This window comes from Rattus norvegicus, chromosome Y (assembly GCF_021556685.1).
Source record: "Rattus norvegicus strain SHRSP/BbbUtx chromosome Y, alternate assembly SHRSP_T2T, whole genome shotgun sequence".
NCBI lineage: Eukaryota > Metazoa > Chordata > Mammalia > Rodentia > Muridae > Rattus > Rattus norvegicus.
In genome coordinates this window covers 18,730,324-18,802,412 of record NC_141555.1, presented here as the reverse complement: position 1 = coordinate 18,802,412, position 72,089 = coordinate 18,730,324, and the positions used below count along the sequence as shown (strand labels likewise).

Below are 72,089 nucleotides of genomic sequence, written 5' to 3'. Positions count from 1 at the left end.
CTGCTTTGGCCTCTGTATCAACACTTTTGTAGAACTGTTTCCCTGCTTTCTTTCAGCCTTTCCTGAGAACAGGTGTTCTAATTTCATGTGTGTAGGCACTCCTGGAGATTGTTTTCCACCCCTAGGTGCAGGAGGAACCAAAGTGTACTGCCCCTGATTGTTCCTCTATGTCCTTGCACTCCATGTGCACAGTTAGCACAGTCTGATTAACTCTTGGGTCTGTACTGTGGGAAGGTGCGTACTCTCCTTAGTCTTCTCAGGAATATCCACATTCCTGAGGTCCATATCTCTCCCCCATGGGATTTGGGTACAAGGAACTGTTTGGCAATTCAGTGAAGTCTTGGGTACAGACAAGAACTGTAGGTATCGATGGCTGACTGTTCCTATATCCCAGTGTCAAGAGGCACTGTTCAATTTCTCCTTGTACCAGGGATGTGGGCTGAAGTGCGCCAATGTGTCGATCTGTCCTGCGGCCTCACTTCTCATAAATCATTTTTATGGGACAAATTTAAATATAAATATAACATTCTGGTTCTTGAGTTGATTTTCTGGAAATTTAAATGGGAGAGGAAAGGCCTCACTCTCTAACTAGAGAGCTACATATACAAATACAGAAACTACTAATGAACAGGAAGTTGCTTTCAAAATATTTCAAATTTAAAAAAAGTAGTCATTTTTTGTGTTGGCTGTCCAGCTTACACATTCAAAAACACATTGTTATCACATTTTTTCAAAACTAACTGTATTTTATTTCATACAAGTGTAAGAATAAGTCACTACAACTGAGGTAGTTGCTGTACCATTACAGCTCATAATTTGTGTTTTTAAACTTTTTATATTGGAAACATTGTTAAAGCATCTAGAGTGTCTTGATTTTTCTCATCTAATCACATATTGGATTACCCATTTCAACATTAGCTGCAATACCTATAAATGATTGGAATAGTCTCTATCCCCCTGAAGAGAAAATGATGTACAGGGTTACTCAGTTACAGTAATATGTTGATATCAGCAGGAAACGTTTCAAACATCTTATATTTTTCCAAGGGAAATCTGGCTATACAGACTATGACAAACAAATAAAGCAGCAGCAACAATGTTTGTCAATCTTGAGTCTCTGCTGATCTTCAGTTCCCTGAGAGAAGCACAACATAGAACTTTTCTCTGTCCAGGCCACTGACAGAAGCCTGGCTGTTCTACTATGTTGGGCCACTGCTGCTGTTTCCTGTTTGTTATGACAACTCTACAGAACTGAACTACTAGTGTATTCATGAAATGTTTGCTAATGGAACTAGCTGCCTATTCCAACTTGAGAACAGAAATTCTGGTTTCCAGACAACACAGATTGGAGTTGCTCCAATGAACCTTTCTAAACAGGGCCACCACCCCTAACCCCAATGCTCGCCATATTTTCTTTTACCTCTGGTGCCTGGAGGGCTACAGGGAGTTTAAAGCTTTTAAGAGTCGTCAGCAAATATTGATATTGGAAAAAACAAAGTTTTAGTTTGAAGAGTAATCAGCTGTGGACTCTCCTTGGGGAGTAATATCACTCTGGCATTTGACATATGCTGCATGGCAGGACCCTGAGGATTCCAAGTTAACAGCAAAAAGACAGGTATTTTCTGCTACTGAATATATCAGTGTATGTAAAGCTTTGATCAACAGTGGTAAGAAGCAGGAGGTTTGCGGTCTGGGAGGAGAGGGAAGGAAGATGGTTACTATGTGTAAAATGCATAGCATCTCAGCTCCATAAATTCAAAGAGATCTGGGTCAGAGAGGGAGTGACAGACACACAACAGAGATGCTGAGCACTATAACAAAAATGGTAAAGTGCTAAATTTTGTGCTGCATATATTTTGATACCAAAACAAAACAAAACAAAAAAACAAAAACAAAAACAAAAACAAATAAAGAACCATGAGTGTGTATAAAAATCTGCTGGAAGAACTTTGTCTAAGTCTCTCAATATTCAACACTAAATAAATAATCTAAAATAAATGATGACCCACTCACTCATGGAGCTGGCAACCAAGTAATATTGGAAATTGTGAAACAGTATTGAATCCCATCGCAAGTATTCATTACACGATATGTTGTAAATATTTACATGTTTTTTTCCAGTGAGATCCAAGCTCTGGTTACTTGTGTTCATGCTTTTGTGTGAATATTCAGCTTCCTGAAGTCCAGAAAAACTAACCATTGTTTTCCTGCTGCAAGGACCGCACTGACAGCAGTGAATCATAATAAGCTGTTATCCAGTGATTGAAGAAGGAAATGAGGGACTAAATATCAATCAAAGTGTACACATGGAGGCATCCATCGCTTCAGGCTCATATATAGAAGAGGATGGCATTGTCCTGCATCAATAGGATGAAAGGCCTCGGTCCTATGAAGTCTGGTTTCCCTAGTGTAGGGAATGCCAGAGTGTTGAGGTGTGAGTGGGCCGGCAGGATTGGTAGCAAACTCACAGAAGCAAGGGGAAGGTGGATGGGAGAGAGGAGAATCAGAAAAGGGTATAACATTTGAAATGTAAATACATAAAATATCCAATTAAAAAAAGAAGGAAATGAGTGAGAAAGGAACAAGAGGCTTACCTCAAAGAAATCAGAGAGCTTCTAGATGCTGGTTTATGTTAAAAGATTCCAGAATCTTTGTTATGTATGAAAGACAAGGGTCAGCAGACTATAGTCTTTCATGTTTTTTTTAAGTAATTGAAATAATAGTTCCATTTTCTTATATGAACACACAGAATCATTGGAGAGAAAAATAGACAGCTGGATTTATTGGTTTTATTGGTTAAAGAATCTTTGGCATATCTTTCAACATAGCTTAACCCACTCTCCGAGAGATTTTTTTGGGATAAGACAGCAATGGAGAGTATTGGGTCTGTGTTGGGATACAGGTATCTTCCACGTATTTTCAATCAGATACAAACATCCTTTTAAACTGTGAAAATATAAAATTATTAATTGATTGAAAGAAATCCTGAGAATACAATTCCTTACATGAAGCAATACTGTTTGTGTGTAGGACTTTCACACTTAGAATAATATCAGGAGATGAATTCATTTAAAAAAATTGTTAGAAGTGCTGTGGTATAGTGGGGGAATACAGCATCTACAGTCTTACTGTCTGGGATGGAATCCTGGCTCTCCACTATCTAATCTTAAAGCAAATGAGAATGTAAAGAGACAAGTGCCTCTGAAAAAACACTCACTATAAAATAAAAAAATGCCCTTATACATTCAAAAGAATAATGTAAATATTTTAGATCTTCTAAAAAAACATAAGGATGATCATTTTAGAATGGGTTCATATAGCCATACAATATATTTTATTTAAAATTTAAAGCTCACACGTGTGAAGTTTTGTTTAGTCAGAACTGTTTTCCATCTAGTATGAATTAATCTTTTACCTGACTTAACACTTTAATTCTAGTTGACTCATTTTTATTGCAAACTTTTCAATTGCCAAATTTTTGTCTGTGTTGTGATAGCAACAACCATTTGTGTGCGGATGTATTTCTCAAATATGTAGAGCCTGAATAACTCTGATGTGCCGTGGTGAATGGAGTTGCGGCAATAGCTAGCATTTACAGGATATATTTTGATATTAAGTACAAGAATAAAGGAAACACTGTAGTACATATATTTTTGCAAAATATATTTCTAAATATTTTGAGATAAAAATGCAAAAGCATGTTATTTCACAAAATGAGAATACCTGATTGCTAAAATGCCAGAAAGTATAGGATACTTATTCTGAACTGTAAGGGAATGCAAAATCAAAATTAAGAAAAGTAATTTGATGGGATGGCTATGGTATATGCAATATTTCTATGTCACAAAATTATACCCTTACATTATTACTCCTTGATACTTTAAAAAGCAAAGTGATCTAACTGCATTTTATTTCCTGTAAGACAGCTGATAAATAACCCAAAACGTATCCTTTAAATCTATTAAATTTGTTTTACATTAGCTAAATACCTCCTTTAATGAGAATAGAAGGACATTTTTATGAAGTACTTTTGCTAATTTGAGGCATTTAAAAATGAATTTTGCTTTCTTTTTCCAAAATACAATACCAAAGTACATAAAGAACGCAAATCAGTAGTGAGAAAGATAATTGCTGCAGTTTTTCAATATTCATTTCATTTGGTAAGCGGAAATTTATGCAGTTGTTTCAGAACTAATCTAAATATTTCTTTCCATCAGTTAATATGGAAGAATCCATGATATAAACAAATGAAATTCACTGCTATGGTAAAATCTCATTAAAGTGAAACAATATCTGCCAGCTATAGGAACTTTTCCAAGCAATTATAATTGACATTCTTTCACAATTTATTTTTAGATAAACCACAGTAAACAGAATACTCCCATACTAACCATAATATCTTTGGAGTTAAGTTCACATTAAATTCAAACTTTTTCACTAGATATAGACTCTTTTTAATTAACCTATCCTTTCTTTGTAAATAAAAAACAGAATATGGATTGTGATGGGTAGCAGGTCACAATCAGAAGCATCACCCACTTTGTGGTAATCTAATAGATATGACTTTAATTTCTTCCAAGAATGTTTAAACAAGTTTCTCTCCTTTTAATATTCCCAGTCTCTTGATTTCTTTCTTTCTGGATATCACAGATCCTGTAACGGTTGGGTTAAAAAGAGTTCACTATGTCATGATTATAAACTTAGTCTTAGAAATTCCCTGTTGGTTGCTACCTCTGAATAAGGAAGTTTGAACCAGATAAAGTAACTTGACTCCACAGAGATGTCATCCTTCTCTAATTAGCATCCTTCTCTAATTAGGTTAGTTAACACTGCTGGTTCTCCTTCAGGGTTGCTCCACTTCTCAGCTTCCTCCAGCTGTTTCATAGTTCAACCACAGGTTTAGCAACTTCTTTTTATTCACTGAGGGTAAATGTCTGCATCTGACTCTTTGAGCTTGTTGTTGGGTCTTTTTGAAGGCAGTCATGAAAGGTCCGTTTTGTGAACATGACAAACCATGAGTAATATTGTCAGGTTTTTGGGACCTCTCCTTAATCTGGTTCGCAGATATGGTGTGTCACCTATACTCCTTTTCCTCAGGCTCTTCTCTGAGGTTTTGTCCCTGAAGTTCTTTCACACAGGAACAAATATGAGTCAGAGATTTGACCCAAATCCCTCAATTAATGCTCTCTCTTCCTATAGAGGTAGACTCCACAAGTTCCTTCTCCTCCTGGATATTTCACTGAGTCCTGAAAATCTCTTACCTGTCAGGTCTCTGGAATATTCTAGAGCCACCCTCCACCCATTTCCAACATGTTAGCTCCTGAGGTGGCCTGTTTCCATTAATTCTGCTGGCACTCAGAGCTTCAGTCCCATTACCCATACCTGAAAATGTTCCCTTCTTCCCCTCACTATCTCCTTTCTCATTCAGGTCCCTCACTCTCCCCTCCTGTGCTTCCTTTTTTCTCCCTCAAAAGTGGATTGAGGCATCCTCACTTTGGCTGTTCAGCTGGTTAAGCTTTTATTTTTCCTTTCTTCAAAATTGGATATTTTTTGCTTACATTTCCAATATCATTCACTTTCCCAGATATCCAGTCATAAGTCTCCTATCCCTCCCCCCATCCCAGTTCTAAATGATGTTCTCCCTCGTCAACCACCCCCATTTCTGCCAACATCGTCATTCACCTACATTGTGGTTATAGCTATAGTAGGCAGAAGACCTTCTCCTCCCATTGATTCCCAACAAGGCCATCCTCTGCTTCATATGCAGTTGGAACCATGTGTCTGTCCATGTGTACCCTTTGAATGGTGGTTTATCCCCTGGGAGCTCTCGTTTGTTGGTATTGTTGTTCTTATGAGGTTTCAAGCTCCTTCATATCCTTCAATCCTTTCTCTTATTTCTCCAACTGGGACCCTGTTCTCAGTTCAATGGTTGGAAGCCAGCATTCACCTCTCTATTTGACATGCTCTGGCTGTGCCTCTAAGAAGACAGTAATATCTGGCTCCTGTCAGCATGCACTTCTGAGCTTCATCGATCTTACCTTGTTTTGGTGGAGATATATATATATATATATATATATATATCTGATCCACAGATGGGCCAGTCTCTGAATGGTCATTCATTCACTCTCTGTTCCAAACTTTTTCCCATATACCCTCCTATGAACATTTTCCACTTTTAATAAGGACTGATCCATATGCATATTGATTGTCCTTCTTCTTTAGCTTCAAATGGTCTGTGAATTGTATCTTGGATAATTGGAGCTTTTGGGATAATATTCACTTATTAGTGAGTGCATATCATGTGTATTTTTCCTGTGATTGGATTACCTACTTCAGGATGATATTTTCTACTTCCTTCCATTTGCTTATAAGAAAAACAGTAGCAACCAACTAGAGCTTCTAGAGTCTAAACCACCATCAAAAGGGTACACATGGATACACCAATGGCTCCAACTTCATAGGAAGCAGAGGATGGCATTGTTGGTCAACAATGGGAGGAGAAGCCCTTAGTCCTGCCATGGCTTGACCCACTATGGTTTGGATATGTCAGGGCAGGTAGATAGGAAGGGTGGTAGATGATAGGGGCATCACCCTTATAGAAGTAAGAGGAGGGGAATGGGATAGGATGTTCATGGATGGGAAACAAGGGAATAGGAAATCATTTGAAAGATAAACATATATGCAGTAAAAATTAATTTGATAGCTTCTGGGAGAAGGAAAGGCAATTTTCTTGTTAGTTAAAAATTACTTTACTTGTTATCATATGTATATCTGTATCATGTATTTGTGAATATGTGCTGTGTGTAGGTGACAATGGACCCAGAGGAACTGGATCCCCTGGAGCTGGATTTAGAGGCAGTAATGTGTCCATGACATGGGTACTGGGAATCCATCTTGGGTCACCTGGAAGAGTAAAGTGTGCTCTTAAACACCAATTGTTTCCAACAAACAAAGATTATTAGTTGTTTTCATCAGTATGACTATCTCTTAGGCTAATCACAATCTAAGCCAAATCCAATTCTAAACAATTGTTGAGAAATACAAATTGAACATGATGTTTGAATTTTAATAAAAAAGAAAAAGCTCAAAAGTAGAAAACATTAGTTACAGAACTTAACAATGATTTCTCAATTGAGGAATGTTGAATGGCCTAGAAGCACCAAAATAAGTGTTCAACATACATAGTCACCGGGGAAATTAATATCAAAATGGTCTTGAGATTCCACCTTACAAAAATCAGAATGGCTAAGAAAATAATTCAGATGACAGCAGATGCTGGTGAGGATATGGATAAAGAGGAACTCTCCTCAATTGTTGGTGGAATTGGAAGCTGGTACCACTACTCTGAAAATCACTCTTGTGCTTCCTCAGAAATTTGGGAATAATTCTATCTGAGGACACAACTATAACAGAACTGGAAATATATCTAAAAGATGCTCAAAAATACACGTAGGACAAATGTTCCAATATGCTTATAGCAGCCTTATTTATAAGAGCCAGAAGCTGCAGAGAACCCAAATGTCTCTCAACAAAGGATTGTATACAGAGAATATGATACATTTACACACTGGTCTACTACTCAGCTATTTGAAAAATGACTTCATGAAAGGGTTAGGCAAATGGATGGAACTAGAAAATATCTTCCTGTGTGCGGTAACCAAAATACAACAGGACACACGTGGTACGCACCCACTGATAGGTAGATATTGGTCCAAAAGCTCATAATACTTTAGAAACAATTAACAGACCATATGAAGCTCAGAAGAAGGAAAAACAAAGTGTAGATGCTTCATTCCTTCTGAGAAGGGTTGGCAAAATATTTACAGGATGAAATATGGATAAAAAGTATGGAGCTGGGACTACAGAAAAGGTGATACAGAGACTGCCCCTCCTGGGGATTCAAGCCATAAACATTTACCAAACCCAGGCACTATTGTTGATGCCAAGAGATGCCTGCTGACAGGAGCCTGATATGGGATTCCCCTGAGAGGCTTTACCTGCGCTTTACTGATACAGATGATATTCTTCACATATAACCAACAGATTTAACACAGGGACCCCAAATGAGGAGTTAGAGAAAATAGAGAAGGAGCTTAGGAGTTTCGAAATCCTGTAGGAAGAACAACAATATCAACGAAACAGACCACCTCCCCATCGAGAACTCCCAGAGATTAAACCACTAACCAAAGTGTACACATGGCTCCACCTGCATACCTAGCTTAGGATGGTCTTCTCAGGCATCAATTGAAGAAGAGTCCCTTGAACTTGTGAAGGCTTGCTTCCCTAGTGTAAGAAAATATCAAGGCGTTGAAGTGGGTGTGGGTGTGTGGAAGGGGGAGCATCTTCATTGAACTTTGGGGATGTGGTAAGTAAAATTGAAGAGGGTAACCCAGGAAAAGAAATAATATTTGAAACATAAATACATAATGTATCCAATTAAAAATGATTAAAAATTAAAAAAAAATTTCCAACTGTAACGCATTTTCTTTTCTTTTTTAAACTTTTGGATATGTTCTTTTTACACTTCAAATATTATTCCCATTTCGGGTTTCCTACCCATTAAACCCCCAATACCATCCCCCTTATACATTATACCTTCTTTTATGAGAGTGTTCCCTGCAACACCTACCCCTTCTGCTCTCCACTCTAGCATTCCCCTATGCTGGTGCGCAAAAAGGTCATCCTCTGCATATGTATATGCAGCTTGAGCCATTGGTCTGTCCATGTTTAATTTATGTGTAGTGGTCAAATTTTTTATTATTTATTTACTTTTACACTCCAGATTTTATTCCCTCCTGGTTTACTCCCTGACATTTCCACATCCCATAATTCCTCCCAACCTAATGTTTAGCTGCTTCTTTTCTAACTGAAACCAGAAACAGGAGTTCTCTCCTGTATGTGTGCTGGAGGCCTTATATCAGCTGGTAATTGTTTCCTGGTGGGTGAGCCAGTGTCTGAGAGATGTCAAGGGTCTAGATGCTCCTCCTGGAGGGATGCCCTACCCCTCACCTCCCTCCATCTTTTCCCAAATTCAAGCAGAAAACTCAGCAGCTTCTGTTCATTGGTTGTGTACACATACATGCATCTGATTCTTCTTTTTTTTATTAACTTGAGTATTTCTTATATACATTTCGAGTGTTTTTCCCTTTCCCAGTTTCCGGGCAAACATCACCCTCCCCCCTCCCCTACTTTATGGGTGTTCCCCTCCCCATCCTCCCCCCCCTTGCTGCCCTCACCCCAACAATCTAGTTCACTGGGGGTTCAGTCATACCAAGACCAAGGGCTTCCCCTTCCACTGGTGCTCTTATTAGGATATTCATTGCTACCTATGAGGTCAGAGTCCAGGGTCAGTCCATATATAGTCTTAAGGTAGTGGCTTAGTCCCTGAAAGCTCTGGTTGCTTAGCATTTTTCTAAATATGGGGTCTCGAACCCCTTCAAGCTCTTCCAGTTCTTTCTCTGATTCCTTCAACGGGGGTCCTATTCTCAATTCAGTTGTTTGTTGCTGGCATACGCCTCTGTGTTTGCCCTATTCTGGCTGTGTCTCTCGAGAGAGATCTACATCCGGCTCCTGTCGACCTGCACCTCTTTGCTTCATCCATCTTGTCTAATTGGATGGCTGTATATGTATGGGCCACATGTGGGGCAGGCTCTGAATGGGTGTTCCTTCTGTGTCTGTTTTAATCTTTGCCTCTCTATTCCCTGCCAAGGGTATTCTTGTTCCCCTTTTAAAGAAGGAGTGAAGCAATCACATTTTGATCATCCGTCTTGAGTTTCATTTGTTCCAGGCATCTAGGGTAATTCAAGCATTTGGGCTAATAGCCACTTATCAATGAGTGCATACCATGTGTGTTTTTCTGTAATTGGTTGTGCATCTGATTCTTACAGCTGCTTGTTGGATGTTTTTTGTGGAGGAGCATTCATGATAGTTCCTTTATGTGAATGCCCAGTAGCATCAGTACTGGTGTCTGGTGTTGGTGCTACCATTTGAGCTGGACCCCATTTTGGCTTTCTGTTCCTCAGGCTCTTCTTCTTTTCCATCCCTGCATCTCTTTCAGACATGAATAATCATGAGTCAGAGCTTTTTCTGTAGGATAACAACCCCATCCCTCACTTGATGACCTGTCTTTCTGCTGGAGGTAGATTCAATAAGTTCCCTCTCGCCACTGTAGGGCATTTCATCTATCCACCGGTCCTGGAGTCCTGAGGGTATCTCACTTCCCAGTTATCCAGTATACTCTATAGAATCCTCCTAGCTACTTCCTCATTGGGTTGCCTGTTTCCCTTCTTTCTGCTGGCCTCTGGTTTTAATCCTGTTTTCCACATAATATAAAATCATGTCCCCTCTCCCCAAACCTTAATCCTTTATCCCTCCTCAGTCCCACCCTCCATCTCCCTTTCTGGTTTCTTTCTTCTACCTCCAAATTGGATTGAAGTGTTTCGACTTGCACCCTATTCCTTGATGAACTTTTTGAGTTCTGTAGCCTGTGTCTTGAATAGTCTTTACTATTATTGTCTAATTTCTACATATTATTGAGAATATCCAATGATTGTTCTTTTGGGTCTGAATTACCTCACACAAAGTAATATTTTTTAACACAAAATGGATAATTCCATCCATTTGCCTAAAAAGCTAAGGAAGACACTTAAAAAAATTAGGTACTTCTTACTTACATTTCAAATTTAATTCCACTTCCTGGATTCATCTACAAAATCCCCCATCCACTCACGTCCCACTCCCCCATGTGGTTATAGCCCCACAAGTTCTTCTTACCATCCCCCATATTACCCTGCACTGGGTTCAAACCTTAGCTGGACCAAAGGCTTCCCCTTCCACTGGTGCCCCAATAAGGCTATTCTTTGTAACATATACAGTTGGACCCAGGGTCAGTACATGTATATTCTTTCAGTAATGGGTTAGTCTCTAGAATCTCTTTGGTTGTCATTTTTGTTCTTAAGGAGGTGCAAGCTACTTCAACTCTTTCAATGCTTCCCCTAATTCTCCCAGTAGGTCCATTTCTAAGTTCAGTTGTTTGATGCTAGCATTAACCTCTTTATTGGACATGCTCTGGATGTGTTTCTCAGGATAGATCTATATCTGGTCTCTTTCACTATCCGTTTTTACCTTAACCAATCCTATCTAGTTTTGTTGATATGCATAAATATAGATTACATATAGATATAGATAGATATGCATATGATATGGATATTGATATACATACACACACATATATATATGTATATATATATGTATATACATATGTATATATATGTATATGTATATATATATATATACATATGTATATACATACATATATATATATATATATATATATATATATATATATATATATATATATATATATGCCCATGAGTGGCCATTACTTGAGTTGCTGCTCTAACATTTGCTTCCATAATCACTCCTATTTATATTTTTCCCTTTGTAAGAAGGAGTGGTGCATCTGCAGTTTGGTGATTCTCCTTCTTGAGCATTTTGAGGTCTGTAGATTGCATCTTGAGTAATCAAGTTGTTTGGCTAATATATATTTATCAATGAGTACATACCAAGTGTGTTTTTCTTTGATTGATTTTCCTCACTCGGGATGATATTTCTAGTTCATTTCATTTGTCTGTGAATTTCATGAAGTCCTTTTTGAGGTTGAGTAGTATTCCATTGTGTAGATGTACCATATTTTTTAATCCATTCCTCTCTTGAAGGGCATCTTGGTTCTTTCCAGAATCTAGCTATTAAAAATATGACTGCTATCAACAGAGTGGATCATGTGTCCTTTTTATATGTTGGACCATCTTTGGTTATATGCCCAGGAGTGGTATAGCTGTATGCTTAGGTAGTGTAATTTCCAAATTTCTGAGGAACCTGAGACTGATTTCCTGAGTGGTAGTACCAAGTTGCAATCCCACCAAAAATGGAGGAGTCTTCCACTTTCTCCAAATCCTCACCAGGAACTGTTGTCACCTGAGTTTTTTTTTTTTTTTCTTTTCTAACTTGGCCATACTTACTGGTGTGAGGTATAATTTCAGTGTAATTTTGATTTGCATTTCCCTGATGACTAAGGATGTCAAACATTACTTTTGGTGCAATTTGACCATTTGATAATCCTCAGCTGAGAATGTTTAGCTTTGTACCCTATTTTTAATAGATTTATTTGACTCTTTTGTGTCTATCTTCTTGAGTTCTTTGTATATTTTGGAGATTAACAATCTCTCAGATGTAGGATTGGTAAAGACCTTTCCCAACTGTTGGTTGCTGTTTGGTTCTAATGACAGTGTCTTTTGCTAGGAAGGCTTTTTCTTAAGTAGTGATGGATGTTGGGAGGGATTATGGGTGGTATCATCCTTGGGCTCATGGTCCTGGGTCCACGGGTCAGAAAGCAGGCTGAGTAAGCCATGTGACTCACACTAGTAAGCAGCATCCTATCTTTTCTCTCTGCACTAGTTTTTAACTGTAGGTTCCTGCCCTGCTTAAACTGTCCTGACTCCCTTTGGTGATAAGAAATGATGTGGAAGAATAAATCAGATAAACCATTTCCCCTACAAAAAGAGATTTTCTTTGTATAGAAGTTTTCATGTAGAATGTGCTAACGTTACTTTTAGAGTTCAAAGCAACAAATTTTGAGTATAGAACAAAGATTTTTTTTGAATTTCCATTTTTTTACAGTCAATTGTTTGCCTCCCTCGTTGGCAACAAGTCCTCATTTCACTCCTCTCCATCTCCAGATTTTTCTAAGCTCAGGAAATAAAAACAATGGCAGCCCCATACCTACCAATAAGCATGCATATCTTGCAAAAGCTGGCCTGGTAATCAGTTGATGATTAGTTCCTCATACATATTTTCCCATCAGTTTAATGATATGATTTGATAAAAAAATAATGAATAGATATGCACTGTGAAAATTCAATGAATAAATGGCTAATTGTTTTATATAAATGTTTAATTTTATAATTCTTTTAAGATTTTCATAAGATTTTTTGAGATAATAATAAAGTAATTGATTCTTTCTTTGTAACTGCAAATTGTATACTGCCAGTAAGAGAAACTGGATTGCAAAATTACCTTGGTTGCTTATACCTTGTTAATCTATAACAAGTTTCTTAGTTAGAAATGTGTGTGGGTTCTTTGCAACAATTCATCGTTTTAAATCCAAAATTTATAAACAGTTGATCATGGTGAGATATTGGGGAGATGATTTTTCTTACATGTACTCATAATTACACTAGAAGAAAATAGAATATTATTACATTTTCATTTTTATACTACTTCCTTTTGCAGGAATATGTAAGAAATGCTTGAAAATAATAAAATTTAGAATTGTCCCATTCAACAATTAATAGAATGTATGCAAAATGGTTGAAGTTTTACTTTATCCATCAGATGTGTTGATGTGTATACATTTATTAAAAATTGTTACATCTCTTAAAGGTTTTTTCTTCCACCAAATCTTTAAATGAATCTGTACCTGCTTTACATGCTACCAAACTAAAATCTCCTCCTTGAACACATTGTCCTAGCTAATTTTAGACAAACAGGCATACATACAAATGCTTATTGATGTGGCTTGAACATATATGCGATAACAAACCCCATACATACTCAAATAATGCTACACCTCCTTATATTGGCTAAGGTCTTATGGGGACCAATCACATTCAAACCACAACACATACCTAGCTACATGCATACATATATTCATAGTTGACAACTAAAGAAAGAGGGGAATAAACAGAGAGAGTGATATATAGATGATAGGTATTTGGAAACACGACTACATAAGTTCATTCATTCATTCATACATACATACATACATACATACATACTTATACACACAGATGATGGATAGACAGACACATAGAAGTGATCATAATCTAAAAATTATTCCCTTTAATGATAATCTAAATATTATTCCCTTTGCTTCACATACACACACACATACACACACACTCACACAAACATACACACAAACACACACACACACACACACACACACACACTCACACACTGAACAGAGTTTATTATCCCCAATTACAACATAAAGTTGGGACATTCAAATTTCAAAGTGTTCTACAAAAACCTTCAGAAAATACAGTATGTTTATGGATATATATTTGATAAATAAAATAGGGTTTCCTTTGTTTCTGGCTGTTTCTATGGATAGTACCCTAAAAACTCTTTCTAATACTTATTCATTGCTTCAGTTATTGCTGTGTACTAAATGATACATATAATCCAATGGACAGCATTTTTACAGAAGCTGGTTTTGGTGCTGTATATATTCAGTCATATACTCTCAGCTCCAAATACATCTTTAAAGACACAACAGTAAGAAATGGTCTTGCAAATGACTTCAAATGAAACTGTCACCCAGTGAAAAACAACACATAACAGGAAGTACATTTGTATATACAATATATACTCAAGTGAATATTGGTTAATATGATTACATTTGTAAAAGACATTGACATAGTACTATGTCTTTGGAACACTATGGAAAATATATGTATACATTGCAATTTCCAAATAGAATAGAAAATGTGAAATATTTCAGAAGCAAGTTGTTGGATTTTAATGGCAGTAGATGACTACCACAACCACAAAATTACAAGACGTACTCCTCTAAACTTACACGGAAACATCACCAAGAGACAACAACAATCAAAGAAATCATGTCATCTGTGGCGTCTTCTGGAAGAGGTGCAGCAACCTGAACATGATTCCAAGATGTGGGTTAGTATTTAGTGCTTTGTCAGCCTGGCAGGTTTGTATTCAACCATCCATTTATGGTCACGATGTTTGGGACCATTCCAATAATGATGAATACCCTGAAGATGATGAATGCTATTCAAGCATCTTGTTTCCCTGAAGAATACAAACATGAGAGAAGGAATGTTATATTGATGAACAGGAGAATGGTCAAAGCCTCTTTGTGCACATTCTGTAAATGAGATGCCTATTTGAGCAGAGTGGGAGACCTGTGTGGACAGAAGGGAAAACTGGAGTCGGTTGAATAAATATGCGGGTATAGAGATCCCATGTATTGAGAAAGTAATGTCTGAAGTGCACTTGGCCAGAGAAGGAGTTTTAAGAATCCATTAGAGTATGTGGTCACTGTTGATGTCTTCATATACAGACTGAAAATGTCCCAAACAATAGTCAGAGACTGAATACTGGAGAGAGATGAAAGGGCAAGGAGCAATGGGAAGACATGAGGCCTGAAAAGCCACTAAAATTATACAAGAATCTGAGTGTCAGAGGGGAAGTATGTTAGGGTCTCTAGGTTTGACATTGGAAATCTAAAGAGCTTTGTAGAGGGAACCAGCATATTAGTTTGGGTAGAGTTTACATTTGCATAATCTTTCCTTGATGAGAGATCAAAGACCCAGCCTACTTCATGCAGTATAGCACATTCCAATGACTGCCTTTTCTGTCACTAAATCATCATAAGAGACTAAAGCATCTTCCTACTCCAGTGAATGTGCTACACAGTCAGGTTGCACTCTGAGCATACATAAAAATTCTCGGTGACAGGCACAAGTTGGTTCACCTCCTCAACCATATCTTCCCCTGCTAGGTCTAGGTATGAATGGTGGAGAAATTATCCTTTTGTTTTCTTCCTTGAGACAGTGAGTTTCTGTTCGGGGCTGTACTTGCTATTCTTGCGTTATCTAGAGGCTCCTTCTGGAGGATCAAAATATTATAGGTTCTAAAATTTAGGGGTGTGTGTGTGTGTGTGTGAGTGTGTGTGTTTGTGTGTGTAAAACTTACTGTATCAGAGGAGTACAATACTACTTCCTACTTGGTCAGAAAGGCATATTTGAAGTCTGCTTAGAAAAAATGAAATCTGAGGAATATTGAAAATATTCAGAGGTAAAAATAGAAATTCCTTTGGTTACAACAGAAGGACTGGAGGCCCAATTAAATTGACTAAGTAAGAGCACTCCCACAAGATAATATGTAGAAGGTCTGAAAGCTGTTTGGATTGTGGAAGTCAGTAGAGTTTTATTAGAATAGGCAGGGTTGGGATCCTTTGATGAGAAGACAAATATTTGGGGTATATTTAGAGATAGGAAACAGTCTAAAAGCCATTTCTGTCAAAAAGGACACTCAGGGTACATAGAAGCAGCCAGTAGCAGGAACTGGCTGGTTTCCTTCAGTGCTTAGAACTGAAAAAAACCAGTACCACAGCTCCCTGCAACAAAATCCTATGGAGAAGCGAGCTGGATCTTCAGAAATGCAGAAACTCCTGATAATCCAGAGGAGACAAATACTTTCTGCCTACCTTCTTGAACAAAGAGGAAATCACCTAGTGTCATCTGTGCAACTTGGGCACAGGGACCTAGGAGAAGTCACATGAAGGACATTATTATTTTCTGGTTGTGCTGAGAGCTGAAAACCTGTTGGTAAGAGTGCCTACACACTTGAAAGCAGAGGTAAGACTAACTTTTCTGCTCAAGTTACCTGCCGTTTGGACTCAAAGACACAAAGAGAAGATCGAATGTAAGAATAATAGGTATAATAGAGAGTGAAGACTCCCAACTTAAAGGGCCAGTAAAAATCTACAAAATTAATGAAGAAATCTTCCCAAACCTAAAGAGAGAGATGCCCAAAAACATGCAAGAAGCCTACAGAACTGTTAATAGAATTTACCAGATAGTCACATGATAGTCAAAACACCAAATGCACAAAATAAAGAAGTTTAAAGGCAAAAAGGGAAAAAAATCAAGTAACATATAAAGTCAGATCTATGAGAATTACACAAGTTTTCTCACCAGATACTATGAAAGTCAGAAAATCCTGGAAAGATATTCTCTAGAACATAAGAGAATACAAATGCCACTACAGTCCAGTATAGCCAGGAAAATTCTCAATTAACACATATGGAATAATGAAGGTATTCCATGACAGAACCAAATTTATACGGTATATTTCTACAAAACCAGCCCTACGAAGAATAATAGGTAGAAAACTCTAACACAAGGAAGGAAACTACACCCTAGAAAAAGCAACAAACTCATCTTGCAATGAAACCAGAAGAGACACACAAACATGATTCTACCTCTAACAACAAAAATAAAAGAAGCAACAATCACTATTCCTTAATATCTTTTAACAACAATGGAGTCAATTACTCAATAGAAAGACATAGAGTAACTGAATGGATACATAACGAGGACCAAGCATTTTGTTACATGTAAAAAACACATCTCAGAGACAAAGACAGATGCTACCTGAGAGTATTAGGCTAGAAAACAAATTTGAAGCAAATGGTCTGATAGAAGGAAGCTGGAGTTGTCATTATACTATGGAATATAATTGACTATCAACCAAAAGTTTTCCAAACTGGTAAGGAAGGAAATTGCATATTTATCAAAAGAAAAACCCACCAATAGGAACTCTCAATCCTAAATATGTATGGTCCAAATACATGGGCATCTGAATTCATAAAAGACACCTTACTAAAGCTCAAAGCACCCACTGCTCCTCAACACCACATTCTCATCAATGGACAGATCATGGAAACAGAAATTAAACAGAGACCTAGACAAATGAACAGAATTTTTGAACAAAATGGACTTTACAGATTTTTATAGATTATTTCATCCTAAAACAAAAGAATATACCTTCTTCCCAGTACCTCATAGTATTTTCTCCAAAATTGATCAAATAACCGGTAGCAAAACAGGTCTCAACAGATCCAAGAAGATTGACATAAGACCATGCATCCTATCAAACCATGACAGACTAAGGCTTGTCTTCAATAGCCACAAAAAAATCAGCAACCCCACACATACATAGGAGTTGAACAGTGCTCTACTCAAAGATAACTTGTCAAGGAAGAAATAAGAAAGATTAAAGACTTTTTAGAATTTAATAAAAGCGATGGCACAACATACATATGTTGTGCTCAACAATAAAAGAACTTCTGGTGGAATTACCATTCCTTATCTCAAGCAGTATTATAGGGCAATAGTGATTAAAAAAACAAACAACAACAACAACAGCAAAAAAAAAAAAACCATTGTATTTGTAAAGAGCCAGGAATGTTGATACAGGATATATGGTACATCTACAAAAAGGATTGTTATTAAAGATACCAAGTTAATAATGATGGAGAAAAGAAAACTTTACTGGCTCTTTATCTGACATATGGATCATATCTATAAGACATAAAATACCTTTTTCTTCATAAATAAAGTAATGCAATAATATATGCTGTATATTTGAATAAATGCTTAAAATAATGGCACAATAGTTATCAAAAATTACATGAAAAATACTAAACCCTCAAATCGTTGATAAAATACAAATACAAATGACAGTGTCTGTATAGTTTTGCTGGAACAAAGAACCCTGGTATATGTTTGTTAGGTCTAAAATGTAATATACTTACAAAAGAAATTAATATAAAAATGAAAACTAAAATTATTTGTGATTGAATAGTACCACTGAAGGAATATGTACCTGAAGGAATTGTCTATTCCAGTTATAACTCCATGAATGTCTTTAACTTCTCACTGTTCACAATATCCCTGAATTGGAAAAATAAATCATATAGTCACTAGTCCTTTATTTAACCATCAAAAGAGCAAAGTTATATCATTGGCACGGATATTGATGAAACTAGATATCTATGTGACGGGTGAAAATACAGAAGTATGAAGACAATTATCTAAATCTTATGAAAGTGAGAAACTGCTGATTGTTTGACTTTGAAGTCTCTTCTATTGAAGGAAAGTCAAGTGTCCTGTTATAAACACAGTTACAGTTTTCCCATGGTTCACATGGCCATAGAGAGGATCCTTCTACTCCTGTTTTGCTAAATGGCCATGTTGTCAAATTGACTTCCAATTCTTATTGATTTTGTCAATACATTACGCTTTTATGAGCTGTGGTCAGAGAAATGTATAGGTGTCCTGAGCAGCAATTACTGTAGATCTGTGTAACTGGTATAAGTGGTAAGACCGTGAGAAAAGAAAGCTGAGCATAAGGCTGGGGAAACATTGCAGAAGGCAGAACTTGAGGAGCGAGAGGATGCAATCGGGACATCTAGACATGACACAGTTATTGGACCTATGGTCTCACTTTAGCTACAGTCATATGAACAAGTCCTGTACACAGTTAAGACAATGAAATAGGGAAGATCCCAGCAGGCAGTACTAAGTGAACCAATGGATTATACAGAAAATAAAACAGGAAAATATAAAGAACAGGAAGCTGGAAAGGGAATGTATCCAGATAGAGTGAAACCAAGTTAAGAATATGTGTGATAAAGGTACATTGTATACACATGTGAAGAATAAATAAAAATTCTAAAATAAAAAAGGTCTGAAAATATATTAAGGATTTTTATATCCTATAGAAGTCATTTTTTCCCTAAAAGTAGAATAGAGTATCCTAACTTTTTGTAAGTTGCAGAAATGTAAGTGAAAAAAACATAGTAACATTGGTCCAGTGCACGCTGTCTACATTATGTAAATTTCAAACTGAGGGTCATTAATCTGTACAGTTAACTTATATCACCAGTTCAAATAAAATAAAATGAAACACTGTGAAATGATCCACCAAAACCAAACTGCACACTAGAGATTTAAATGCAAACCCAAAAATGCCCTGTTCTTAATCTCAACCATTTTACTTTTTGAAACTCTGAATACATATGAATATAGAAGTTCTAACCTGATACACAGCATATATTATGGTGTCTCTGTGACTTCTATGGTAAAACTTTCATGGTTGCATATCGCTATCAATTATGTCATTCAGATTTAAAATCCTAGGACAACAAGTTCTAAAATCCATGGGCTTTGGTCCTGACAGCCAGGGATTGTACTCTGTACATCATCACTGTATATTAATTAGCTAAACTCTGAAAGGAAATTTGCTGCATTGCAAAATTAAATTAATTCTTTGCTATGGTTAAGATAAGGGTTTCTTGTGAGAAGAGATATAAATTTCTAATGACAAAATTTGCTTTCTCTTCTGGTGTTTTGTGGGCTATTGAAGAGATTAAACCTCTTCCTTCCCAACCTAGCACTTACAATAGGTTATTTTTCACTGTCGATCCTAGACACACTAAAGATAGGAAAAACACTGAAAATAGTATGGGTTTTGTTCTTTTTCCCAAAAGATCGTTTTTGACTTCTTCTTCATCATCTTCACCACCACCACCACCACCACCAGCACCACCACCACCACCACCACCACCACCACCACCACCACCACCACCACCACCACCACCCCCACCATCATCAACATCATCATCTAATTTAACTGATATTGAATTTGGAATTTTGTTACAAAAAAGAATGCATTGAGAAGTATTCTGTTTGAAGCAGAGATATTGATCAACACTAAGTCCTGTACAGTCATTCTAATGTTATAAAGACATTGCCAATTTGCTTCAGATGATTGTTTGAAATGCTAGCGTTCTATACATCAGGGTTTGAGAATCCCTTAGGGAGAGAATGGTCTTTTACAGCAAGGCCATCATTATCAGACATTGATTTAACCCTTCTACCAACGATGTGAAATTGTCCCAGAAATAAAATAGTGCCTCTCCAGAAACAGCTTTTTTCCAGTAATACACATCTACTTTCATTTCTTAATTGTCATGTTGATATGGGCTTAGGATACAGTATATTCTGATTTATTAATGGTATTTTAGTATTATCTGGGTTAATTTTGAAAATTTCAAAGGAACATACCTTTCATGATTGTATCCCGTACAACTTTTAAATTGATCTTGAAAAGTGTCATGAAAACTGAAGTATTGAAATTGTATATCTTCCAATTCAAAACTTGTAACATCCGTCATGTGAAACTCCCACTGAACCTCAGTGGTTTGATGTCTCTGAAAGCATTTAAAGACTCTCCTACTGCATTATTGCAAATCTACAGAAGCTTCACTCCTACAGTAGCAGTTCCAGATTGGCTGTAAACAAATAATTTTCTGTGCCTTGCAAAGGGTTCAAAATATGTTCATTAACTTTTGATATGAAACTAGTTAGGACTTTGAGAAAAGGGGGCAGACAGGTCCTAGAAAGTATGTTTTTAAAATTATTTTCTTAAAGTTAGACTTTTTCATGCAATATATTTGAATTTTGATTTCCCTTACCTCTACACCCCCCCCCGTTCTATACCTCTCCTGTCATCTGTATCTACATTCTTCTGACTCTCACTAGAAAACAAACAGTCATCTTAGGGATAAAAATAAAATGAAAGTAAATGAACTGGAGTAGAACAAAACAAGCAGATAGAAAAGAGCCCATGCATGCTACAGGAATCAGATACATACACAGACACCCAGACTTCCAATCACACACTCAGGAATTCCATGGAAACATAAAACAATGGAAAAGTATATACACAAAACATACAGAACAAAAATTAATAGATAAATAAATAAAAAAAAGGAAAAAGACATTCTGATGAAAAAGTCCTGACCCATTATGAGACAAGGATCCTCCAAATACGATGTTCAGTTCCCTATGTGCTTTATACGCAGTTTACCCTTAAAATTAGTTTGTCTACCCAGTGAGATTACCTTAGAGAAAACTAAGTTTTCATTTTATAATGATTATCCTTTGGAGATAAATTCCAGTTAGAGATAAGGTGATGTGCAGGTCTTGCCTTTTTTCAAGGTCTAATTAATAGGTAAGGAGATCTGTGAGATGCTGTCTTCTGAGCATGATACAGTTGTGGCACTCAGGTACTCACAATAGTTACATCTATCTGAACAGACCCTATATAATATTGACCCTGCCTATTCAAAGGAACTAAGCACATTGGTGGAGAATTGAAAATGATGTAGACACGGTTCACCTTAGCAGTTGTTACGTGTATAGCTTCGTGCCCATGTTCACAGAAGAGGCTCAGTTTAAATCGAAGAAGTCATGAAGCAAAAACATAAAAAAACATGGACGTGCTATGGGGATTTGATCTAAAGAAGGTATGTTGGTTATGGCAGATAGGAGATAGGGTGTGTAGAGGGCTTCCATACATGTGTTGTGCATGTATGGAATTGTCAAAGAATAACTTGCTTTCTTAAAACTTCCAAATGTAACCACTAAGAATGGTTTGGCAGACATTCTTTCAAATCTGATCTATTTGTTTTTAAATTGGGACTCATTGTGTAGCTCAAATTGACCTAGATTTCCCAGTGTCCTGTCTACTGCCTCCCATGCTCTTGTATCAGGTTTACTCTACATTGACAAAATTATAGAATATGTGTAAGTCTTCTGTTTATGAAGTTTAATTACATAATGCAATATTTTATCTTTTATTTTTCATTTAACAATATATCTTGAATACATGTGCATGGGGAATTTCTCATGGACCATCATGCATTTAATAAATGGTAGTATACTCTTTGCTTAAATAATAATGTGATGGTGACATTCATATTATTTTCATTTTCATTAACTAAAGTTCGCTACAGAAAATTAGAAAATCATGAACACTGACTCAGGCACTGTACTCAGAGGTGATTATTTACACTACATTTTGTATAAATTACAAAACACGTTGTAGGAATGTTGTCAAGGCTATTAAGTAATGTAATACTTGTATAAATACTGCCAAATCTCCCTCTCAGAAGACTCTAATAAATACAGATTGCCATAAATTTTATATGAAAGAACCCATAGTATACCTTTCAAAATTAAATGAGACATATTTTAAAATGGTATCAGTCTCTGACTTCTGTCAGTTTTTGAATTAGGGGAAGGATTGACGAAGTTGAAACAGAGGGCAACCTCTAAAGGAAGACCAGCAGTCTCAACTAATCCAGACCGCTGAGATCTCCCAGATACGGAGCCACCAACCAGGCAGCATACAAAAGCTGGTCTGATGCCCTGACACATATATAACAGAAGACTGCATGGTCTGGCCTAATCCTTGAGAGACTTGAGGCCACAGGGGTTATGGTGCCTAGCAGGATCTGAGGAACATACTCTTGGAGTCAAGGAAGGAAGAGTTAGAATGGGATGAGGAACTGTGGGAGGGGCAATCCTTAATTCACTCTTCATAGTATTTGCGAATTTTCTCCTTTCTTATTACATTGCATCAATTGTGTTTGCATATGTAGACGGCTTACTATTTATAATTTGTGCAGAAAATACATTCATGAATCATGTTATTTTAATGATCTGTTATGTGTGATCGTCTATGTATAGATTTGTGCACATGAACACAGGCACCTGGGGAGACCAGAAGATGTCAGATCCCCTGGAGCTGCTTTTACAGTTGGTTCCAAGTGGCTTCATGGATGTTGGAAACTGAACGTGTTTGCTCTTAAGAGCATCAAGTGCTCTTAACCACTAAGCTAATACTAAATTACTTATTCCATAATAAAATCAACCTATTTATAATTTTCTCATGTATTTCAAGATATCTTTGAATTTGAGACATCTTGCCACACTATAGGTGCTATGACTGCATTCACGCATTAATTTTTCCTGCTTTCTTTCCTTTATCATCGTAAGATGTGTTGGATTAAATATGTTAATATTATGCAGTAAATCCCCCAAATATATATTTATAGAACTTTGGGTTAGTGTTGGTGTCTTTCCTCTGCAATGACTATATTAATTTTATAATTTGCAGTTCTCCCATTCTTTACACAATCCATCTCATGTGTTTTTGATTTCATATAGAATGAAGTAAAAGCCTTTTAGTTTTTCTTCGAATACTTAATGTACTAAGTAAATGTGTTGAATTTCCTATTTTAAGGCCAATACATTATTTCTTTAAAATGTTCCTAGAGTTTTGTTTATTTCCTTTTCTTATTATTATTGTTCTCATTAATATCATTATTAATATTCTGTGTAAGCTTTTATGTGTCCTGGTCATGTAGTGAATATAGAAGTCTTCCAAACATATATGTGTAGGTATCAAATTTAGGTTCTTGGTTTTTCATGGCATGAAATTTTATCCACTAAACCACCTCACTTGAACTCACTAAAATACTTTAAGGTTACATACAGCTCCAGGCTGCTTTTAAATATTCAATGTTTACATCATTTGCCTTTTAATAAATATTTTCTGATTATTATAATATATTTTATTTTTCATGTCCACTTGGTAACTCTAGTATGCTTATTTTAATATTTAATTAAAATTTAATCTTAATTATTATGCATTTGATACCTAGTTAATATGAAATTATCTTAGATACAATTGAATAAATGCAATTAGTTACCAAAAGCATGAAGCTTGGTACATAATTTTGTTCATTAATACTATGCATTTGCATAAAATGGAGAGTATTTCATTGTCACAATCCTGATGCTAATTTTACCCAGTATGACAGCTACCAACTATCTGTGACTTTAATCACTTAAAAGGAGTTAGTACTATATTTTTAAATGGTATTTCCCCAACATCAAGTAAATAGTTATTTTTGCTTCAATTAATTAAACATGCTATAGCAGGAAAATTTTAATTTTCTTTTTTTGGTCAAGACTAAATTTAACTTTAAAATCCTCCTATCTATAATAAAGTCAATATTCTTATACAGGAAGATGTGCCAGGCACAGGTCGAATTTCTAGTATAACCTGTAATTACAATCATCAGACTTGTCAGTTTCAAGTGATTGTTCACGTCATGCCTGTAAAACACAAAGATCAAGATTGCAGGAAATCCATAAGGGCAGTGCAGCGGCATAAATAGCTTGGTGATATCCCACAGCTCTCTAATTTTGCTTAAGTCCTGTTCAATGAACATGGATGGTACTGGTAACTTAGACACGTATATAAGCCTATTGAAGCTGTGGTTATGGGGGAGAATTACAGCCCCTTACTTTCTTAAGCCAGTATCATTCCTAACAACAATTAAAGCCATGTGTCCTTATATACAGAATTAATTACAGTCTCTACAACAAAGATCACAGTAAAAATCCCAGCCATTCAAAATGCAGGATAGAAATTTCTCGTCCAGTCTCAATGGCTCCATCTACAAAATGTCACTTTATTCAAGGCTAAGGAACATTACAGAAGAGGGGACAAGAAGATTGTAAGAGACTAAAGTTTACTATGAAATGGTGTCTCAAAGTAACACCAGAAATTACACTCATAACGTATCACTAACATGGCTGCCTAAACAACAGCTGAGGAAGACAGGGAATGGGGAAGAATGGAAGTTTAGTTTTCTTTCTGTTTCGATTCCTCTTCCTCCTCCTCCTCCTCCTTCTTTTCCTTCTTCTTCCTCTTCTTCCTCCTCCTCCCCCTTCTCCTCCTTCTTCTCTCTCTCTCCCTCCACCCCCCTCTCTCTCTATCATTGTTGAATATTTCCTGATTACATTTCGAATGTTATTCCCTTTTCCATGTTTCCAGTACATAAGCCCATGAACTCTTCCCCCTACCTTCCATAAGGGAGTTCAAATCTCCACCCACGGCCTCCCCATACCTCCCCACATTCCCATACACTGGGGCTCCAACCTTGTCAGAAAAAAGTGTTTCTCATTCCATTGTTTCTCAGCAAGACCATCCTTTGCTACATGCAGTTGGAACCATGGGTCAGTCCATGTATAGTCTTTCTGTTGTGGTTTGGTCCCAGGAAGCTCTGGTTAGTTGGCAATGTTATTATTATGGGGTTGCAAATCCCTTCAGCTCTTTCAATCCTTTCCCTAATTCCTCTAACTGGGGTCTGATTCTTTGTTCATTGGTTTGCTGATGGCCTTTGCCTCTGTATTTGACATATTCTGGCTATGTCTCCCAGGAGGGATCAATATCCATTTATTGTCCACCTGCACTTCTTAGCTTCATCCATCTTATCTAGTTTTGGTGTCTATATATGTATGGGCTACATGTGGGACAGGCCCTAGAGGGGAGGTCCTTCAGTCTCTGTTATAAACTTTGCCTCCTTATCCCCTTCCATGGGTATTTTGGTTCCTCTTTTAAAGAAGGAGTGAAGCACCTGCATTTGGTCATCCTTCTTGAGTTTCATGTGGTCTGTGTATTGCATGATGGGTAATTGAAGATTTTTGGAAAATATCTATTTATCAATGAATGCATACCAAGTGTGTTTTACTGTGATTTCGTAACCTCAGGATGTTATTATATATTTCACTCCATTTGCCTATGAATTTCATGAAGTCATTGTTTGATAGCTGAGTAATATTCTATAGTGTAGATGTACCACATTTCTGTATCCATTCCACTGTTCAAGGGCATCTGGTTTCTTTCCAGCTTCTGGCTATTTTAAATAAGGCTGCTTTGAACATAGTCGAATATAGTTCACTGTTGTATGTTGGACAGTTGTATGTAACTTTTAGGTATATGTCCAAGAGAGGTATAGCTGGGTCCTCAGGTCATGGAATGTCCAATTTTCTGAGGAACCTTCAAAAGGGTTGTACTAGTCTGCATCCAAACAAAACTGTTGGAATATTCCTCTTTCTCCACATCCTCGCCTGCATCTGCTGTCAACTGAGATTTGTACCTTAGCCATTCTGACTGCAGTGAGATGGAATCTCAGATTTGTTTTGATTTGAATTTCCTTGATGACTAAAGATGTTGAACATTTATTTATTTGTTTTTTGGACATTTGATAACCTTCAGCTGAGAATGTTTTGTATCTCTCTGTACCCCATTTTTAATATGGTATTTTTGCTTTCTAGAGTCTAACTACTTAAGTTCTTTGTATATTTTGGATAGTACCCTCTATCAGATATAGGATTGATAAAAAATCTATTCCCAATCTATTTCTTGCAGTTTTGTCCTAATTACGGTTTCCGTTGCATTACAGAAGCTTTGCTGTTTTATGAGGTCCTATTTGTCAATTCTTGATCTTAGAGAGTAAGTCATTGGTGTTTTTCTCAGGAAATTTTCTCCAGTTCCCATGTGTTCAAGATCCTTCCCCACCTATTCTTCTATTAGTTTGAGTGTATCTGGTTTTATGTGTAGGTCATTGATTCACTTGGACTTAAGCTTTGTACATGGTCATAAAAATGGATAATTTGCATTCTTCTACATGCTGACTTCCTATTGAACCAGCACTATTTTTGGAAAATGCTATGTTTCTTCCTTTGGATAGTTTTATCTCCTTTGCCAAATATCAAATGATAGGTGTGTGGGTTCATTTCTGTGTCTTCATTTCTATTCCACTGGTCTATCCATCTGTCTCTGTATCAATACCTTGCAGTTTTTATCACTATTGCTCTGTAATACTGCTTGAGTTCAGGGGTGATGATTCCCCCAGAAGTTCTTTTATTGTGGAGGATAGTTTTAGCTATCCTCGCTTTTTCTTATTCCGAATGAATTTGCAAATTGCTCTTTCTATCTCATTTAAAGAATTGAGTAGGAGTTTTGATGAAGATTGCATTGAATGTGTACATTGCTTTTGGCAAAATGGTCATCTTTACTATATTAATCCTGTCAATCCATGAGCATGTAAGCTCTTTCTATCTTCTGAGATCTTCCTCAATTTCTTTCTTCAGATAATTGAACTTCTTGTCATACCGATCATTCACTTGCTTGGTTAAACTCACACCAAGGTATTTTATATTATTTGAGACTATTAAGAAGAATGTGATTTCATTATTTTCTTTCTCAGACTGTTTATCCATTGAGCAGAGGAAGGCTCCTGGTATGTTTGAGTTAATTTTTACCCTGACACTTTGCTGAAGTCATTTATCATGTTAAGAAGTTCTCTGGTGGAACTTTTGGGGTCACTTAAGTACATACTATTATATCATCTGTATACAGTGTTATTTTGATATCTTCCCTTCCAGTTTGTATCCATTTGACTCCCTTTTGCTGTCTGGTTTCTCTGACTATGACATGGAGTCCTGTTTTGAATAAGTAGGGAGAGAGTTGGGCAGCCTTGTCTAGTCCCTGATTTTAGTGAGATTGCTTCAAGTTCCTTTCCATTTAGTTTGATGTTACCTACATTTTTGGTGTATATTTCTTACACTATGTTTTGATATGAGTCTTCAATTCATGATTTTTCCAGGACTTTTATACAAAAAGGTTCTTGTATTTTGTCAAATGCTTTCTCAACGTCTAATGAAAGGACCATGTGCTCCTTATCTTAGAGTGTTTAAATGATTGATTGCATTTATGAATTTTCCTACATTAAACCATCCTTCCATCCCTGGGTTCACGTCTACTTGATCATGATGGATGATTTTTTTGATGTGTTCTCAGATTCAGTTTGCAAGGATTTTATTGAGTATTTTTTTCTTCAATATTCATAAGGGAAATTGGTCTGAAGTTCTCTTTCTGTGATGAGTCTTTGTGTGTGTTAGGTATAAGAGTAATTGTGGATTCATATAAGGAATGCGGTAGTGTGACATCTGTTTCAATTTTGTGGAATTGTTTGCATAATATTAGTATGAGGTATTCTAAGAAAGTCTGAGAGAATTCTGCACTGAACCCTTCTCGACCTGGGCTCTCTTTGTTTGGGAGAATTTTAATATCTGCCTCTATTTCTTTAGGAATTATGGGGTTGTTTAGATAGTTTATTTGTTCCTGATTTAACTTTGCAACCTTGTATCTGTATACAAAATTGTCCATTTCCTTCAGATTCTGCAGTTTTTGAATATAGGCTTTTATAGTAGAATCTGAATTATTTTTTTTAAATTTCTTCAAATTCCATTGTTATGTCTCCCCTTTCCCTTTTGATTTTGTTAATTTGGATACAGTCTCTTTGAACTCTGGTTAGTTTGGTTAAGAGTTTATCTATCATATGGTTTTTGTCAAAGAAACAGCTCCTGGTTTTGTTGATTCTTTGTATCGCCCTTTTCATTTCTACTTCACTGATTTCAGCACTGAGTTTGATAATTTCCTGCTTTCTACCTCCCTTGTGTTTACAAGTTCTTTTTGTTCTAGAGCTTTTTCATATTCTATTAAGCTCCTGACATATGCTCTCTCCTGTTTCTTTTCACAAGCACTCAGAGATATAAGTTTTCCTCTTAGCTCTGCTTTCATTGTGTCACATATGTTTGGGAATGTTGTGTCTTCATTTTCATTAAGTTCTAGGAAGTCTTTAATTTCTTTCTTTATTTCTTCCTTGACCAAGTTGTCATTGAGTAGAGCATTGTTCAAATTCCATGTATACGTGAGCTCTCTGTCATTATTGCTATTGTTGAAGATCAGTCTTAGTGAGTGGTGATCTGATAGAATTCTTGGGATTATTTCTATCTTCCTGTATCTGTTAAGGTCTGTTGAGGGATCGATACAGTGGTCAATTTTGAAGAAGGTTCCCTGAGGTTATGAGAAGAATGTATATCCTTATTTTTTAGGATCGAATGTTCTATAAATATCTGTTAAATCCATTTGGTTCATAACGTCTATTGCTTTCTCTACATCTCTGTTTGCTTTCTGTTTCCAAGATCTCTACAGAGATGAGGGTGGGGTGTTGAAATCTCCTACTATTATCATGTCAGGTTCAATGTGTGCTTTAAATTTTAGTAATGTTTCTTTTATGAAACATCAGGATTTCTCGTGAGTCATTTTTATTGCACAAATTCAAATGAAAATATAACATTTTGGTTCTTGAGTTGATATTCTGGAAATTTAACTGGGAGAGGCAAGGTCTCACTCTCTAACTAGAGAGCTACCTATACAAATACAGAAACTACTAATGAAAAGGAAGTTGCTTTAAAAAAATTTCAAATTAAAATTGTAGTCATTTTCTGGGTCGGCTGTGGGTAGGTTGTTTATATGTTTTTGTTTGTTTGTTTTAGTTTAATATGGAGACACATTTACAGTACATCAAAATAAGTGGGAAATGCATCACATTAGAATCCTATGCACCCCAGCATTTTTCTACAATTGTTAGAGCTTTAAGTCTACCCTATATTCTCTACACTTAGATTTTTATAACTTTTAGATGAATGGGTCAGATCTAATCTAATAGATCTAATAAGCTATTATACCTGACTATATCCCCAGCCCCCATGCGAAAACCATGTATTGTTTTTCTTTTTTTGTTGTTCTTGTTTTTGGGAGCATTGTATTTCATTAACACAAATAGAAAATTAATTTAGTGATAAATTAGTGAATAGAAATAAAAACTATGTATTATGGAGAGAAATTCCCCAAAATAGAGTGTACACAAAGTTAGATCTAACATATTTGTGGATAGACATGTACAAATGCTCATGACCCATGTAGCTGACAAGCATTCCACACCCGATCAACTTAAGTGATATGGGAAATTAACTTATTCACACAGAAGAAAACTCATGTGGAATACATTTTTTTCTTAGCCGTGTTTTATAAGTGACCAAATGTTGAAGCAGGATGTAAACAAATACTGTTATCATTCATTGTTTTTTATACTAACATTTTAATTCATGTACAATCTCTACGTGCTCTTTTTTAATTGTGTTTCCCTGTTTCTCTGTCTGTGCATGAATATATAGGCATAGAAGTGTGTGTGTGTGTGTGTGTGTGTGTGTGTGTGTTTGTGTGTGCATGTGGATCTGTGTCTTATATGGTATTTAAGAACATAGGTAACATGTTTATTTAAAATTTGGAAATACTGAAACCCACATTTGATTTGTGGATCAACCTTGTGCTGATCTACTCACATACCTCTGATATTTCAGATATCAAGAGAATAGAGAGAGAGCCTAAGAGGCTGGTGATATCTCCAAGCTTCTCTTGTCAGGAAAAAGTGGTGTATCTTTTGGCAAGAAAACCCATACTTCAGAAAAGACATATGCACTCCACAAAACATGAAAGGACATCTCATTTGACGGGAAAAGTTATCAGACTGGAAGAAAAATGAATGTGTCACATTCCAATATTTGAGGGACATGAGACTGAACTTCAGAAGATATAATGGGAAGGTACAGGCAGAATCCCCAAGGAACCAAAGTAAGCTAAACACTGGAGCTTCTCATTACACGAGAGTTCAGAGATTGGTAAGTATGGTAAACATAATGATAAGAACGTTGCAGTCCATACTCAGTCTCCATATAAGGCAACAATGTGAACAAGATGAAAAGTAGTCAGCACCACAGTGCTAACAGCTACTTTAGCAATAACAGTGTGAAAAACAGAGTGCAACTATGGACAGAAGAGAAGGATGATATTTGAAAACAGACAAGGCTCTGCTGGACCTGAACAGTTTTCCAAGTAAGTAACTAAGCAAGCACACAGCAGGTTCCATATGGAAAAGTGAGCAAAGAGGAATGAACTGTAAAAACACTATGTGTACAGAAATACAGGTATTTTGGTGGAATTCTAAGATGTTGAGATGATAGAATAAGAAGGAATTTCTATCACGCCCGGCACCGTGTCTTGCTCTTAGAGTACACAGTCAAGAGACTGAGGGAGAGAAATTAGGAATTTCAGTTTAGCCTGGACTACATATCAACGCACTACATCTTTTATTCTTTTTTCTTCATTCAAATCCATAGTCTGATTGATAGAATATCATGAACACTAATACAAAAACATAAATTTAATGCCTAGGCAGTGATACTCCTGCTTAAAAAAAACATGTTCTATAAAGAAACAGGAACTATTAAGTTACAAATACCAGCTGTCATATTGAATGTTGTGGAATGAAGAGTTATGGTGTTGTTTGGTTGATCCTTCTTCACTTTCATGTCTCACCTTACACATCTTAAAATGCTTCTCTGACGACCTAGTTACTGTGCAGACATCGAGATGTGCCTTGCCTTTAATTCTATTTTTTAAAAGCAGTAATCATTTATTTATCAAATGATAATTTGATTTAACATTATCTTCAAAAATAATGAGTCTTGAGGAAATGATACCTTTATTGTGTGGGTTTGAATATTCATAAAAGCAAATAAGAGAATAATCGGGGTCCAACACACACACACAGGGTGGTTGGAGAGACTATACCTGAAGCAACACAAAAGCATAGAAATGAGTGGGTTGATCTGTTTTTCTGCATAACATTGATGACTAGTTAATGATAAGAATGAGTAAAAAATTGAGATACAGTCAAGGTTTTCTTTTCCTTAATTTGAATGATTGTGTATACAGCATGTGAAACTGAACTCAGACCCATGGTAAACCTTCTGCCTGAGCTTCATTAGTGCCAAGACGACAAGTTTGCACCATCTTTTTAAATATTTGGACTCTTGGCTCAATGCTTAGCACACTTTGGAAAAACCCCTTGTGTTAAGAGAGAAAGTATTAGATATGAAACTCTGTGAGAATAAATCACTTCTTAGCTTTGATTTTTGTGACTACAGAGAAAGATTTTGACTCTGATGTCATTGAGTGTCTAAAAGTATTAAAAAATTAATATCTCTCATCTGCAAGAACCCTTCTAATGGCTTACTGCTCTGTCTTCCAGGAGATGAGTGACAATTGTGTCAATTGCTCTTTGTGGCAGGAAAAGGGCTTGTCTGTCAAATGCTTTGCAATTGCCAAGAACTTTGAGGATCCTGGAGAATGCTTCCTCCTGTTCTCCCTCACTCTGCTCTCATCACCTTTACTATCTACACTAGTCCATCTCTACACACCCCGATGAACTTCTTTCTGGTGAACTTGTGTATCCTGGAAATTGATTACACTGACTCTGTTATACCCAAGAGATGGAGAGCCTTGTAAGTGAGATCTGAGAAATCTCTCAGTAGGGATGTGCCACACAGATGTTTTTGTTTACACTTTTCGATATAAGTGAGTCCTGCCTATTGGCAACCATGGCCTTTGGCCATGGTATGAACCCCCTTCACTATACAACCCAAATAAGTCGAGAGGTATATGCCCATTTAGCAATTGTTTCATGGGAAATAGGTTGTTTTGTAGGGGTATGACAAAACTACTTGAAGCTAACCACCAAATCTAACCACCCACAAGGAGTTGATAAATTCTTGGTCAACTTCCATACCACAGTGATATTCATATTGAACCCCATATCTATAACTTAAGGAACCAAGAAGTCAAGGCAGCACTGAGAAGGACTCTGGGTCTGAAGAAAGTTCTGATAATAAATAGGTAATTAAGGATTCCAAAGTGCTCTTTCAAAAAGGTGCAAAGTCATTGAAAGAAAGAAAACAAAACCACTGTGCTCTTTCTTGCTGTCTTTAAACAAACTTTAAGAAACATAACTTTATTTTAGAGTGTTCTCTTTATTCACCGTAATGCTTAATTGCAAACAATTGTAAAGTATGCTTGCTACAAAATACTTTAGTAGATTAGTACAGTACTTAAACGTTTTCATCTGGACAGAGTTTAAACCACATGCTAATGTCTCAGGGGCCTTTAAAATTCTCTGTATCCATTCTTAGCTCTTTGCAAATTTTTCAGAAATTGTCTGTAAATGATGTCAGCTCATTATGCTACAATACCCTATTCCTCAGTACATGTAAATTCTTTGTATTGGACTGGAACTGCTAAGTAGTTCTCAGGACAGTGAATTGCTAGCCTTTGCTTTGTTTACCATTTGGTCAGTTCATACGTCAGATCTGTGTACCTAGGGCCTATGATTTAGGAACAGGAGTAGTCTTTCATCCACTTTTAATTTCTAATAGGTCGGTGGAAAAGAATTTCAGCCAGGTGGTTCTCACCATCAATATCATAGTTTCAGATAAACACACACACACACACACACACACACACACACACACATGCACACATTATACAGGTATTGAAGTGGGTTTACAAGTGACAGAATACAAATATTAAAGTCAGCTAGTGTCAGATAATTAGATTCAGGTTGCTATTTAACAAGAAAATAAAATAAAATAAAATTAGAATCTTGAGTCTTTATGAGAATAATGAAACAAAAACAAAATTCCATTTAAGTGTGCTGGAAATATGGAAGACATTAAAAAATTATCATGACACTAAAACTACAGTATTGTTTTAGGCATGAGTCACCCAAAACGAAAGGCAGAAATTATATTCCCCTCGGACTCATTGTTCTGAGTCTTACATGCAGTAAGGACCATTCAGGTCAAAATGTTAGTAAAAAAATACCGAGATGCTGAAAACAAAGCCTAAAGATTTGAAGAGACACACCGTCTTTCCATAGGCTTTAGATGATTCTCTTATAACTTCTATTATTTTAATAGGAAATACAAAATAAAAATACATTAAAACATTTTAACTACAAAAGGAAAATAATTTAAAATAATTTCTTTGCTCCATAATTGGGTGTTGTTAAGATGACAGGCATCCTCCTAATGTATAACTGCGGTAAGCAAAGCAAGAAACACTTTTTGGTATCTGGGTCAAGTACACATAATCTCAATCTAAAAGAGAAAATCCAATGGGCAAATCCAAATTCAGAGACATTCCAGCAAAGTAATTATTTATATTCAAATGTGTGGTCACAGAAAATAAAATAGTAATGAATTATCACAGAACAGAATGACGTAAGATATGTAATAACTAAATGTCAACTGGACTAATGGATTGGATACGGGCATAGAAGGTGTACAGTTCTAGAAACATTGTTGTTATGATTTGGTCAACCTACTGTGTTACTTTTAACATTTTTTTTCAATTTTCTGATTTTTTGAGAATTAGCCATTAGATTGATTAAAGTATATAAAATTCAGGAATTAGGTTACGATATAAAACCATACTGGTTCCTATCAATTAAATCTGATTTTCCTGTATAGTTTGAATTCAGTTTTGTTTTTGTATTTATTTATTTTATTAATTTATTTATGTCTCAAATATTGTCCTCCTTCCTGTTTTCCCCTACAGAGTCCCTTACCCCAAACACCATCCCTTTCTGATTTCTTCTTTCAAAAATTCAAAACAATAGTAGATATAAGGCATGTTTAGTCCCTGAATAGTTGTTCATTTGGCCACGCATTTGAAAATCTGCAACATTGATAGTGCAGACATCAGGAAATAGCTTCAAAAATGCTCTTCAAAAAATAAATATTCTCCAGTTATCAGCTATCAGCTATCAGCTTGACAAAAGTGGATAAATCCAACAACAAAAAAATCCTTGTAATGTACGTAGAGAAAATTGATCAGACAAGAAGGAAAACAATAGCAACCTTCCTGGGTTCAACACAAGAGAGCCTAAGTTCCTGTAGAGTATTCTGCATGAGTTTATAGAGTTTATCGGCTAATACCTAGAAATGAACTCCTACAAAAACCAACAACAAACTAACCACAAACTGCAATATTTATAAAGCCAAACATATATGGGGAAAGTATTATTTTCAGCTCTATATGAGAATATTAATGTTTATTAATTTGAATATCAATAAAGTTTTAAATTCATTACTGCAAATTTTTATTGCAATTTTTTAAGTAAATAGATTTTAAGTGATTCATGTCATCATTAACTTTTAGTGCCTTTGATTGCATTATAGATCAATAAAGTGTTTATTTGACTGTGATCATCTCCATGAATATTCAGGAAAATCAAATTATGTCAACCAGGAACTGCTCTTATGTTTTTATACTTTTTGTTGTACATATGTAAGAGTTTTACCTGTTTGTTCACGTGTGCAACACATGCATGCCTAGTGTCCAGGAGGTGGAAGAGTGTATGAGATTCCGTGATGCTGAAATTACACCCACTTATGAGCTGTCACTCTGGAGCTAGGGATCGGCCCTGGGTTCTCTGGAAGAACAGATAATGCTATTAATCACGGAATCATTTCTTCATCTTCAGCAAACGCTATTTTTATGTAAATATAGTGCCTTAGTGGTCCTGTCTTCTGCATAGACCACTGTTTCCTCAAATGTGTTAATTTAATATTAGACACACACCCACCTGCTTTTTACCTTCATATATATATATATATATATATATGTATGTATGTATATGTATATATATATATGTATATGTATATGTATATATATGTATATGTGAATACATAAATAAATAAATAAATATATATATATATATATTCACACAGACACACACACATACACATACATACACACTCACACACACACTCACACACACAGACACATGCACAACTGCTCTTACCTTCAAATTTACTTACTTACTTAAACTCACACACACAAACACAACTGCTTCTTTCAAGTTTACTTAGTTACACATACACAAACACACACACACACACCTGCTTCTTACATTCAAGTAGACTTAGTTATTTTCATAGTTATTTGTTTATTTATTCATGTATTCATTTATTTGCAGGCTGCACACTGCCTCACTCCGGTTCACCGCTCTCACAATCCTTCCCCCAGTCCTTTCTCATCTGAGCAGGAGGGGACCCCACGGGTATTTCCTCACCTTGCATATCTACTCTCTGTGATCACATCCTCTGCTACTGATGCCAGACACATCCTATGCTACTGAGGCCTAGATGGATAGGAGTGAGGAGGTGGTGGTCATATCCAGGAATAGGCAGAGAGCTGGGGTAAGAAATGCCAATGAATCAATGGCTGTTTCCTTAGCTGCGACTCACAGCCTCAGTGATATGGACCTGAAGAAACCATCTCCTGTAGCCAGAGAGCAAATCAATGGAATGATAGAGACACCAACTTTTGATCCAAAATTTATTCTGACCACAAGAAATGAAAGGGTAGTGCATAGAGCAGAGAGAGTGGAATGATTAGCCAATGGTTAGTGCAGATTGATAACCACCCCATGGATGAACACCAATCCCTGACACTGTTAATGACACTCTGTTATGCTTGCAGAAAGGAGTCTAGCATGGCTTCCCTCTTGATAACTCCACTAAGCTGCTGACTCAGACAGAGGAAGACATCAACTAGCCAAAACACGGGACGAGCTTGGGGACTCTGATGGAAGAAGAGAATTAAAAGGATTATGGCTTCTAAGGGCATAGGCACTCCACAGGGTTTGTATTCATATGTATACCGAGCAAATAGAATTGGGATTTCCCAAAACTTGATGTCTATAGAAGGGACATCTGTGTCTTAAAATTCATTTATTTATTTACTCAATGTACATCCCAATATCGGTGCTCCATCTTCAGGGTAGGCCAACACACATTGTCAGGGGAACCTGTAAAAAGACAAAGCTACACATTTCCTACCTATGTCCTGGGGGCTCAGGTTCAGTCCAAGTTCACTCTCTGGTTGGTGGTACAGTCTTTGGCAAACCCCAAGAGTCCACGTGAGTTGATTCTATTGGTCTTCCTGTGGAGTCCCTCATACCATCTGGGCCTCAATTCTTCACCTGTTTTTTTTAAACACCCCAAGCTCCAGCTAATATTTGGTGGTGAATCACTACACTTGTTTCTCTCAGTTGTTGGGTGGAGTCACTTGGAGGACAGTTATGCTAGGTTTCTGTCTGCAAGCATTATAGAATATCTTTAATAGTGTCTGGGATGAGTGCTTGCCCTCGGGGTAGGTCTCAATCTGTTCTAACCATTGGTTGGACATTCCTTCCATGTCTGCTCTATCTATCTTTGTCTCTGAAGAGCTTGTAGGTTGTGTTCATTTTGGATTGAAGGTTTTGTGCGTGGGTTATTTTTTCCCTTGTCATATCATTGGGAGTCATGCCTGTCTACAGATGTGGCCATTTAAAGATCTGTATCACCACTGCTTGAGTCACTCCAATAGACACCCTGGGGATTCGCCTTTCCCAAGTTTTTGGCACTTCCTAGAGGTGTGCAACCCACACTTGTGATTTCCATTCCCTTTTCCCTGGTTTCACTATACCTAATTCTTCCAAAACCACTATACCTAATTCCTCCTACCCACTCACTTCTCTACCTCTCCTGCCATTCAGTTTACTCCCTCCCTCCATCCTCCTCAATATCTATTCTGCTAAATGCATTTTAAAGTCAATATATAGGAAAAACTCTGAGTAAGTATAGGAAGTATTTCATAAGTAATTGTGGTTGTGTTTAGGCAAGATACAAACATATTAAATGTTATAGGTCTCAAAATTGCTACATATATTTTTAGAAGAGACACTGTCTTCATTACATTCAACATGAAGGAAAAACATTTATATATTCTATTAAGTTATACAAGGGAATCTGTTAAAAGTGTTACACACATCACACAACTTTATTACCTTTAAAGCTCTCTTTATTGCAAATACTTACACAACAAAAAGTACAAAGGTTTAAATTCATGTGAGTGTACTTTGTTGTAAAGTTAAAGTTTATATATACAGGTTGACGACAACAGTCATCTCAGATTCACAGGGGACTAAATACCTCAGGGCGTTCTCTATTAACTTACCTGTTTTCTTTCCTCTATTCCTGATGAAGATTCATCTCATTGGCAGCCGCTGTTGTGAGGGATGGATCAGAAAATGCCTGATGTCTACAACCAAGAATACGTTGATAGAAAAGGTAAAAGACAACATCTCTAAAGAGTATACACAATCGAAAATTTCTTATAGATCTTGAAACGAACTGCAAAGAACAAACCCAGTTCCTAGGATATTACCACATATAGGAAACTGTAGCTGTAGGAAGCATTCTAAGGGGATTTTAAACATCTGCACCTAAGACCGAAACTGCCTCCGTGAACATGATGATTTATTACTTTGGCAAGAAAGTCAGTCTGTCTCTTGACAGTCGTGTTGTCTGCCCATCACTAGAGCGACGGACAGGTTTTATGAATGTGTACAGATAAAAACATATCGATTTTCACATCTTCAAAAATTTCGACTCTCTGCTCCCAAACCCCTTGGGAGAGAGCCCTCACCACCTGGACAGGTGGGTACTCCTGAGACTGCATAGTAGAAGAGACCACCAACACTGCCCAACGCTGCCCACATCCCTGGCCCAAGAGGAAACTGTATATGGCCTCTGTGTTCCCATAGAGGAGGGCTCAGGAGCAGAAGGTCCACTGCATCTGAGACACCGCCTGAACCTGAAGGGACTGACCAGATAAACAGTTTGCTACACCCAAATCCCGTGGGAGGGAGAGCTAAACCTTCAGAGAGGCAGACACACCTGGGTAACCAGAAGAGACTGTACTCTGCACACATCTCTGACTCCAGAGGAAATCACCAAACGCCATCTGGAACCCTGGTGCACGGAATCTCCCGGAAAGGGCAACGCAGTTCTTCCTGGTTGCTACATCTGCGGAGAGCTCGTAAGCAACACCCCACAAGACTACTTGAGCCTAGGGACCACAGGTAATGCAAACCTTCCTATTCCAAGTGATTTGCCAAGTGAACTCAGGACACAGGCCCACAGGAACTGTGTTAAGGCTGAAGAAATGTAGATAGGAAAAACTACACGCCCGAAAGCAGAACACTCTGTTCCCATAACTGGCTGAAAGAAAACAGGAAAACAGGTCTACAGAACCCTGACACATAGGCTTACACTACAGTCTAGCCACTGTCCTCTAGTAACACTAGAGATAATCTGATGGTGAGAGGCAAACGCAGGAACCCAAGCAACAGAAACCAAGACTACATGGCATCCTCAGAGCCCAATTCTCCCACCAAAGCAAACACTGAATATCCAAACACACCAGAAAAGCAAGATCTATTTTCAAAATCATATTTGATCATGATGCTAGAGGACTTCAAGAAAGACATGAAGAAACCCAGGAAAACATAAATAAATAAATAAATAAATAAATAAATAAATAAATAAATAAAACATAAATAAACAAGTGGAAGCCTACAGAGTAGAATCACAAAAATCCCTGAAATTCCAGGAAAACACAATCAAACAGTTGAAGGAAATAAAATTGGAATAGAAGCAATCAAGAAAGAACACATGAAAACAACCCTGGATATAGAAAACCAAAAGAAGACACAAGGAACTGTTGATACAAGCTTCACCAACAGAATACAAAGATAGAAGAGAGAATCTCTGGAGCAGAAGATTCCATAGAAATCATTGACTCAACTGTCAAAGATAGTGTAAAGTGAAAAAAGTAATGGTCCAAACCGTACAGGAAATCATGGACTAAGTGAGGAGATCAAACCTAAGGATTATAGGTATCAAAGAGAGTGAAGACTCCCAGCTCAAATGACCAGTACATATCTTCAACAAAATCATAGAAGAAAGCTTCCCTAACCTAAAGAAAGAGATACCCATAAGCATACAAGAAGCCTACAGAACTCCAAATAGATTGGACCAGAAAAGAAACTCCTCCTGTCACATAACAGTCAAACCACCAAATGCAAAAATAGAGAAAGAATATTAAAAGCAGTAGGGAAAAAGGCAAAGTAACATATAAAGGCAGACCTAAGAGAGTCATACCAGACTTTTCGCCAGAGACTATGAAAGCCAGAAGATCCTGGACAGATGTCATACAGACCCTAAGAGAACAAAACGGCCAGCCAAGGTTACTGTATCCTCCAAAACTCTCATTTAACATAGATGGAGAAACCATGATATTCCATGACAAAAACAAATTTACACAATATCTTTCTACAAATCTGTTACTACAAAGGATAATATATGGTAAAGCCCAACATAAGGAGGCAGGCTATACCCTAGAAGACGCAAGAAACTAGTCATCTTGGCAACAGAACAAAGAGAAGAAAAGCACAAAAACATAACCTCATATGAAATATGAATATAAGAGGAAGCAATAATCACTATTCCTTAATATCTCTCAACATTAATAGCTTCTACTCCCCCCAAAAAAGACATAGATAAACAAAGTGGATACACAACGAGGACCCTGCATTCTCCTGCCTACAGGAAACACACCTCAGAGACAAAGACAGACACTACATCAGAGTGAAAGGCAATCAACTTTCCAAGCAAATCGTCGGAAGAAGAAAGCTGGAAGAGCCATTCTAATATCACATAAAATCAATTTTCAACTAAAAGTCATCAAAAAAGATAAGGAAGGACACTTCATGTTCATCAAAGGAAAAATCCACCAAGATGAACTCTCAATCCTAAATATCTATGCCCCAAATACAAGGGCACCTACATACATAAAAGAAACCTTACTAAAGCTCAAAACACACATTGCACTTCACACAATATTAGTAGGAGATTTCAACACCCCACTCCCATCAATGGACATATCATGGAAAAAGAATTAAACAGAGAAGAAGACAGACCAAGAGAAGTCATGTGCCAAATGGACTTAACAGATATTTATAGAACATTCTATCCTAAAGCAAAAGGATATACCTTCTCCTCAGCTCCTCATGGTACTTTCTCCAAAAATGACCATATAATTGGCCAAAAACGGACCTCAGCAAGTACAGAAAGGTAGAAATAATCCCATGTGTGCTATCAGACCACAACGGCCTAAAGCTGGTCTTCAGTAAAAATAAGGGAAGAAGGCCCACATATACATGGAAATTGAACAATGCTGCACTCACAGATAACCTGGTCAAGGAAGAAATAACGAAAGAAATTAAAGACTTTTTTGAATTTAATGAAAATGTAGGTACAACATACCCAAAATTATGGGACACAATGAAAGCTGTCCTAAGAGGAAACTCATAGCTCTGAGTGTCTGCAGAAAGAAACAGGAAAAAGCATATGTCAACAGCTTGACAGCACACCTAAACAAGAAGAACAAAAAGAAGAAAATACACCCAGGAGGAGTAGAAGGCTGGAAAAAATCAAACTCAGAGCTGAAATCAACCAAGTAGAAACAAAAAAGGAACATAGAAAGAATAAACAGAACCAAAAGTTGGTTCTTTGAGAAAATCAACAAGATAGATAAACCCTTACCCAGACTAACGAGAGGACACAGAGAGTGTGTCTGCATTAAAAAAATCAGAAATGAAAAGGCAAACATAACTACAGATTCAGAGGAAATTGAAAAAATCATCAGATACTGCTATAAAAGCCTATATTCAACAAAACTTGAAAATCTGGAGGAAATGGACAATTTCCTAGACACACACCAGGAACCGAAGTTAAATCAGGAACAGATAAACCAATAAAACAACCACATAACTCCTAAGGGAATAGAAGCAGTCATTAAAGGTTTCCCAACCAAAAAGATCCCAGGTCCAGATGGGTTTAGTGCAGAATTCTATCAGACCTTCAAAGAAGACCTCATACCAATACTATCCAAACTATTCCACAAAATTGAAACAGACGGAGCACTACCGAATTCCTTCTATGAAGCCACAATTACTCTTATACCTAAACCACACAAAGACCCAACAAAGAAAGAGCTCAATTTCCACTACGAATATTGACGCAAAAATACTCAATAAAATCTGGCAAACCGAATCCAAGAGCACACCAAAACAATCATCCACCATGATCAAGTAGGCTTCATGCCCGGCATGCAGGGATGGTTTAATATATGGAAAACCACCACCGTGATCCATTATATAAACAAATTGAAAGAACAAAACCACATGATCATTTCATTAGTTGCTGAGAAAGCATTTGACAAAATTCAACACCCCTAAATGATAAAAGTCCTGGAAAGAATAGGAATTCATGGCACATACTTAAACATATTAAAAGCCTTATACAACAAACCAGTTGCTAACATTAAACTAAATGGAGAGAAACGTGAAGCAATCCCAATAAAATCAGGGACTAGACAAGGTTGCCCACTCTCTCCCTACTTATTCAATATAGTTCTTGAAGTTCTAGCCAGAGCAATCAGACAACAAAAGAAGGTCAAGGGGGTACAGATCGGAAAAGAAGAAGTCAAAATATCACTATTTGCAGATGATATGATAGTATATTTAAGTGATCCCAAAAGTTCCACCAGAGAACTACTAAAGATGATAAACAACTTCACCAAATTGGCTGGGTATAAAATTAACTCAAATAAATCAGTTGCCTTCCTCTACACAAAAGAGAAACAAGTCGAGAAAGAAATTAGGGAAACGACACCCTTCATAATAGACCCAAATAATATAACGTACCTCGTTGTGACTTTAAGCAAGCAAGTAAAAGATCTGTAAAAGAAGAACTTCAAGACTCTGAAGAAAGAAATTGAAGACCTCAGAAGATGGAAAGATCTCCCATGCTCATGGATTGGCAGTATTCATATAGTAAAAATGGCCATTTTACCAAAAGCAATCTACAGATTCAATGTAATCCTCATCAAAATACCAATACATTTCTTCAAAGAGTTAGACAGAACAATTTGCAAATTCACATGGAAAAACAAAAAAACCCAGGATCGCTAAAACTATCCTCAACAATAAAAGGACTTCATGGGGAATCACTATCCCTGAACTCAAGCAGTATTACAGAGCAATAATGATAAAAACTGCATGGTGTAGGTACAGAGACATACAGATAGACCAGTGGAATAGGATTGAAGATCCAGAAATGAACCAATACACCTATGGTCACTTGATTTTTGACAAAGGAACCAAAACCATCGAATGGATACACATCAAAAAAGATACACTCAAACTAATAGAAGAAAAACTAGTGCAGCATCTCGAACACATGGTCACTGGAAAAAAAATTCATGAACAAGACACCAATGGCTTATGCTCTAAGATCAAGAATTGACAAACGCTATCTAATAAAACTACAAAAAAAAATAAAAAAAAAACTACAAAGCTTCTGTAAGGCAAAGGACACTGTGGTTCGGACAAAATGGCAACCAACAGATTGGGAAAAGATCTTTACCAATCCTACAACAGATAGAGGCCTTATATCCAAAATATTCAAAGAACTCAAGGGTTAGACTGCAGGGCGACAAATAACCCTATTAAAAAAAGGGGTTCAGAGCTAAACAAAGAATTCACAGCTGAGGAATGACGAATGGCTGAGAAATACCTAAAGAAATGGTCCACATCTTTATTCATAAGGGAAATACAAATCAAAACAACACTGGGATTTCACCTCACACCAGTGAGAATTGCTAAGATCAAAATCTCAGGTGAGAGCAGATGCTGGCGAGGATGTTGAGAAAGAGGAACACTCCTCCATTGTTGGTGGATTGCAGATTGGTTTAACCATTCTGGAAATCAGTCTGGAGGTTCCTCAGAAAATTGGACATTGAACTGCCTGAGGATCCAGCTATACCTCTCTTGGGGATATATCCACAAGATGCCCCAACATATAAAAAAGACACATGCTCCAGTATGTTCATATCAGCCTTATTTATAATAGCCAGAGCTGGAAAGAACCCAGATGCTCTTCAACAGAGGAATGGATACAGAATATGTGGTACATCTACACAATGGGATATTACTCAGCTATCAAAAAATGACATTATGAAATTCGTAGGCAAATGGTTGGAACTGGAAAATATCATCCTGAATGAGGTAACCCCATCACAGAGAAACACACATGGTATGTATTCATTGATAAGTGGCTATTAGCCCAAATGCTTGAATTACCTTAGATACCTAGAACAAATGAGACTCAAGACGGATGATCAAAATGTGAATGCTTCACTCCTTCTTTAAAAGGGGAACAAGAACACCCTTGGCAGGGAATAGAGAGGCAAAGATTAAAACAGACACAGAAGGAACACCCATTCAGATCCTGTCCCACATGTGGCCCATACATATACAGCCATCCATTTAGACAAGATGGATGAAGAAAGAAGTGCAGGCAGACAGGAACCACATGTAGATCTCTCCTGAGAGACACAGCAAGAATACAACCAATACAGAGGCGAATGCCAGCAGGAAACCACGGTACTGAGAGCAGGACCCCCGTTGAAGGAATCAGAGAAAGAACTGGAAGATCTTGAAGGGGCTTGAGACCCCATATGTACAACAATGCCGAGCAACCAGAGCTTCCAGGGACTAAGCCACTCCCTAAAGACTATACATGGACTGACCCTTGACTCTGACCTCATAGGTAGCATTGAATATCATAGTAAGATCATCAGTGTAAGACGAAGCCCTGGGTCCTGCTAAGACTGAACGTGATTGTAGGGGGGAGGGCGGCAATGTGGGGAGGATGGTGAGGGGAACACCCATAGAGAAGGGGAAGGTGAGGGATTAGGGGAATGTTGGCCCATAAACTATGAACGGGAATAACACTCAAAATGTAAATAAGAAATACTCAAGTTAAAAAATAAATAAAATTTTAAAAATAAATAAAAGTGAGACATATACTTCAAAAAACAAAGTATTTCAATACGAGCCTGAAAGAGAATATATAATGTTCCAGTGATGAAATAAGGAATTTAAATTAGCCAGCATACATATGCTGTTAAAAATTTCTGCCTACTATTATTTAATAATTTTTAATATTCCTGCTATGAATGAAAAGATGGCTATGTAATGTCTACCAATCCCCAAAGCCTGAAACATTGTAAAAAACTGTCTTATTTCTCCCTAATTTGGGGCTTTGGTCAATGACCTTTTGATTGCTCATCTAAATTTTGTTTCTCAAATAGATCAGAGGACTACGTGAGGGTGTCACTTTCATGTAGAAGACCAAGAAACTTTGCGTCCTTGCATGTATTTGCTCTTGGGAACATGTAAATAAAACTTTCAGTTTCAAGAACTAAAACATGGCTGTCCAATGGGACACACATGAACCATAATCTTCCTGCCATCAGTGAACATTAGCAAACTGGTAACAGCACAAACAATAATATAGTGGAATAATTCTGGAATAACAATAATAATAATAATAATAATAATAATAATAATAATAATAATAATATTACTGGAATAATCCCCCCAAGGGATCAGACTAAGGAAAGTAAATGTTGAGATGTGTTTTTCAAGGGTTATTGTATCCATTAAAGCAATTTTCAATAGGACAGACTCCTCATACATGAAAATCACTCAACCTGTCATGGCTTCACAGAAAGAGTTGAGACCCAGGGTGATCTTTTCTTAGGACAAGAGAAAGATTTGCCAACCTTCTTAAAAGAAAAGCAATCCATAAAGTCTGTGTGTGAGGATGGTTAGCTTATGCATGACTAACACACACACACACACACACACACACACATGCACACACAAACATGCACACAAACACACACAGACACATACACATACACAAAGACACAGAGAGACACAGACAGATAGACAAACAGACAGACACACACACAAACACACAGACACAGAGACACACACATACAGACACATATAAACACAGAGAGACACACAAAGACACACACACATACAAACACTCACACACATAAAAATACACACACACAGACACACAGACACACAGACAGACAGTCACACACACACACACACACACACACACACACACACACACACGAACACACAAACACACATCTCTGATGTATGCTTCCTAGAGTGTCTAGGTGCAAAAGGATGAAGTGTCCCCAGGAACTACTCGATCAACAGAATATTGGTCTGCCTGCAAGTGAGTTTTGTAGTTGCTCCAAGCTATTTAGTGTCACAACTCTGTTAGTAGGTATTCAGGGACACGCAGTGTGCACATATTTTACTCCAACAAGGGCTCCACAAACCTTGGAGAGCGGGAAGGGGTTTTCGGGTGCATTTATATCGATGGAGGCTTATGGTACCAGGAAGGCCTCATTTGCTTGAGCTTTTATAATCTCTGTCTCAGCATCTGTCTGTTGTTCAGGGATCTCCATTTGACCTCCTCAGAAAACGACTCTACTGAATGTGCCCCATCCCCAACCTTGAGGTTCCATTTGCTTGATTTCAAAGGATTGAAGGTTCGGACTCTACGTTCTCTATCAGAGTAAATCCTCTGGAGTTTGCCCTTTAGATTCCATGAATTAACCAGTGCATCCATCGGGTTTCTGCATTTACCCGTATGTCCCCTAATTTTGGCCGGTTCTCTCTGCACCGCGCTATCCCTCCATCTTCCTCACCGACCCTCTGCTCTTGTCCTCAGTCACCCTTATTCACCCACAGAATCTGTTCCCGTTTTCCTTTCAGAGAGGTCAATGCTTTCCCCTTCACCATCTTCTCCTTTCCTGTGTCCTCTCTGCATTTGTAGATTGTAGATAGAATAAGATTTATCTCACAGCTGATACAATGCACAGGTAAACGCCCGCCATGTTTTTGTCTCTAGGTCTCAGTTCACTCTCGGGTTTTTTTTTCCTAGTTTCATCTACTTTCCCTGAAGCTTCATGATATCATGCCCCCATTCCTATGATATCATTCCCCACCACCATGATGTCTTCCCCCACCCCCACGATGTCATGCCCCACCCCCATGATGTCATGCCCCACCCCAATGAGGTCACACCACTATCCCCGTGATGTTATGCCTGTGCCCATTGCTAGAATGGTTATATCAATTCACCAGGTAACATTCTGAATGCTACCCTGTCACCACACTCCTCAAGGCTCCCACCATTTACAGTCCCTCCTTCTATCCTCTCCCCTTTTTCTCTGAGAGAGAGGAGGACACCTCGTGTGCACCCTCTGCCCTGGCACATCAAGTCTCTGCAGGACTGGATTCATCGTTTCTCACCTGGTACTGAAAACGCAGCCCGGGTGGGAAAACAGATTCCACGGACAGGCGACAGGTTTAGTGAACCCACATGAAGACCATTGTGCTCCTCTGCCTCTCTAAGCCCTTCCTTCAGATACTCTGTTAGACTCACTGAGCTCCATCCAATATTTGTCCAAGCGTCTCTGCTTCTGTGTCAGTCGGCTATTGGTGGAGCCTTGCAGAGGACAATAATGCTACCCTCCTGTCTGCAAACACAAGAAAAGACCATTAATGTCAGTGTTTGCCGTTTGCCATAGGATAAGTCTCACATCCGGCCACTCATCCTTTGGCCATTTCCTCATTCCTCTTTCATCTCTGTCCCTGAAAGGGCAATTTTTGGGTCAAAATGTAGGGGGTGATTTTGGGTCCTTATCCTTTCACCTTAGGTCCTCCGTGGCTACGGAAAGTGACCATTTCAGTATTCGTATACCCATTGCTACAAGTCTCAGCCAAAGTCAACCTGATCGACGCCAGGGTAGCCTCACCCATCCCAGATTGCAGGCAAATCACACAGATAGCACCCACCCTGGACAGTCACTGATTTCAGTTCATTTTCTTGGCCCTCTGTCCCTCTTGCCCGTCTCTCCCAAAAAAAGATCCTCAAATCCCATTTCCTGTCCCATCCCCTCAGCCACCCAATCCTTTCCTTCCATCTGCCTCCTCCCGTTATTTTATTCATCCTTCTGAGTGAAATTTAAGCAGTTTCTTAGGCCTTTCATCTTCTTTAGTGTCTTTGGTTACATAGATCGTAGTGTGTGAATTCTGTACTTAATGGGTAATAGCCTCTAATAAAAGAATATGTACAAGTTATTTTGTGTCTCAGTTATCCCATTCAGAACAATACTTTCTCATTCAATCTACTTGCCTGAAGCTTCACAATGTCCTTATTTTTCATAGCTGCATTGCATTTCATTGTGAAAATGAACCAAATTTTCGGTAGCCATTTCTTGGTTGAGGAGCATCTGGTTTAATTCTATATTCTGCTCATTATGAAGAACGAAGCAAGGAACATGATGGAGCACATGTCCTAGTGGTATGGCAGAAATCTTTTCCGATATTAGGCCAGAAGTAGTACAGCTGAGTCTTTAGGAAGAATTTTCCGCATTTTCTCAGAATCCACTGGATAGATACTTAAAGTCATTATACAGATTTGACTTTCCACCAGCAAATGTTATTTGTATCCTGATATTTATCTGCTTCCTCAAAGGAGGTTGCCCTGACTAGACCTCTATCATGTACTCAGGTGATCGCATATGATCCTTCTTCCCATTTTAATGGGTCAGTAAATGCTAGAACCTATTACTGAGAGCTGGAGGGGAAAGTTGGTCCTGGAGGATTGAGAGTGGGGTTAGATAGAGAGTCAGAAGAGGGTAAGAGAGGGGTTAGGGATTTAGCTCAGTAGTAGAGCGCTTGCCTAGCAAGAGGAAAACCCTGGGTTCTGTCTTCTGTTCAAAAAACAAGAGCGTAAGAGAGATATAGTATTATTACTATATAATAATTTAATATACTAACATAATATATTAATATTAATTACATTTTATCATGATATAAATATATAATTTGTCCTATTAATATAATTTATATTAATTATATTATCATAATGTTAATATATCACAATTTAATATGTTAATATAATATATTAATATTAATTAGATTAGTATAATGCTAGTATATGACAATTTAATAGATTAATTTATAATAATGTAATATTTTATATATGTATATATACACACATATACATAAATATATATTTATATATATGCACACACATATATATATACATACATATATATATTCACAATATATATATATACATAAATATATACACACACACATATATATATATACATATATATATATATATATTCCATTATATGCAAATTCAACAAAGTTAATTCCAAGTGGTCCTCACAAATTAATGTGAAATGCTGAGGGTAGAATATATTTTTACAGTTCAGTTTGCTTATATGGACGATCATTTTGATCGATTTTCATAGACTGAACCATTCGTGCAGCCTCAGGAGGAAGCCTACTAGATGGAACTGGATGGTGGATTCATATGTCCTTGGATTTTGTTTTCTATAATTTTACCTAGTATTTTTTCCACCAATGTTCTTAAGAGAAATTCGTCTGAAATTCTTTCTTTGTTGAGTCGTTTTGTGAGTGAGGTGTCATGGAATAAGTTTAGCGATTTTCCTCCTGTTTCTGTTTTTTGGAGTAGGTTGAGAGTTCTTTGAAAATCTGGTAGGAGTCTGCGCTTAAACAATCTTGCCTTGGGGCTCTTTCAGTGGGGAAACTTTTAATTAATGTTTGTGTCTCTTTAGGTGTTGTAGAGCTATTTACATAGTTTATCTTACCTCAGTTTACCTGTGGTCAGTGTTATCAATCTACACAATCTTCTATTCCATTCAGAGCTTCTTATTTTATAGACAGCAGGTTTTTGAAGTGAGACCTCAGAATTCTCTTACTTTCCTCTGTGCTCTGTGGTGCATATGCACGGTCCTCTTAGCACTGCTTTCCTTATGTCCGTTAAGTTTGGAGACAATATGTCATCATTTCCATTGAATTCTAGGAAGACTTTGCTTTTTCAAGTTTTCTCTGAACTGGTGGTTCTTCAGTTGCAAGCTATTGAATTTCCATAAGTTTATACGCTTTTTGTTATTGTTGAAGTCCAGTTTAAATCCACTGTGTTCTGAGAAGATCCAATGGTTAGCACAGTCTTTCTGTATCTGATGTGAATTTTTTTTACGTGAGGGAGAGCATGATCAGTTTAGGATAAGGTTCCATGAGGTACTGAAAAGAAAGGGTGTAATTCTGTGTACCTGTGAAATATTCTGTATATATTATTGAGGTCTGGTTAATTGAAGCCAGTGTCAGTTAAATCTTCTCTTTTTATTGTTTTCTTTTTTACTGTCTGTCTCAATGACCTGACCTTGGTGAGAGTGGGACATTGATGTCCCCCACTATTAATATTTGAGGTTCTATATGATATTTAAGCTTCAGCAATATTTCTCTCACTAATGTTGCTACTTTTGTCTTTGAGATATAGGCATCGAGATGTAGGAAGAGGGAGGAGTCGGGATTGAGAGGGTAGGAGTCAGGAGAGGGGAGGAGTCATGAGGTGGAGAACTAAGGAGGGGTGGAGTAAGGGGAGGAGAAAGGAAAGAACTGAGGAGAGAGTTGTCATGGGAGAAGGAGAAGCTGGAGACCTGGCAAATAAAAGGTGCAAGGGATGAGGGATTTGGGAGCTAGGAATAGGACAGTGTAGGGTGGATCTGCCCAATCTAGATGCTAGATTGTTTTCATATTAATTGAGTTGCATTTTCTTTGTACTGGCCGATTCGGGTTGGAGAGGAAACTGCAACAAACTGCAACACTTAAGTACACTGCTATTACAGTTTTTGCTTTTGTCTCTTTAATCATGTTCTGGGGACAATGATTTACAGTAGATGATCGTGTATTCTTTCCACTGCCTCCTCAATTAGATTCTGCGAGTCAAAGATGTAGTATCTTCAGTGTAGCTGTATTTGGATGTTGGTATCTATAACTATCTGTGGTTAAATAAAAGGAGTGATTCTCAATCGTCCTAATGCTGCAACCCTTCACCATCCATGACTAGACTATGTTATTTGTACTCAGTGGGAGAGGAAGTGGCTAGCCCTACAGATGTTTGATGAATCATGGTGATTGTATGTTCATAGGGTATTCTACCCTTTCACAAGATGATGGCGGAAGTGTGGAGAGCAGAAAATGCTCCTAACACTCAAGACACTAGAAACTCCAAGAAGTTTAGAGGTGTCGTGGGCTGGGTAGGGTTTATTCACCATGTGATGTAGAACTGTCCAGGGAATAGAACAGAAGGGGAATAAAATCTGGAGTGTAAAAATAAATAAATAAATAAATAAATAAATAAATAAGTATTTTAAAAAAAGAATATATGTAAGGAGAACTCCAAGAGGGGGAAGCAACTATGATATAAAGTGAATAAATCAATACATACATACATAAAAACATACATACATAATAATACATAATACATACAGTAATTACATATTTAGCTAGTTAGTTAAAGAATGAATGAAAAAAGAAAAACAACATCACGTGGGAAGGGAGTGGGATTCCCAGAGTGCAAACTGTCCTGAGAGCACAGTGGACACCACCACATTTGCTCACTTTCCTAGCCCAAAAATTACCTTCCTGGAGCCTACTGGACAAAGGAACCTATGAGCAGTCCAGGACAGGATCTGTCTGGATTCTGCCTGTGCCAATAGCTGACCCTCTGACACAGGTCTCTATCACACACAAATGCCACTGGGAAAAAAAAGTCTCCCGAGTGCACACAGGCAGACTTACAGGAGTCTCAAGCCACTGTCATAGACAGCAAGACAAGCTAACACCAGAGATAAAACGATGGTGAGGGGCAAGGTTAAGAAAGTAAGAAGCAGAATCCAAGGACACTTGACATAATCAGAATGAAGTTCCCTCACCACAGCAAGCCCTGGATGGGGGTCAGCAAACTTTAAAAGCAAGATTTTTATTTAAAATCACAGCTCATGGTGATCTTAGAGTACTTTAAGGACCTTAAAGAAATACAGACAACACAGGAAAACAAGTAGAAGCCCATTAGAAAGAAACACAATAATTTCTTAAAGAATTACAGGAAAACACAATGAAACAAGTGAAGGAATTGGACAAAATAATCCAGGCCCTAAAAATGGAAATAGAAACAATAAAAAGGAACAAAGGGAGACAACCCTAGAGATAGAACACCTAGGGAACTGATGAGGAGTCAGAGACAAAAGCAATACCAAAGAATACTATAGATTGAAGAGTAAGTGTCAGGGTGAGAAGACACCGTAGAAAACTTTGAAACAACCATCAAAGATAATGTGAAACACAAAAGGCTCCTAACCCCGAACATCCAGTAAGTCTGAGGTAAAACAACAGGATCAAACCTAAGGATAGTAAGTGTTGAAGAGACGGAAGATTATCAAGTTAAATGGCCAATAAATATATTCAGCAAAATTATGGAAGAAAACTTCCAGAACCTAAAGTAAAAAATGGCCCGTAAATGTTAAAAGAATTATATAGAACTCCAAATAGATTGGAGAAGAAAAGAAAGCCCTCCTCTCACATAATAGTCAAAAAACCAAATACCGAAAACAAAGAACAAATATTAAAAGCACTAAGAGAAAAGGGTCAAGGAAAATATAAAGGCATAACTCTCAGAATGGCACCGGACTTCATGCCAGAGAAAATGAAAGCCAAAGATCCTGTACATATGTGACAAAAAGCCCTGAGAGAAACAAATGCCAAATCAGTCTACTATATTCAGCAAAACTCTCAAATAGCATAGATGGAGAAACAAAGATATTGCATGACAAAGCAAAATTTACACAATATTGTACTACAATGGATAGTAGATGGAAACCTCGAAGACAAGGTGAGAAAATAAACCCAAAACCTCAGGAAAGTAATTTCGACTAACCCAAAAGAAGATAGCCACACAAACATAACTCCAGCTCTAACAACAAAAATAATGGAAACAACAATCATTTCTCCCTAATATCTCTCAACATTAATGCACTCAATTCCCCAATGAAAAGACATAGACTAACAGCAGAAAAGATATGTAACGAGGACCCAACATTTTGCTGAATACAGGAAATATTTCTTGGTGGGAAAGACAGACACTACTTCAGAGTGAGAGGATAGAAAACAACTTTCCAATGAAATGGTTCAAAGAAAGAAGCTGCAGTAGTCATTCTAACATCAAATAATATTAACTATCAACTAAAAGTTATCAATAAAAATTAGGAAGGACATTTCATATTCATCAAAGGAAAAATCCACCACCATGAACTCTCAGTCCTCAATGTCTATGCTCCAAATGCAAAGGTTCCTATATTCATAAAAGAAACCTTACTATAAATGAAAGAACACATTGCATCTCACACGATAATAGTAAGAGATTTCCACCACATACTCTCATCAATGGAAAATCATGGAAACAGAAACAAAGACACATAGAGAAACTAACAAAAGTCATGCACCAGGGGTTGGGGATTTAGCTCATCGGTAGAGTGCTTGCCTAGCATGAGCAAGGCCCAGGGTTCGGTCCCCAGTTCCAAAAAAAAAAAAAAAGTCACGCAACAAATGGATTTAAAAAATATTTATAGAACATTTCATCCTCAAACACACACACACACACACACACACACACACACACACACACACACACACATTCTTTTTAGGACCTCATGGTAGCTTCTCCAAATTTCACCATATAGTCAGTCACAAAAGAGGCCTCAACAGATACAAGAAGAATAAAAAAATCCCAAGCATTTTATCAGATCAGTACAGACTAAGGTTGGTCTTCAATAAGAAAAATAATTACAGAAAGCCCACACATACATGGAAGTTGAACAAAATTTTGCTCAATGATAACTTGGTCAGGGAATAAATAATGAAATAAATTAAAGATTTTTTTTAGAATTTAATAAAAACGAAGGCACAAAATTATGGTACACCATCACAGCAGTGCTAAGATGAAACCTAAAAGCTCTGACTGCCTCCAAAAAAAAAAAAAAAACCTGGAGAGAGCATATATTAGCAATTGGACAGCACACCTAAAATATCTAGAACAGAACAAAAGCAAATACAATAGAAGGCAGGAAATAATCCAACCTCAGAGCTGAAATCAAACAAGTAGAAACAAAAAGGACCATACAAAAAATCATCAAAACCAAGATCTGGTTATTTGAAAAAATCAACAAGATAGATAAACCCTTGGGCAGACTCAGCAGAGGGAAGAAAGAGTTTATCCAAAGTAACAAAATCAGAAATAAAAAAAGAGACATAAGTACTGATACTGAGGAAATTCAAAAAATCATCAGAACCTACTTCAAAATCCTATATTCAACAAAACTGGAATATATGGAGGAAATGGATAGCTTTCTATACAAATACATGGTACCAGAGTTAAATCAGGATAATTTAACCTGTGTAAACAATCCCATAACTCCTAAATAAATAGAAGCAGTTACTAAAAGTCTTCCAATGAAAAAAAAAAAAAAAAGCCCAGGACCAGATGGGTTTAGTGTAGAATAGTAAAAGACCTTCATAGAACCCTAACAGCAATATTGTGTAAACTATTCCACAAAACAGACACAGAAACAGACGGAACACTTCCCAAATCCTTCTATGTAACCACAATTATGACTATAAATAAACCATATAAAAATTGCAACAAAGAAAGACAGCTTCCGAAAAAAGATCCCTTATGAATATTGAGGAGAAAATACTCTACAAAGTTCTCACAAACTGAATCCAAGAACACATCAAAACAACCCTTATGGCATGATCCAGTATCTTCATCTCAAGAGTGCAAGGATGGCTAAATACATGGAAACCTAACAAAGAAATCCATTATATGAAAAAAAAAACTCAAAGAATAAAATCACATGATCATATCATTAAATGCTGAGAGCATTTGACAATACTCTGCACTACATCATGTTAAAAGTCTAGGAAAGAACTGCAATTCAAGGCCTATAGCTAAACATAGTAAAAACAATATACACCAAATGTGTAGGCAACATTAAATGAAATGGAGAGTGACTTGAAGCAATCCCACTAAAATAAGTAATAGCCAAGGCTACACAGTCTCTTCCTACTAATTCAATATACTCCTTGAAATCCTAGCCAGTGCAATCAGACAACAAAAGGAGGTCAAAGGGACAGAAATTGGAAATGAAGAAGTCAAAATATCAATAGTTTCAGATCACAAGATAGTATAATTAAATGACCTAAAAAGTTCAACCAGACAACTACTAAGCCTGATCAACAAATTCAGCAAAGTGATTTGAAATAAAATTAACTCAAACAAATCAGTAGTCTTCCTGTATCAAAGGATAAAGAGACTGAGAAATATGTTAGAAAAATGCTACCATTCACAGTAGCCACAAATAATGTAAAAACCACAGTGTGACTCTGAACAAGCAAACAAAGAATCTGTATTACAAGAATTTCAAATGTCTGAAAGAAGGATATTGAAGAAGGTCTCAAAAAATGGAAAGATCTCCCATGCAAATGGACTGGGAGGTTTAATATTGAAAAGTGGTAACGTGCCAAAAGCAATCTCCAGATTCAATGAAATCCACATCAAAATTTGACCTCAGTTCTCCACAGAGTTAGAAAGAGCAATTTGCAAATTCATTTGGAAAAAAAACACAGGAGAGCAAAAATTATCCACAAGAATAAAAGAACTCCTAGGGAATAGCCATCCCTGAACTCAAGTCGTATTTCAGAGCAATGGTGATAAAATTGTACGATATCAGTACAAGGACAGGCAGTACGATCAATGGAAAAGAATTGAAGAAACAGAAATAAACCCATACACCTATACTTACTTGGGCTTTAACAGAGGCGTTAAATCCATCCAATGGCAAAAAAAAAATAGCATTTTCAACAAATGGTTCAACTGGAAGTCAGCATACACAGGAATGCAAATTGAGCCATTCTTATCCCCCTGTACAAAGCTCAGGTTGAAGTGGGTCAAGGACCTCTATTTAAATCTTGATATACTTAAATTAATAGAAGAAAATATGGGCAAGAGCTTTGAACACATGGGCAATGGAGAAAATCTTCTGAACAAAACACCAATGGCTTATGCTCTATGATCAATAATCGACAAATGGGATCTCATAAAACTGCAAAGCTTCTGTAAGGCAATGGACATTATTGTTAGGACAAAACAACAACCAACAGATTGGGAAATGATCTTTACCAATCCTACAACAGATAGAGGCCTTATATACAAAATATAGAAAGAACTCAAGAAGTTAGACCGCAGGGAGACAAATAACCCTATTAAAAAAGAGGGTTCAGTGCTAAACAAAAAATTCATAGCTGAGGAATGCCTTATGACTGAGAAACACCTAAAGAAATGTTCAACATCTTTAGTCATGAGGGAATGCAAATCAAAACAACCCTGAGATTTCCCCTCACACCAGTGAGAATGGCTAAGATCAAAATCTCAGGTGACAGAAGATGCTGGCGAGGATGTGGAGAAAGAGGAAACCTCCTCCATTGTTGTTGAGATTGCAGACTGGTACAACCATTCTGGAAACCAGTCTGGAGGTTCCTCAGAAAGTTGGACATTATACTACTTGAGGACCAAGCTATACCTCTCTTGGGCATGCAACCGAAAAATGCCCCAACATATAACAAAGAAACATGCTCCACTATGTTCATAGCAGCATTATTTATAATAGCCAAAAGGTGAAAAGAAACCAGATGCCCTTCAACAGAACCATGGATACAGAAAATGTGGTACATTCGCACAATAGAATACTACTCAGCTACCAAAAACAAGGACTTTATGACATCCATAGGCAAATGGATGGACCTGGAAAATATCATCCTTAGTGAGGTAACCCAATCACAGAAAAACACACATGGTATGCACTCATTGATAAGTGGCTATTAGCCCAAATGCTTGAGTTGTTCTAGATGCACAGAAGACATGAAACTCAAAAAGGATGATCAAAATGTGAATGCTTCACTACTTCATTAAAAGGAGAACAAGAATACCCTTGGCAGTGTATAGGGAGGCAAAATTTAGAACAAATGTAGAGGGAACACATATTAAGAGCCTGCCCCACATGTGTCCCATACATACACAGCCACCCGATTAGACAAGATGGATGAAGCAAAGAAGGACAGACTGACAGGAACTGAATGTTGACCTCTCCTGAGAGACACACCCAGAATACAGCAAATACATAAGCGAATGCCAGCAGCAAACCACTGAACTGAGAATGGGAACATTTAAGGAATCAGAGAAAGATCTGGAAGAGATTGAAGGGACTTGAGACCCATTCCGCATGGGCTTAGCTATTTTCTTTTTACATTGAGTATGTGGGCAAAGATTTCTCCATCTTCTCCCACATGAAGCTGTCTCTGGTTTCTACCTCTTGTCCTGAAAAGTTTTGTGGGAGAGCACACAACTCTTTTCTAGAAAATGAGAGTCAGAATGACCTAGCTGACTGCATGTTCTTTACTCTTGTTAAAATGCATTCTTGTTTCCCCCTGCATCAGTCAACCAGGATGTGTTTTTTTTTTTTTCTTGTATACTTTGTCTTTAAAATGAAATCTGGTAATTTGCATTTAGACTTAGTCTATTGAAAATGTTTCCCTCCAAGTCTTGGTCATATTGAATGGTCTTTCAATTTTTACCCTATAATATTCTGAAGCCACAGCATCATCTATTTGAAATCCTAACCAGTTTGAGCAACTTATACATTTTATCATAGACTTTGACCCTGATGTGTGGAGATTTCTTCCAAGAGTGCAACCTGAGGCATTCAACCAGGAACCAAGCAAAGAAACTCAACTCAGCGGTTGAGTCCCCTGTGATACCCTGGTCTAAATTTCCTATAGAAATAGCCAAATGTTTAGTCACTTCCAGAAGCAATACTGGATACAGCACCTTTTATTTGAACTCATAGTGATGGTCAATTTTTGCTGCTGGTAAAAGACATCAAAGTTCTATTGAGATGTCACCAAATGACCCTTGACCCAAGTGTATGTTTGTGTTGTAGCCACCATTAATTTGTCTCCTATATTCTTTTATTCGTTCAAGTGTTGTCTGTCTCTGTCCTCCTGGTCATTCTGTTATTTGTCATTGTGAATTGAGAATTATGGATTAAATATAATAAGCAGCTCACTCATTTTCCATATTATCTTTACTATTTCCTGAAGACCAGTAAAGACAAGGAATTGTGTATGGATTCTATATGTTAGAATGGTCTTTTTTTGACACTTAATGGCTGAGTGCAGGGACATAAAGCCACTAGAAAACAGGAGAGGTATTTATGGGTGTCATTAGCACTCCTGGCCATTCTAATTAGTTTCCTTACATAGATGTGTCCTTAGGTGGATAATGACAGGTTCCACTCTGGCTTGCAACAGTTTCCTTAAAATTATATCTGTGATAACTTTAAAAATAACCTTCACCCAGGAAATATCAGGGACCAAACCACTATCGCAAGGTTACACAGAGATTAACCCATGACTCTTGCCACCTATGTAGCAGAGGATGGACTTGTCAGTCATCAATGGGAGGAGAGGTTTTTGTCCTGTCAAGGCTCACTATCACATAGTAGGGAATGTCAGGGAGTGGAGGTGGGAGAGAGTAGGTGGATAGGTGTATAAGGAGCACCCTCATAGAAGCAGGGGAATAGGAATAAGATAGTTGGTTCTGGAAGGTGAAACTGGGAAAGGGAGGAACAATTAAAATGTAAATAAAAATACATAAATTATATCAGTTTTGCAGTAACCAAGGCTCAACTGAAAAAACATTAAAAATTCTACACATCTATTTAGATGAGGAAGAACTAACCTATCCTCCTTCTCTTTCGGATTGGTGACTTCATGCTGTGCTTCAACCATGCCCAAGTACCCTTTCCTCTTCTTCTCCTGAATTGTCCCTTGCATACCTACAGTTGATCCAACTATGCTCTTTGTTGCATGAGCACTCGAATATGGTTTAAGTCTGTGCAGTTCTGCAATTATTTGCCTCCAGTTAGCCTCTGATCTTTCTCATTTGAGAACAAAAGATCTGAGTAAGGAGGCCCTATCCTTAGTTGTGATATGTATTTCCTTCAGGACAAGTGACCAATAATACTAGAGCACACAGAAACCCTCTTTCTCTGGGAAAGCTCAGACACTCATCTCTATCTTAGAAAATGTTTTTTTATGTTCATCAGCACATTGAGAATGATTGCCAACAGTTACTGGCTGCCCTGTTCATATCAGAAGAGAGGGACTGAAAATTGTTGGAAAGTAAAAATGTGGTACTGCATCCATATATGGATCTCTGACTGATAACAATAATTGTATTGAGAGTCATTTTCCATTCCTCACACCTCCCTTAGGATTCTGACCTTGACCAAGATACTGTGGTGCTGGTCATCTATTTCCAGACTTTCTGGCTGGGCTCCATGCAGCAGCTCAGAGGACAGAAAACCTGTAAAAAGCATGTGAGTTCACACAGGGTACCTAAGAACAACATTCTTTTCTAATATACTTTCTATGGACTTATCATATAGCTACACCAATAGTCCCATAGGCCCTGGGCATAGGCAGATGTTCAAAAATGCTTTTGTCACTCAGTTGGCACTAGATATTTGAAGTAAAAAGATTAGAGGGATGTGCAGGTACGGATGAGTCTCAGTGGTTAGTGGTAGTTTAAAATGAGTGGGAAAATAGAGATTTGATTGAGAGCCAGGAGGACAAGAGACTTACCAAGGCCAATAGTGGCAAACCTAACAGTAAATCTGAAAGATAAACAAGTTTTATGAAACAAACAAGAAAAGGGCCAGGAGATTACCAAGCAACCATTGGAGAAAGACAAACATGCCTCCTGAAAACAAGGTGTACATTGAAAAAATAAGTCCTGTAACTGGAAGTAAAAGGTAAATTGAGTACTACAGTTAGAATAGTAATGGGGCCCAGGCTACTATACTCCAGGAGCCTGCGGTAAAACTTATATTGTGGAAAAGCAATTGAGTTCTTTCTGGTCACTGAATTGACATATTCAGTCCTCAATAATCTACTAAGACAATTACCTGATCAGACGATAACATTCAAAGTAGCGAAAAAAAAAAAAAAAAACTCCCTTAATGTCTCTGAAGCAGCAAACATTCCATTAATATTTGCAAGGGTATAATAACTCACCTGTTATTGATCATGTCAGATTGTCTCTACTTCTTCCTGTTCCCTTCTGGCATGAGACCTCTTGCATCAACTGAAAGCAACCATCATCTTTTCTAAGAATGAGACACAGTTAGACACTAACAAACAAAACATTGTTTACCAAAAGAATATCTCCTTTGTGAAAGTCCTGCTCCCTATACAAAAGATACTTAGACTATCTTTCAGATTTGTAAGAAGAATCCTAGGTGTATTGACAGAAACTATCATCCCATGCCTGGTACTAAAACAAAATCCCATAATTATTCAACTGACCCATTCATTTGTGCTTATGCAGATTGAATAATATGCATCCTGGAAGCAAAGGGAGAGTTACAGAATATAATACCCAGCTGAAAAAGGTAGGTATCCTGATATCCTGCCAGTCTCACTGGAGGATGTTGTCATTTCCTGAGAAGAAACTGGGACCATTAATGATATAAACTATCCAAGATCTGAGGGACTTGCATTAGAGTGTAGAGGCTACTTACCCTATAGTTCCTATCACATATACACTCAGAAATCTGAATCCTCCAGGGAAAATATGTAGACTGTCTGTACTTGAAAGATGCATTCTTCAGGTTCCCTTTGGCAAAGAAGATAAAATCCAATTTTGAATGACAGTTACAGAGGGATGTAAAAGTGAGCAAATATTTAAGACCCTATTCAGCCAAGGATTTCAAAATTCTCCAGTCGGGTCTGTGGCTTGCATCAGAAGTTTCCCAGGTCGACACTCTTACAAGATACAGATAACCTCCTCCTCCTTCCTGAAACGCAAAAATAATTGAACAAGGGAAACTGAGGCACTGGTCCAAGAGTTATAATCACTGAGCTAGCAAGGGTGAGCTAGGAAAGTTCACCTTTTTATATTAAGAGGACACCAATCTTAGCAAAGATTGGGAGTCAAAAGAAACCTGTATCACAGAATGTTGCTGTTATCCCATTCGTCCCATCTCCAAAGGTTATGAGACAGGTTGTAGAGTTTCTTGGTGTTGGTGGCTATTGCTCTGCCTGGATACCAGGGTTTTGGAGAAATAGCAAAGCCTCAATACCCCATAACACATGAGGGTACTAGGACGAATCTGCGTGGAGACAGATGGTATGGAGTTTGACACTTGATCGTTTGTTTTGGTTACAGCCCAACATTTCAAGGTTCCTCAGAATGTTTTTATCTGTTTGTCCATGAAACAGATGAAATGATATTGCATGAGTTATTTACAAAAACACTTTAGGGCCGTGAACCCCTTGTGTGCACCTGTCCAAACAACTGGACCCTGTAGCCTCAGGATGGATCACTTGTCTAAAGGCTACATTAGCTGCCTCAATTCTGTGAAAGAATCAGAGAGTTAATTCTGAGTCAGCATGTTATACTCCTATCATCCCAGAGAGGTGAAGCCTTTCTACTAGGAAGACCACAACCTGGCTCCTATTTTTTTTCATCTTTATTAACTTGAGTATTTCTTATTTACATTTTAAAAATTTTCCCCTTCCGGGTTTCTCGGCTAACATCCTCCTAACCCTTCCCCCTCCCTTTCTATACTTGTGTTCCCCTCCCCATCCTCCACCTATAACTGCCTTCCCCCCCAATAATCACCTTCACTGGGGGTTCAGTCTTAGCAGGACCAAGGGCTTCCCCTTCCACTGGTGCTCTTACTGGGATATTCATTGCTGCCTATGTGGTTGGATCCCAGGGTCTGTCCATGTATAGTCTTTGGGTAGTGGCTTAGTCCCTGGAAGCTCTGGTTGGTTGGCATTGTTGTTCATATGGGGTCTCAAGCCCCTTCAAGTTCTTTCAATCCTTTCTCTGATTCCTTCAACGGGGGTACCGTTCTCAGGACAGTGGTTTGCTCCTGGCATTCGCCTCTCTATTTGCTGTAATCTGGCTGTGTCTCTCAGGAGAGATCTACATCTGGTTCCTGTCAGTCTGCACATCTTTGCTGCTTCATCTTATGTAGTTTGGTGGCTGTATGAGTATGGGCCACATGTGTGGCAGGCTCTGAATGGGTGTTCCTTTTGCCTCTATTCTAAATATTGCCTGTCTATTCCCTCCCAAGTGTATTCTTGAGAACCTGGCTTCTATATGTCCCGTTTGTACACTAACAGATACTCTTACTGTACCATACTGGAGTGTAGTTGGAAAAACGCACTTGACATAAATCCTGTTATCCTGTTGTGTGCTGTAGGCCTCAGATGCTCTTCGCTGACTGTCCTGAGGTAACAACAATGGTCCAAGTATGTGGACAGACCTAATGGACTATTGCCAAACCCCATCCCATGAAAGACACTAATGCAATAGTCAACGCAGTTGGGAGTATTTTCATTAAACATGGAGCGAGATACCAAGGAGCTTCAAAAGTTACTGTAATTGAAATTATTTTCACGCAAGACTTAGAGCCAAGTACATAGGCCCAGAAGACACAACTGATTCATCAGTCTGTCTCAGGAGATCAAATGGGGAAAAGGGAAGCCCGTCATCGTGTACATGCACAGACATTATGCTTGGATACTCCACATGTCTATGGTACATTATGGAGACAATAATTGTACTTGTTGCTGAGGAAAGGACATTAAGAACAAAAGGAAATTCTTGGCTCTTCAGAGGATATTTGGATTCCCCTATGATTTTCTAGGCTTCACTGCTATGGACATCAAAGTGATGTCTGCCTTGAGACTAAAGGTAACAAGATCACTGACCTCGATGCCCAACAAGAGTCCCTTAGACCTATGATCCCACTAACCTCCTGGTGACATACACAACCCATTGCTACCTGTTCATGATATAAATAAGATGTGAGCATGCAAAACAATCAAATGGCTACCTTGAATCCATAGGTTGGTAATGGAAAAAAGAAGGAAAGATCATTCATTTAGAAACAATTGGCAATTTTCTGGTAACTCAGCTTTACCAGGCTACCTGTCTTGGGTCCACAGAACTCTATGAATTGCCAGTACCAATGTATGTTATAACTACCTACATTGGACAGCATGGCAGGATATGTCAAATCAGACGTCAGTTTTATACAGTACATAAAATAATCTAGAACATTACAACATTAATGTATATCATACATTAATTTATCTTCCCCTAGAACATAAGCATGTAATTTATATTATGAATTAAGACATAAAACCCAACTTTAACTTCAATCCATATTCTAAAATACATTAAAATAATGCTTTACAGACATATCTGTGATATCAGACATACACCATAAAAGTCATAAACCTTTCTCTTCCATATGATTATCACCTACCCCAATTGATTCCTATTTCTACCATCCTCTGTGAAATCAACAACCTGCCCACTGGTCCCCCTCTTCTCACTCTGGGCCCATACAACATGGGAGTGATGAACGTGAAAGTTTACCAGGCATCTGGTTCTTAATTCAGGGTCATTTACTGTTTTATCGTCCATACATTGCCTTCAGTCAACATAGCGGCTGAAACTGTTTAGCAGGTAGGCCATGACAGGTCTCATTGAAATCATCATTAGGTCCACCCTGAAAAACCTCTTGTATCCTGGAGAGCCCTAGCTCTACTGTGACATCACATGTGTTGTTGTGAAAGCAACTGCCTCTCAGATATTCCTTCAGTACCTCTATGGATTGGCCTCTGATTCAGAGCACACCACCATTTGGGAGGGAGTTCAAAGAGGATGAAGGTATCAGAGATGGGGAGAAGGAAGCTGGCCTTCTGTCTTGGTATTAAAAAAGGAAGAAATATGTTGTCCATGGGAAAGCTGAGTGAGTCTTGTGTAGGGGCATAGTGGGTTTGCTGAAGACATAGCATTGATCTGAGCCTTCCTCATATGGGAATCAGGAGCTGGGAGCCTCTCAGACGCATCTGGACTTCCCTGTTATGATGGTTCCTGGAAATCAGAGAGTTTATATCATTAACTTCTTTATCCCAAAGCTAAGTGTTGGGAAGGGTACAGTTGTTTTCTTGAGAGCTCATGGCTTTTATTCTTTTTGCCAAGAAGAATATGTCCTAAGGAATAAGGGAAAGAAAAGTATTGTGTCCTCAGCTCGGTATAAACTGCTCCATACTTTGGATTCCAATAGTGCAGTTTGTGTCTGATACTGATATCTGGAAGAGAGAAGTGCTTCTAGTGGAGACTACATCTTTTCAGTCTTTCCACAAGTATTACTCTACTACACTTCCCTGACAGTGATCCTCTAGATTTCCGAGTTAATAGATTGATTATCTGGCAGTTCTCTTTTCTTCTATTCTTTACCTTTTTTTTTATTTTTTAACAAATTTTATTGCTTTTCTAACTGGATGTTTCTATATTTACATTTAAAATGACTTTTTTTCCTTTCCCAGTTTCCTGCCCATAAGATCCCCACATGTTCCCTTCCCCTTTTTCATTAATTTCCCTTAAGGCCACTTGGCATGCTTTTGAACTTGGAGAGAATCCTAGGGAGAACCAAGGGCTTCTCCTTGCATTGGTGCACAACAAGGACATCCTCAGCCACATATGCAGTTGGAGGCATAAGTCTGTCAGTTCACATTCTTTGAATATTGGTCTAGTACCAGAAAGATCTAGTTCATTGGCTTTGTTGTTTTCATGGTGTTGAAAGCACCTTCAGCTCTTGTAACCCTTTCTCAAAATCTTCCAACAAGTGGTCCGTTTTCAGTTCACTTGTCTGCCACTAGCATTCATGTATATAGTTGACCAGCTCTAGCTGTGTCTCTCAGGAAATATCTATATCCTGTTCCTGGCAAAATGCACTTCTTAGCTTCATCAATCTTTTCTAGTTTTGGTGGCTGTATATATATATATATATATATATATATATATATATATATATATATATATATATATATATATACACACACATATATATATATACAAACATACATAATACAAACATACATACATACATACATATATATATATACATATATATATACATATATGTATATATATATATATATATATATATATATATATATATATATATATATATATATATATATAAACACACACTTTTGGTTTCTCCTACAACTATGAGGGTAGGTTAAATGTTAACATCTATTCTGCGTAACTTTGTCAAGAATGTAGAATCCACAAATGAAAATGCCAAATAGACTCTCTCCTGTTCTTATGAACCTATTTAAGTTGAGGTTTCACTGGACCTCAAGCCATTCCTCTCCCTGCACATCCTCCTGAATCTTATGTTTGGCCTGAAGAAAGATCATGGTAGAACATCCAAAACCCTCAGGTCTGGCCATGGGAACACAGGAAGGTAGATATTTTAGAACTGATATCTAATGGGACTACAGAACCACATTCTGTACTCCATGTTGTCCTTTGCTTTACTGATATTTGATACATATTGGATACATGAAGATTTGGGAGTTTATCATTTTGAGGAGGTACAAAATATAATACTTATATTCACTCTAAAGCTGGGCCTTCTTTGTTGCCAAAATCATTGCAAAAAATTGAATTGGAAACAGAATGTTTGAGTATTCATTCAGGAATATATGTAAAGTCCACTACAAAGGAATGTACAGTAAGAGAATGTAATAAAATATTCTTTCAATTAAAGGTCTTTTGGGAAAATACTGCCCTTTGAGAAACAAAAAAACACCTAGGAAATTGAACTGTATTTCACAGGAATGATCCAGTGAATAAAATTATTATACAGTGAATAAAATTATTATACAGAAGATTCTCCTCCACTCCAAGTTCCTAGATCTTTTTCCCATGCCAAGCCCCTAACTAACTTTCGCCATTCAGATCATGTAACCACTAATGATGCAAAGAGAAGTCTCTTTCTTTATGGAGATGGAGTATGTAATCTTTTCCACTGTGTCAAAGGACACACTCCTGGAAAGGGTACCCTCTAATCTTGGCAATGTAAGGAAAGGTGTTCTGCAGGTCGGCCATGGCAGTTCTCAGTGAAATCATCATTAGGCTTTCCCTCTTTATTCTGGAGAGTCTTAGACTCTTCTATGATGTCACAAGTGTTGTTTTGAAAGCCACGGCCTCTCAGATATTCCTTCAGTACCTCTAGGGTTTATTAATTGGCTTCTAATTCAGAGTAAAGTGCCATTTGGGAGGGAGAACATAGAGGAAGAAGAGATCAGAGATGGAGAGAAGGAAGCTGGCCTTTTGTTTTAGTTTAAAAAATGACAAAATATGTAGTCCATGGGAAAGCTCACTGAGTGCTCTCTCAGAATTGTGATGGTTCACTGAAGAGATAGTGTTGATCTCAGCCTTCCACACGTGGGAATCCGGAGCCTGGATCCACTCAGTAGCATCTAGATTTACATGCTGGCTATGGTTCCTGGAAATCAGAGATGTTTATATCATTAATATCTATATTGCAAATGTCAGCTTCTGGGATTGTCACAGTTGATTTTCTAAGAGCTCATGTATTCTATTATTTTTGCCCAGAAGGAAAAGGTCCTAAGAAGATGGGAACAAGTATTAGGTCCTCAACTCAAAGTAAACTCCTCAAGGCTTTGGATTCCTAGAGTGAAGTTTGTGTCTGACACTGATATCTGGGAGAGAAAAGTGCTTCTAGATGAGACTTCATTACATCAGTCTTTCGACTAGTATTACTCTACCATTCCCTGGCAGTGACCCTTGGGATTTCTGAGTCAATAGGTGTGATTAGCTGGCACTTTTATTTCTTTTTTTCTTTCTTTCATTCTTTTCTTATTTTTTAAGCAAAATTTATTCTTATTGGATATTCCTATACTTACATTTCAAATATTATTTCCCTTTTCAATTTCCTGGCATAAAATCCCTTACCTATTCCCCTCCCCTTGTTCTATTACCAATCTTACTGCCCCTTGACATTCCCATGAACAGGCATTCAATCCCAGGGAAGACCAATGGCTTCTCCTTCCATTGGTGCCCAATAAGGCCATCCTCTGCTACATATGCTTTTGGAGCCATAGGTCTGTCCATGTACAATCTTTGAATATTGATTTAGTACCAGAAAGCTCTGATTCATTGGCATTGTTGTTCTTATGGGATTGAAAGCCCCTTCAGCTCTTGTTATCCTTTCTCAAAATCTACCAAATGAGGTCCGTTTTCAGTTCACTGGTTTGCCACTAGCATTCACTTCTGTGTTTGACATGCTCTAGCTGGCTCACTCTGTAGAGTTCTATACCTGGTTTCACTCAGCATGCACTTCTAAGCTTAATCAATCTTATCTAATTTTGCTGGCAGATATATACTCCTGAAGGAAGTTACAGTTATGAGGTTATGTGAAAATTTAACATGGAATGTGTAGATCTAGGTCAAGAATTTAGAATCCAAAAATTACAGTGTCAAATAGACTCCCTCCTGTTCTTATTAACCTATTGAAGTTGATGTTTCCATGGACCTAAAGCCATTCCTTCCTTGCCCATCTTCCTGCATCTTAGGGTCGGACTGAAGAAAGAATCATGGTAAAATATCCAATACCCTCAATTTGGTCCCTGGTAACACAGGAAGGTAGATATTAGAGAACTGATATCTAATGGGACTAAAGAAACACATTCTATACTCCATGTTGTTCGTTGCTTTCCTGATGTCTGGTTATTTTTGGATAAAAATGAGGTATTGGTAGTTTATCATTGAAATAGGAACACAATACTTACACTGTTATAATGACTCTATAGCTGGGCCCCTTTTGGTGTCAAAATAATGCAAAATAATGAAATTGGAAAACGGAATTTTTGAGTACACATTCAGAAATATATATAAAGTTCACCATTAAGGAATGTAGAATTGGAAAATGGAGTAAAATATTCATTCAATTAAAGGACTGTAGGAAAAATACTGGCCATAGGAAACAGAGAAAACCTAGAAAATTGATCTGTATGTCACAAAAATGTAATGGGAATAAAAATAGTATCTAGAAGAATCTACTTCCCTCCATGTTCCTATATATTTCTACCATTACCAAGCCCCTGACTAATTTTCTCCGTTCAGAATATGTAACCACTAATGAAGCAAAGAGAAGTCTCTAGCTTTAGAGAGATGTAGTATGTAAAGGTTTCCACTGTTTCACAGGAGACACTTCTGGAAAGGGCATCCTCTAATCTGGTCAATGTAAGGAAAGCTGTTTAGCAGGTATGGCATGGCAGTTCTCAGTCACATCATAATAGGACCTCCATGAAAAATCTCTTGTAACCTGGAGAGCAGTAGCTTCTTTTGTGATGTCACAAGTGTTGTCATGACATTAACTGCCTCTCAGATATCCCTACAGTACCTCTAGGGTTTACTGATTGGCCTTTAGTTCAGAATAAACAGCAATTTGTGAGAGAGAAGAGCAAGGAGCAGGGATAGATAGAAGGAACCTCGCCTTCAGTCTTGGTATAAAAAGAGGAAATATGTGATCTATGAGAAAGCTCAGTGAGTCCTGTTTAGGGGTAGAGTGGGTTCCTCAAAGAAATAGCCTAAATCTTAGCCTTCTACATATAGGAATCAGTAGCTGGGAGCCTCTCAAAGAATGTAGACTTCCCTGCTTGTTATGGTTCCTGGAAGTCATAGAGTTTATATCATTAATTTCTTTATTCCAAAAGCTAAGTTTTGAGAAGGACAATGTAGTTTTTATGAGAGCTCAAGGCTTTTTTTTATCTTTTTGCCCAGAACAAAAAGGTGCTAAGGAAGAAGGCAAAGGCAAGTATTGTGTCCTCAGCTCAGAATAAACTCCTCCATGCTTTGGATTATTATTGTGAAGTTTGTGTCTGTCACTGATATCTAGGAGAGAACAGAGCTTCTAGTTGAGACTTCATCATCTCACTCATTTCACCACTATTACTCTGACTAGCATTCCCTGACAATTACCCTTAAGATTTCTGAATCAGTAGGTGTGATTAGCTGGCAGTTTTCTTTCTTTTCTTTCCTTCATTTTTTATTTTTTTCAGGAAAATTTATTGCATTTTTAATCAGATATTTCCATAATTACATTTCAAATGTTATTTCATTTCCCAAGTTCCTGTCCATAAGAGCCTAACAAGTCACCTCCCCATTTTTATAAACCCCCCTTACTGCCCCTTGTCATTCTCTTTAACTGGGAGTCAAACCCATGGAGGACAAACGGTTTCTCCTCACATTGGTGCCCAACAAGGCCATTCTCTGCCACATATGCAGTTGGATCTATAGGTCTTTCCATGTACATACAGTCTTTGAATATTGGTTTGGTACTAGAAAGCTCTGGTTCATTGGCATTGTAGTTCTTAAGGGGTTGAAATCTCCTTCAGCTCTTGTAAACCTTTCTCAAAATCTACCAACAAGAGATATGTTTACAATTCACTGGTTTGCCACTAGCTTTCACTTCTGTATTGACGTGCTCTAGTTGTGTCTCTCAGTAAAGATGTACATCCAGTTCCTGGCAGCATGCACTTCTTAGTTTCAACAATCTTTTCAAGTTTGGGTGGCTGAAATACATATATACTTTTAGTCACACCTACAGCTAAAAGGCTAGGAGGAATATTAACATAGTTTCAGTGCAAGTAGGTAAAGAATGTATAAACCACAAATGGCAAGGCAATATAGAATCCCTCCTGTTCTTATGAACTTATTGACATTGAGGTTTCCCTGAACCTCAAGCCATTCACCTTCATGAACATCCTCTTTAATTTCTGTTTTGCCTGAAGAAAGAGTCATGGTAAAACATCCAAAACCCTCAAGTCTGGCCATGGGAACAAATGAAGGTAAATATTGCATAAGTGATATCAAATAGGACTAGAGAACCAAATTCTATAGTCCATGTTGTCCTTTTCTTTACTGATGTATGTTAATTTTTGGATAAAATAAGGATTTGTAGTTTATCATTTGATGTAGGTACGTAATATTTACACTATTGTATTCACTCTATACCTATGCCCCCTTTGTTGCCAAAATCATTGCAAAATAGAATATGGAAAACAGATTATTTGAGTTCATATTCAGGAATATTTATAAAGTGCCCTATTAAGGAATGAAGAATTAGAAAATGAAATATAATAATCACTCAATTAAAGTTCTGTAGGGAAAATACTGTCCTTTGGGAAACAGAAAAACTAGGAAATTGAACTGTAAGGCACAGGAATGGACCAGGGAATAAAGTTATTATCTAGAAGAATATCCTCCACTCCATCTTCCTGTATCATTTCTACCCATGCCAAGCCCCGGATTAACTTTCTCTATTTAGACCATGTAAACAGTAATGCAGCAAATAGAAGTCTCTAGTTTTAAAGAGATGTAGTACAAAAGGTTTCCACTGTGTCGTAGGAGACTCTCCTGTAAAGGACACTGTTAAATCTGGTCAATGTAAGGAAATCTGTTTAGCAGGTAGGCCATGGCAGTTCTCAGTGACATCATCTTTATGCCCTCCATGATATATTTCTTGTAACCTGGAGATCCCCATCTTCTTCTGTGAAGTCACAAGTGTTGTCGTGACAGCAACTGCCTCTCAGATATTCCTTCAGTACCTCTTGGGTTTACTAATTGGTGTCAAATTCAGAGTAAACAGCCATTTTGAAGGGATAACAAAGAGGATGAAGAGATCAGAGATGGGGAGAAGGATGCTGCCCTTCTGTCTTGGTACAAGAAAAGGAAGAAATACATGGTCCTTCAGAAAGCTCCCTGAGTCCTGGATAGTGGTTGAGTTGTTTCATGCAGAGATAGATTTGATCTGACCCTTCCACATATTGGAATCAGGAGATAGGAGCCTCTCAGGAGAATCTGGACTTCCCTGTTCTTATCGTTCCTGGATATCAGAGAGTTTATATCATTCATGTCTTTATCCGAAACCCAAGTGATGGGAAGATCGCAATTGATTTCCTGGCAGCTCATGGCTTTAATTCTTTTTACCCAGAAGAAAAAGGACCTAAGGAAGAAGTGAAAGACAAGTACTGTGTCCTCATCTCAGAGTAAACTCCAGGCTTTGGATTCCTATAGTTCAGTTTTTTTCTGGCACTGATATCTGGGAGAGAGAAGTGCTTCTATTTGATTCTTCATCATATCAGTCTTTTCACTAGTATTATTCTGAATACCATTCCCTGACAGTTTCTCTTTATACTTCTGAATCAATAGGTTAGATTAGCTAACAGTTTCTTTTTTATTTTTCATATTCTTATTTTTTAGCAAATTTTATTGCTTATTTAATTTGATATTTCTATATTTACATTTCAAATGTTACTTTCTTTCCAAATTTCCTTTCCATAAGTGTCATAACCAGTCCCATTCCCCTTCTTTTACAACCCTCCATACTGCAGCTTGACATTCGTTTGAACTGGGAGCCAAACCTCAGAAGGACCAAGGGCTTCTCCTTCCACTGGTGCCCAAGAAATCCATCCTCGGACAAATATGATGTTTGAGCCATAGGTGTGTCCATGGACAGCCTTTGAATGTTGGTTTAGTAACAGAAAGCTCTGGTTTGTTGGAATTGTTTTTATGGGGTTGAAAGTCCCTTCAGCTCTTTTAATCCTTTCTAAACCAAGAAGAGACCCATTTTCAGTCCACTGGTTTGCCACTAGCATTCACTTCTGTATTTAACATGCTCTAATTGTGTCTCTCTGGTAAGGTCTTTCTCCAGTTATGGGCAGTATGAATTTTGCATTATGAATGAAGATTGCTTCATCAATCTTATGTAAATTTGGTGTCTCCTACACCTGTGAGTTTAGGTGGAATTTTAACGTGGATTATGCACAACTATGTCAAGAATGTAGAATCCACAAATGACAATGACAAATAGATTCCTTCCTGTACTTATGAAACTATTGTAGTTAAGTTTTCCTTGGACCTCAAGACATTCTTCTCCCTGCCCATCCTCCTGAATCTTATGTTTGGCCTGAAAAAAGAATCATTGTAAAACATACTCAACCCTCAAGTCTGAACCTTGGAAATAAGGTAGGTATATATTAGATAACTGATATCTTTTGGGACTACAGAATCACATTCTAGAGTCGACAATGTCATTTGCTTTACTGATGTATGTTATTTTTTGGATAAAATAAAGATTTGGGAGTTTATCATTTGAAGTAGGTACACAATATTTATACTGTTATATTCACTCAATAGATGAGCCCCCTTTGTTCCCAAAATCATTGAAAAAAATGGAATTGTACAACTGAATTTTTGAGTACACATTCAGGAATATTTATAAAATCTCCTATCAAGGAATATACAATAAGA

At 37.4% G+C, this 72,089-nt stretch overlaps 1 long non-coding RNA gene across 1 annotated transcript; it reads right to left on the bottom strand.

Moving 5' to 3' along the window:
• Positions 1-14,562: 14,562 nt before the first annotated feature.
• Positions 14,563-63,464, bottom strand: LOC147997976 (uncharacterized). Its single transcript, XR_015647427.1, has 11 exons — positions 63,380-63,464; positions 60,454-60,729; positions 59,948-60,017; positions 59,155-59,237; positions 49,564-49,999; positions 48,072-48,325; positions 47,186-47,412; positions 38,107-38,190; positions 35,405-35,536; positions 18,478-18,545; positions 14,563-14,874 (listed from the first exon to the last, which is right to left on the bottom strand). It is a non-coding gene; the product is annotated as an uncharacterized LOC147997976 (long non-coding RNA).
• Between the last annotated feature and the right edge of the window lie 8,625 nt (positions 63,465-72,089).